Source organism: Bos indicus, chromosome 12 (genome assembly GCF_029378745.1).
Source record: "Bos indicus isolate NIAB-ARS_2022 breed Sahiwal x Tharparkar chromosome 12, NIAB-ARS_B.indTharparkar_mat_pri_1.0, whole genome shotgun sequence".
In the NCBI taxonomy this organism is placed as follows: domain Eukaryota; kingdom Metazoa; phylum Chordata; class Mammalia; order Artiodactyla; family Bovidae; genus Bos; species Bos indicus.
In genome coordinates this window covers 53545746-53617834 of record NC_091771.1, presented here as the reverse complement: position 1 = coordinate 53617834, position 72089 = coordinate 53545746, and the positions used below count along the sequence as shown (strand labels likewise).

Below are 72089 nucleotides of genomic sequence, written 5' to 3'. Positions count from 1 at the left end.
ACAACATTCTCAGGCAAGGATTTACATTCTTTCCTCCACCCCTATCGAAAGCTAGATCATTTTTGTTACCTGAAAGAAATGAATAGCAGTAGAAGGCCATTGAAAGCAGACCTTAGCTTTTCTCTCCTGGTAGGAGTTTGAAAGATGCCTGCTCTCATAGAAATACATTGTGGACAATGCAGACATGCCCCACTTTTTCCTCCCGCTGTAGCTCTTGTGATGTGGGCTAAAGAAATTTCTAAAATTGGGTCCTGAAATCCTTTTGCTCCTTGCTTCTCCTGCTGTGGCTACTCCGCTGGGCTTTCCATACCTTTTTTCTTTCTTTCTTTCTTTTTTTTTTTTTTTTGGTAACAAATGAAATGAGAAACTATTGTACTTGGGCCCAATTTTTTCCCCAAACATCCATCGTTCTTATTGGATTCCTATGCTTATGTTGGCATTTATGAAGATGAGCCTTTGTAGACTCCATTTTAAAAACTTCAGTAAAACAACTAGACTAAGCAGTGCTTCTCTTGTCTCTAGCTCATCAATGGCACTCACCGTTTCCCACTGCACACACAATCACCAAATCCTCTAGTAGCTCTCTTTTTTTCCTTGTAATATTTACTTTATTTTACCTCAAAACGTATGCAAATAAAGATTAATTGTACCCCGACTATGTAGATCATTTTTTAATTAGCAGAGTTCACTGTACTTAGAGAATATGGTGATTAAATAGGACAGCAAAATGACTAATCCATCATAAAATTTATGAGTTCCTCACCCCCCCCAAAATTTCAACTTAAGATGCTTTCATTCCTCTGAACAATTCAGCCTGTCAGTAAGAGACAAGAAAGCAAGTAATGTGAGCTAAAGCCCCATATTTGCATTAGCATCCATCAATAGAAGAAAACATAACCTATTTTTAATTACATTCAAGGTTTTCATCCTATTAATCTGAAAGTTAAACATGCAACAATGAATTCCATTGGTGAAATACTACTTTCTGGCACATTAGAAAAAGAAATAAAATCACCATGGATATAAAGCAATGTGTGGTGAACCCTTCTTACAAAGTCTTGCATGGTGGTTTCCTGGGAAACCAAAACTCGGTAGATGTACAAACTAAAATGCAGATGTGTGCCTTTCAAAGAACGAATTCCAGTTTGTATTCCTAAAGAAGCCAATTCATTTTCTGAGTTTTCCACAAAATACCATGTCCCTCAAAATTGGAATAAAAATCTGATCTCCTGCACATGCACAATAATGTTGGAAAATTAACATGTATTCAATCAAATTTGATTTTTAAACCCATATAATATATGATCTCCATAGACTGGCAGCTAGTAAACCACTAGGTAACCTTGTTCTTTGGTATCTCACCAGGGGCTCTGCTGAATCATCGCCTTCCGGGTTGTGTGCCAACTCTGGAACAAACACAAATGTATATTTCCTTTCCAAATGCCCCACTTCTGCCAGGAACCTAGCAGATGCACCAACAAATGGTGCAAGTCTGCCTATTAAACGGGGAGCTCATTGAATTTCTATTGCATTTCTCCAGCACAAGTGCATTTGGGGCAAAGAAAGAAATTAAAATGAAGTCAGGTGTCATTCAAGAAAATTACAGTCCCACGGAGGATAGTTCTGAGTTGCAGCTTTGAGTTGCCATGCTGTGCCTTTCACAGCTGCCTACGGTTCTTGTCATTAATAATCAGTAAATAAGGTCTGCAGGTGGGCCTGGAAGGCACCCTGAGCCAAGAAGATGGTAGTTAGGGCTTCTGTCTCGAAGATGGGTGGCCAGGCTCATTTGCACAACCCAGCTTATGTTTCTACACAAAAGTGCAACCCTACTTAGCATAGCTTCGGGGAAGCTGCCACAATATAGGGAATGCTAATTACTGTAACCAACTGGCAACGATGCATCCAAAATTAAATGGCCTGTGACTGAGCAGATGAACAATTTTTATGGCCCAAAGATCAGGGAACAGGGATAGTTTGTTAAATTAACTGACAGCCTCTTTGGTCTAAGTAGGTGAGTGGAAGTCATTTGAAAGCCGTGCGTGCATGCAGCTACATACCACAGTCTCTCCTGCGTAAGTACAGTTCCCCCTGCAGTTTTATGTGGGAGCATGGCTACAGTTAGTACATAAAACTCAAAAAGTTCCCCAGTTCAGTTCATAAATGACCAGGAGAAGCTATTCTGAATCTCTATGGGATTGATTTTTCACACATGAAGCTTTGATCATCTTTAAATTCACCTGAAACTAATTCAAATAGTTGCATAGAGAGGTTTTTAGGAAACCTCTAGAACCCTGCATGAACAAAAGCTTTTAACTTCTTATTTCCAGCATGGATCATACTTAGGAACCAAGCCGTTCCACTCTCATATCACAAGTTGCTGTGATTATAAATTCATTCCCAACTGTTCACGAAAATCTAAAAGTCTCCCAGAAAAAAGAAATAATACAAAGACGAGGGCATAGCGTCTAGCATTGCTTTTAGCAAACACTTTCCACATCACAATTGAAGCCATTATTTCTGCCTCTTCTGCTACAGGATTTCTCAGCTTCATCACCACTGACATTTTGAACTTGGTAATCATTTGAGTACAGGTACAATTCAGATATGCTTTCAATTGCAGTTTAAATTACAATTCTGTATTACTCCAGTCTCTAGAATCTCCTCTTCATATATTGAATTTCTCCAGGAAGTACTAAAATTGCCAGATTTCTGAGAATGGGAGAATGTGAAGAAGGTGAGGGCAGACATACAGCCTAGAGGAAACTTACAATTTGGTTAAGAAAATAAAACTCATGAAAAGATAGTGGCTCATTTGATTGTGAAAAATGCCAAAGAGGTACAGACTGTTAGAGTAGCAGAAGAGGCAGAAATAATGGTAGACTTCCACGGGCAGGTGAGAACTTGAGAAAGACATGGAATTTATTCTGATCTTAAATTTTCAGTGGTATTAAAATTCTAGAAAGGGAAAAACATTTTAGGCAAAGGGAAAAAATTGCAAGTACAATGAAACAGATGTTGATACATGTCTGGCACTGTGATGATAGTGAGGAAACACCTAGATGAGCAAAGCAATGAGTTCCTGCAGAGAGGAAGAACCGAAAGGAGACAGTAGCAAGAAGTGGAGAACATTTCAAGCTAAACAACGGGGGTAAAGGATAGGCATGAGTTTAGCAGTGCTTGGTATTTATGCCTATCATTAAAAGATGGATTGAATGATGATAATACTTAGGGGGAAATACATAGACAGGAGCAAGGAGGAGGTGAGGGGAGGGGAACAGTGTATATCCAACATGCGCAAAGTTCCATTGGCTTTGGGTGGTCTTATGTAATGAAGGGATGTCTCATTTGCCCACAGTTTTTTTTGTTGTTGTTGTTGTTTTTGTATTTCACGAATACCATTTCTGTTTCAGCACTGTGTTAACATTGCTGATTACCGTAAACAACTACAAGAAAGTTTGAGTTTTGTTGGAAAAAAAATTTTTTAAATCATGCTTTTTAATATGTATCATACCTCTGCAGACAAATGCCAAACCTCTAGGAAATGACTTCTGCCATTCTTCTCCACTCCTGACTTCAATAAAATGACATCCACTTTTCTCAGCCCCACAGAACAGGCAGCAAATAATGCCTCCCAACCACAGAAGCCTCTGCCCCACACCCCTCAGGGACTCTGTTGCCTGCAGCCAATAGACTTAGGTACATTCCTGCCTAGAGCAGGTAATAATCAGTTAGCATCCTGCAAGTTAACTCCTTTTCTCCCAGAGGCAGGTATGGGAATCTCTTCCTGTTTTCCTTACACTTTCTTTGGAAGCACATAATTTTGATCGTAAAAGACATGGATCGGATAAAAATTCTGCCTTCCTGGGATCATTTTGCTCCAACACAAAGCCTGGAATTCATATGACATGACTGATCAAATATAAAAGAAAAGACATTTCTGCCCATGTTCTCAAATTGGGGTGTAAATGAAAATCACATGGAGACAAACAGCTTAGAAACTCTGATTTAGTAAGCATAGGGATGGAAACAAATATCTGCTATGACTTAGCTGGTTCTGATATTTAGAAAGTTTTAGAGGAACACGAAATATGCTTTTTACAGGATATTCCAGATGTCTTTCTGGGAGTAAGGTCATTATTCTCAGTCTTGACTTTCTATCCTCTCCAAAAAAACCACAAATGTATTAGACAAAAAACCAGTCTTGTCACCTCTGAAGTGTCTGGGTGATGATGAAAGTGTATCAAGAATAGTCAATACTTTAGTCACTTAAGATGTCCTTCAAGGAAATCTACCAGCATAAGTCACAGGCTCAGAATCAAACCCTTCCTTCTCACAGTCATATTTATCAAGGGATGCAAGGAGTTCTAAGAAGCAACATGTCAAGGAACCTGCTTTCACTGAATAGAAGAGAAACTCCCTTGAAATCCTTGAGTATATTGAATGCTGGTTTTGGATGGACTTAAGATCTGTTGATAGATCCCAGAAAACCTCCACCTCACCTGATCCTTTACTCTGTGTCTCTACTATTTGCCATAAAAACCATGGGATCACAATCAAATAGAAAGAGGAATTTCTGGACTAACGTTGGGAACTATTTGCTACAGCCTAGCTCAAACAACAGCCAAGGTCTGCCTCTTTTCTAGACTTGAAAGAATCAAAGAGATGGGGGAAAGAAAGCAAGGCTTTATCAAAATTAACAACTTTTGCTATTAAAAGATACAATTAAGAAAATAAAAAGATAAGCCACCAACTGGGAAAAATTATTTGCAAAGCATATATCTATCTGACCACAAACTTATATCTAGAATATGTAGGGGACTCTTTCAACCAGAAAAGAAAAAAAGCGTCCAGATTTAAGCAGACATTTTTACCAAAGAAGACACGGGATGGCAAATAAGCACATGAAAAGATCCTTTAGGGAAATGAAAATTAATACCATAACAGACAACACTGCACACCTATTAGAATGGCTAAATTTATAAAACCTAACTGTTGAGAGGTTGTGGAGCAACTGGACTTCCCATGCACTGCTGGGAGGAGTGTACAATGATGAATGGCCTTGGATAACACTTTGCCAATTTCTGAAACACACACAGTCTGAAGTCTGACGATTGCAGGAAGGTTGCAATGTAGATAGTAATGGCATATAAGACCTAAGATACTCAAAATGGAGCCTCCCAATCTCCATTTGAAACACGGATAATTGGCTGGCATTTTTCCTGGGCAAGATAAATAGGGTAAGTTAAGCAGCAGGAAGAGGCCTGCCTTCAAATATACGTTTCAGGCCTGGCCTACGAGTCCTCTTGCCCCAGTGCTTAGCCTTGCAGATTTCATGTCACCTTTCCTGGCGCTGAGCATGCCTGTCGCTAGCAGCAGCATGTCAGCAGGGGTTGTCAGTGGCAGCTGTTTCCCAGCTGTTTACAGCAGAGCTACATCGCTTCAGGATGAGCTTCTGTGCTTTGTCCAGCCACCTGGTCTGATTTCTTCCATCTCCCCTCTATAAATCTAATGATGATTGCTTAAGTTTTGATGCTATTGGGACTATCATAAAGGTTGATATTCTCTCTAACAGTCAAACTTACACTTTTGTGACCCCCAGAGAGGTGCTAGGGATTCCTCGTGGCCTAAGCTTGTCATAAGATTAGGTCATGCAGCCCAGGAGGCATTTCTGGCCCCTAACTCTGCATTTCTGAATCAATTTCAGAGCTTCCTGAACCCTTGGATTCACTCTGGAGGGCACTCTCCTGTTTAGTATTCACTTTGTTGCTCAAAGAACATATGTCTTTTTATTCCCTGAAGGACTAGCAGGTGCCCTGATGAGAGTGAATGCTATAATCTCACGGCAAGTCATCTACCAAGACTTCCCATAGCAAATTCGGCCATTCCTCTTAAGTCCAGACCAAGTTGTTCCTGCTCCAGAAATTCTTTCAATATTCTAGCCTGTGGAGCTTCATCTCTCTCATTCTGGGCTGTATTCAGTACATATAATATTCTGCTTTTTTATTCCACAATCCAATCCATTTTTACATTGGTTGATAGGTTGGATTCTCTGAAGAATAACTCTGATCACATACTCCCTTGATCAGAAATTTCCATTGGCTCCCAAGAGCTTACAAAGTCCTAGGTCCTGGGACCTTCACCACTGGTCTCAGCCCATCCAACCAGTCTCTCTATAGCTGCCCTTCATGACTTACTTATGCTTTTGCTGAATTGAACTGTGGGTTTCTCCTTAGTGCTTTTCTATGGGGCTTCCCTGGTGACTCAGCGGTAAAGAATCCGTCTGCAATGCAAGAGACACAGGTTTGATCCCTGGGTCAGGAAGATCCCCTGGAGGAAGAAATGACAATCCACTCCAGTATTCTTGCCTGGAAAATCCCATGGACAGAGGAGCCTGGCAGGAGCCTATAGTCCATGGGGCAGCAAAAGAGTTGGACACAACTTCATGACTAAACAACAACGATAACAACATTCCCATAATTTAGTTTATGCTGTCACTCCCATCTTTCCCCTACTCCATATATCTGTATACAACAAACTCAAACAGTATCTTTCTAGGAAGTCTTCTCTTTAGTCAACTTAAACTAATCTTTCCCACCAATCAATTTCTATTGCTGCATATTTGAATCTCTCTTAAGACTCTTACCATTTTATTCCTTTTTAGGAGTTATTTATGTACAAGCATTCTTCCCAACTGCTGAACTACAGGTGCTTTAAGAATATGTAGGGACCATATTCCATTTACCATTGTTCATAGAGCCTTCAGTATAGTAAGAGGTTAAAGAACAATTCTTTCCAAGACAAGCTCAATGAAGACAGCTGGGCCAGAGTCTGTGCAAAGACAGGAATTTGAGTGTTTGTCCCCATATTTTCTAGTTCTGTGCCCAAGGGTAAGCCACTTAGCCTCAGTTTCCACAAACGTAAAGCTGAAATGATAGCATCTTTCTAACCTGTTTGCTGGGCCATTATGCTGAGCTAATCAGATTAAGTATTTGAAAACTACAAAACCCTCCAAGAGGCTTACAGCCTCCAAAGTCAGCATGAGGCATATGCTTTTGGAAAGTGTACATTTTTAAACATTGTACTTAAAGTTTTAGATATATAGAATCACTAAAAATCAAGTTAACTCGGTGGTATCTCATCTACTACCTACCTATAAGGCAAGAGAAGTTTGGAACTTTGTCCCTAAATAGTGTCAGAGGCACAACTCTTAGTCTTGTGTTATTCCCATTAAGGGCTTCCTTGGTGGCTCAGCTGATAAAGAATTTGCCTTCAATGTGGGAGACCTGGGTTCAATCCCTGGGTTTAGAAGATGCCCCTGGAGAAAGGAACACTATCCACTCCAATATTCTGTCCTGGAGAATTCCATGGACAGAGGAGCCCATGAATAGCAGGCACTCAGCAATACTTGCTGAACCAAATAGATTCTGCAACATTTTTGTTTTCTGTTTTTTTTTGTTTTTTTTTTCATCTTTATTCATTTGGCTGTGTCAAGTCTTGGTTGTGACAGTCTGGGTCTTAGTTGCATCACACAGGACCTTGTGGCTTGCAGACTCTCTAGTTGTGGTGCACGGGCTTAATAGCTGCAGTATGTGGGCTTAGTTGCCCCGTGGCAAGTGGGATCCTAGTTTCCTGGCCAGGAATCAAACCTGCATCTCTTGCAATTGCCAGGTGGGTTCTTAACCACTAGACTCCCAGGGAAGTCTCAATTCTGTGACAAGTTGACTTAAAGTCCAAAGTCACCATAGATTGAGGTTTCCTGTGGAACTTACAAGGCTGAGAAAACAATATTGAAGCAGGGGTTAGAGCACATGCTCTATGTCCCATAGTAACTGTCCTACCTTAAGCAGGGTTTCCAAATCTCTCTGAGCCTCTGCCAGAGTGTAATCTCTGAGAAGGTAGAGATTTTGTGTCTATTGTATTCATTGCTATGGACCCAAACCTGGATGAGCTCCTGGTCCACAGTCTGACTTCAATGTTCAGTTTTTAAACAAATGAATGCACTTCAGTTTTTTCAAAAGTGAAATAGTAACAATCTCATAGGGTTGTCCCCAGAATTAAATGAACAGAAGCACTTAACGCTCTTAACAGTGACTGGAATCCAGTAAGTGGAATCCTGTAAGCTGACCATCATTACCATCCTAAAAATCATCCCTACCGATTGGGGCTGAGGATGAGGAGAGGGCTTCAAAAGGATGGGTGCCCTAACCTGAATACCCAATCTCGCTTACTCTGAATAGCAAATCTAGAGAGAATTAGGGAGCACATTCTGGCAAATGTTGATTGCCAGAGATGCCTCTTTCAAACCAAGCATTATCACTGAAGATCAGAACTTGGAACAAATACAGACAAACGGAGTGAGCGAACAAAAACTTGGGAACTAAGCTCTAAAGTAGAGGACAAAAAGAGCTCATTGTCAATTTTTTTCATAAACCAATGAAACCCTTTTTTCCAACCAAATGTCTCAAAAATTTAATGTAGAAGCAAGCATATAAATAAGGCAGTAGTATGGTATCTAGGTTATAGTCTTTTTATACTAAAGGTGTGTTTTACTAAGCATCACATTTGCAGCTACCATTGAAGACCAGTTATGAAATTAAATGTGCATGTTAGCACCTTTTTTTCACAAATATTCACACACACAAATTAAAACATAGTTAATTAACTATTTAGGTCAAATAAAAGCAACATGTATAACATGGAAGGATAATCAATATTTAAATAATATAATAAAATATAATTAACAAGAATATTGACTTTGACATAATTTAATATACCCTTGAGGATCCCAGAGGCATCTCAGGATTCTTCAGAGTCATGGAATCATCATAAAGAATTTCAATTATAATTGTGTAGTATTGACACTGATTATCTGAGCTTTCTGGTTGTTTGAACTCACTATGAGAGATGTCAGTTATATAGGTATGTGAAGGGAGGTGTGTATGAGGTAGGGTGTGTATATAGCACACACACACAGTATGAATATAGAATGTATACATTTCCTTCCGGCTTTGCTTTCTTCTTCTAGAACACTGCCTCCACGTTCCCCTAAAAAGCATGGAATATTCTAATAAAACATTTTCACCAGCTTAAAAAAAGGCTTTAGGCAATAATTTAAAATTTTTCCACTTAGCACGTGCTTTGACTCCCAAAGACTTGTGCTTTTGTACTTTAAAGAGTACGATGGTATTTCACCTCTTGCACCTCTATCCAAATAATGGTAGAACTGCCAAAATAATGACATATCCCTTGAAACTTGGATACATTTAAATTTTATTTTTAACAGTATCCTGCTATCATTCAATAAAACTGGATCTTCCGGTGAAGACCTGTCCACTATCCACCGACTGCATTAGTTTCTCATATCTATATAAACTTTCTAAACTGAACTGTCCTAGTTCACTAATCTGGTTTTTAATCCTTTATGTATAGATTTGAAATCAAGACATAAGACTCCTTCACGGGGAGGTTTGCATATTGAAGTGTCCCAAGTTATATTCTGTTTTTCTAAAATAAATTCCTGCAACAATTTTTTAAAAACCTGATTTTCATTACATCAACTTTGCCCACAACTGATTTATTTATGACAACATTAGTGGCCAAAAGCAGGAGATTTAAGAGACGTAGGTTGGATCCCTGGGTTGGGAAGATCCTCTGGAGGAGGAAATAGCAACCCACTCCAGTATTCTTGCCTGGAGAATAGCATGGACAGAGGAGCTTGGCAGGCTACAGTCCATGGGGTCACAAAGAGTCAGACATGACTGAAGTGACTTACTTAGCACGTACACAAACCTGGTAGTTTGGAAAGTGTTCATTCTTCCAGGCAGAGAGTACCGAGGACCACAATGCTGAAAATTGAGTAAATTATAAAATTCAGTCATAGCCCATATTCCACTCCTTACCTTGTTGTGCAAGCTAGAAATTCTGGTACAGTCCTTGTTGCTGAAGACAAGTTCCTGAGCCCACTGAACAGTGAAGCCAAGCAAACTGAGATGTTGGAGTTTGGAACAGAGAAAAGTTTATCACAGGGCCATCTGAGAAGAACGCAGGACTTATGCTCAAAAAACCCCCTGAGACTCCTCCAGGGGTTTCAGGAAATCATCTTCAAAGGCCAAATAAGGAGCGGGTGGTGTGGGGTATGTAATCAGCTCCTGGTCAATTCTCTGATTGGTTGATTATAAGGCCACAGGCTCCCAGGTGGCTCAGGGGTGAAGAATCAGCTAGCCAATGCAGGGGATACCGGTTCGATCCCTGGGTTGGGAAGATCCCCTGGAGGAGAAAATGGCAACCCATCCCAGTGTTCTTGCCTGGGAAGTCCCATGCACAGAGAAGCCTGGCAGACTACAGTCCTGGGGTTGCAAAGAATGGGATACGACTGACCATGCAAACATGCATGAGGTCACAGGGTGCTGTCACAGAAGTCATAGTAATAGTAACAATGGGAAGTGCCAGAAGGTCTGAGGGCTACGTGCTCCTGATTGTCACGTAGTTGATTTCCTCCATTTGGCGGTTGTCCTTTAGCATCTGAAAAACTCATGAAATATGCAAGAGATACTTTTATCTGGGTACTTCAGAGAGGAGCTACAGCAGAGGATGTGGACAGGGAAGGCCCCCTTGGGTTCTGATAGGTTGCACCGTGCTGCCCTCTTCCCCACATCTTGTTAACAAGAAGGCTCTCTCTTCCTGAGAATTTCTCTGCACTCATGGTTCCCATTGTTCTGAGGGGCCTTGCTGTTCCCTATGACTGCTAGATATTCTAAGTGTCCTTTCCTGGCGATGGAAAAACTTCCCTGATCCCTACGCTGAAAAGACTTTCTCCTCAAGGTCCCCAAAGGGGTGTGACCTCCCACTGGACTCAGAATAAGTGGGCCATTATTCTGGCTATTACGGCTATCTTATCCAACTACATTTGATCAAGTTTTAAACGTATCTTTAACCCCAGGGTGATTCAAGCTCCTAGAGGGTAGATCCCATGTCTCATTCAATTTAATATCCTCCAAGTATAAGACGTGTTATCTGGAACACTGGACATCCTTGACAAATGATCGTTAAATGAACAGCCACTGAAACATGAGACAGAAAAACTACTTACAGCATTTAACAGCTGTGTAGTTTTGCTACCTCTCTGAACCTTGACTTTCTAGCTATAAAACAGGAAGAATGGAGGGCTGTCTATCATGGTTGTAAGGAACACGTTGGACACTTTCCAGAAATGTCTGTTGGGCTGGACCACCATTCTCACTGGGTTACCTTTTGCAGCTCTGTCAGAGTTACATGTTTGTGAAGGAAATGATGGTGAAAGTCAGACCTTTTCCTTTTGCTCCTCCTTAGTTTCTGCAAAGTTAAAGCAATGCAATTGAGATGATTTCTTATTTATTTAGAGATTTGGAGGAGGGGTAAGAGGAGTACTCTTGCCTAGAAAATCCCATGGACGGAGGAGCCTGGGAAGCTGCAGTCCATGGGGTCACTAGGAGTTGGACACGACTGAGTGATTTTTTTCACTTTCACTTTTCACTTTCATGCATTGGAGAAGAAAATGGCAACCCACTCCAGTGTTCTTGCCTGGAGAATCCCAGGGACAGGGGAGCCTGGTGGGCTGCCATCTATGGGGTCTCACAGAGTTGGCCATGACTAAAGCCACTTAGCAGCAGCAGCAGCAAGAGGAGGAGGGAATGGGAACAGGGAAAGAAAGTTTCCATCAAAGCCCCTTTGGATTGCAAATAACCTTCTTGCTTAGCAGGCCAAGGATGAGAAGATTCATTTATCAGATGACTCAAATTTTGACTTGCAGTGTTATCTCAGAATCTAAAAACTTCATCCTAGACACACTGATGATATTAAAAAGAAACATCCATCATTCAGCCTAAATTTGTATACCAAGATAATAGTTCTCTCTTAACATTTTTAGTATAAACCACAGTTAGAACTATCTACTTTGCATCACAACCCAGCACAAAATAATACCATCACCACAGGCAAAGCTTTGTATGTTTATATTCTGTTCTCTTCTATTAAAAGTTTCTCAGTGTGCTGGCTGCAACTAAGACAGATGGTGGTGAAGGTGACGGAATGGGAAAAGGGAAGAAAATCAGTATAAATTACCAAGGGCTTGTGGTCTAGAAATGGGACAAACACAAATTTCAGGTAAAAAATTTTAGCCAATTCATCCTGGTTTGAAGGAAAGAGGGCAAAGGAGATTTTTATACCTTGGTTTCCCTGCTTTTCACTCACTGATTGATTTCATGGGGATGCAACCCATGGATTGAAGACAAAAACAAATCAAACTTTTACAAGTTAACACTGCCTTTAGTGCCAAGAATTAAGATTATAGGATGAATCTTCTAGTTATTTTGGTCAATGTGAAAGTAATTATACTGTATTTTATTTTGCCATGAAGGACTTGGTATATTTCATTTTTTTTTTTTTTAGTATATTTCATTCTAAAGGATGAACAATTGATGCCAGAGGATGAACAAACAATGCTTTCAAACTGTGGTGCTGGAGAAGACTTTTGAGAGTCCTTTGGACTGCAAAAAGATCAATCCTAAAGGAAATAAACCCTGAATATTCATTGGAAGGAGTGGTGCTAAAGCTGAAGCTCCAATATTTTGGCTACCTGATATGAAGAGCTGACTCATTGGAAAAGACCCTGGTGTTGGGAAAGACTGAGGGCAAGAGAAGGGTAGACAGAGGATGTGATGGTTGGATGGCATCACTGACTCATTGGACATGAGTTTGAGCAAACTCCAGGAGATGGTGAAGGACAGGGAAGCCTGGCATGCTGCAGTCCATGGGGTCACAAAGAGTTGGACACAACTTAGCGATTGAACAACAATAATACTAAAGGAACTAATCTGTTAAATGTCAATATTCAAAATACATGACAGCATTTATGATAACTACTTTGGAGTTTTTTTTTTTTTTCATTTTTTAATATACTGAGGAATCTTAAAAATAAATAAAAGACAAAAAGTTCAGTGGTCCAGCTGCTTGACCTCTAAAAGGTACTTATACCTGTGGGTGATAAGTTATCTGTCCCAAAGACCAGGCCACCCTCTGAAAGTTAAATGTGCGCCTCTGACATATCCACTTGCAGTAGGCAGAGGGCCTCAGAGGTGAATGGAAGCAGAGGTTGGCTGCAGCTAATCAGTAGTAATGGCACATCAACAGGACAAAGAAGTCACTAAAGGAGGACAGCAGTGCCAAGACTCCAAGGCGCAGAGACTCATCAGCGGTATCTGTGTATCCAACCCGGTCCAGTAAAGAGAGCCTCTGATTCCAAAGATCAGAGAAAAGTTTTCAGGAGAGGATATATAAATATATAATTATGGCTGATTCAAGTTGTTATACAGCAGAAACCAATACAACATTGTAAAGCAATTCTCCTCCAATTAAAAAAGCTTTTTTTTTTTTAAAGGAGAGTTTTCTGGTAACTCTCTCTCCAGGATTCCATAGCTGGGAACAAGGTCCCCCCAGACTCTTCATTCTCCTGAAACAACCATCACTACATGAAAGAGACAAGTCATCGGAAAGGGCTTTGCCTCTGTATTTTTCATGACTTTGCAATCTTCTTGTTTCAGTGTCCATGAATTTGATTAAGGTGAGTCTGGTAAGTACTGACCGAACAGATGCGCGAAAAAAGACCACAATTTCAAAACTGTTTTGTGTATGTGATAGTTCTAAAGGGATCATAAAATTTCATGCTTTCTTTGAATGGTCATCAAACTAGCTACTAGGAAGGAGTCTACTGTCCCTCTGGAGGCCATGTCAAGCTTCTGAAAGCAGAGGACAGCACTGTCTAAGGGAGGGTAATGAAGACCGTGGAAGCAGTTGTTGAAGTAGGAGTGAAAGAAAGGCACTTTTATGCCATGATCCCCCCAGCTGTTCGTGAGAAAATATCATGTATCACCTATTCTGTGATGTGCACGCGTGCTCAATCACTTCAGTCATGTCCAACTCTTTCTGACACTATGGACCGTAGCCCTTCTGTCCATGGGATTCTCCAGGCAAGAACACTGAAGTGGGTTGCCATTTCCTCCTCCAGGGGATCGAATTCACAGCTATTTGCGTCTCCCGCATTGTCGGCAGATTCTTCACCCACTGAGCCACCTGGGAAGCCCATTCTGTGATGTGGCTGCACCTTTTCCTCTAAATTGAATTTACATGCTGGGTAACAGAAGAGGCTGTTGGACTACTTTACTGCACAGCTATCCTGCCCAGAGACTTGCCTTTCCAGACAGATCTCGCTGTTTAATTTGAATGACGATTTGAAAACACCCTTCTTGAGTAAGAATACATACACACACAAACACACACATACAATTGTTCTTTCTAATCCTGAGAACAACCTCAAATAAATTAATACACATTTTAAAAATGGTGATATATAAATATATAGAGAAACACAGAGCATAAAAGGGGATAGACAGCCAGTCACTAAACCATTATTTGCTGAGACCCACTGCGCGTTGTGTCACATATGGATAATGCAGGATTCCTCTTGCTTAGGGGCCTCCAGTTTAGTTATAAAGAGGTTTTTCCAAACATGTAGAGCCCCACAGAGGTGTATCTGCCTCTGCACAGGGCTCAGCTGGGTGCTCTCCCTCTCATCTCCTGTAGGAATTAACTCAGTGTATAATTGACAACTTCCTGCATTTAGAAAGTAACTTTCACCAGGATGGGGCTGGTCTTGTCTTTCAGCTTTTTAGCTTTAGCATCTGTCATGGTGGTGCCTGATCCACTGTGCTGTGTGCTTAGTCACTCAGTCATGTCCAACGCTTTGCAACCCCATGGACAGTAGCCTGGCAGGCTCTTCTGTTCATGGGGATTCTCCAGGCAATAATACTGGAGTGGGTTGCCATGTCCCCCTCCAAGTGATCGACTATAGGTGTGAAATAATAGTTGGCAGAATAAATGCATGCAGTACAAAAACTGGTGGATATAGATCACAAGTGATCAAGCATGTGAAAGGCAAGAGGATTATAAGGAGGCTGAAACAGACAGAAGAAGCATCATGAAAGAGGTGAGACTTAAGACTTGGTCATGGAGTTGGTCAGCTCCATGAATGGAGTGAGGGGGAAAAGAAAGAGAAGTCATAGATCAAAGAATTGAGGGTGGCAATGTGGGGAAATGAAGCTATATTTTAAATAACATTTGTAATGATTCAACTGCTAAATAAATTCAAATGCTAAATCCAATGACTGGGAATGTTGAGTGTGTAAAGAGGGTTTACCTAAAAGAGGTAAAGCCACTCAGCAAGACACCAGCCAGCTGCTGAGGGCTCTATGGCCAAGTGCAGGGTGCATTTGTTAGAGAGGTACTCAGAGGTGGAATGCAGTTAATTGTAGGGCTTCAGTAAACAGGATGAACAGCGTCCTAGCTTTGAGTTCCTATGGGAGACTCTCATCTTGGAAAGACTGCTCACATCTAAACTAAGGGCAAGAAGAACAGGATTGTTATCTGTCAGGCATCTTTTTTTAATAGTTTTTTTTTAAGTATTTTTTTAAATTTCTCTTTTAAAAGTATTTATTTTTCGGCCATACCATATGGCGGTGTGGGATCTTAGTTCCCTGACCAGGGATGGAATCCGTGCCCCCTGCAGTGCAAGTGAAACAGAGCAGGACCCTATAGTCCTTGCCCCACCCCCCACCTCCACCCCACCATATCCTTTGCCTGCCTTTTATCTGTGGAAAACTTCAGTCAAAGAATAAATTTAATCAGAGGAATGAGAAATGCAGAAACAAAAGAAAACAGTCAAAGGAGACCAAATAATGATAATGTGGTCATTAAGCATAGTCAAGGATCTTTAAGTTCCTTCTCAAGGGCTATAGATAATATTCTGAGCTATATACTATGGACTATCTTATAGCTACTGAAATGCCAGGTGGAAGAAGTTAACTATGTGATGATCAAACTATACCCATGACATAGCTAGCTAGCTAGCTAAGTTGCTTCAGTCATGTCTGACTCTGTGTGACCCCATGGACGGCAGCCTACCAGGCTCCCCCGTCTCTGGGATTCTCCAGGCAAGAACACTGGAGTGGGTTGCCATTTCCTTCTCCAATGCATGAAAGAGAAAAGTGAAAGTGAAGTCACTCAGTCATGTCCAACCCTCAGCGACCCCATGGACTGCAGCCCACCAGGCTCCTCCGTCCATGGGATTTTCCAGGCAAGAGTACTGGAATGGGGTGCCATTGCCTTCTCTGATACCCATGACATAAACAGCCACAATTCTGAGAACTGGCCTCAAAGAAATGGAAATAAACCGACCCTGGAAATGAAGATTAACTGTACCTAAAACAAGATGCTGCTGGTCAGACCACTGATGATCAATCTGAAGCTGTCAGAGGTAACTATACTGTTTCTGCATGTAGCCCCCTCCTTCCATCTATAAAAGCTCTTCCCCTCTAACTGTCAGTGGGGGAAGTCAGCCTTTGGACAGGTGTTCATCACCCCCCAACACCAGCTCCCAGCATCTGAAATAAAATAAACTTTCCTTTCCACCGATTTGGACTGTTTATTGGCTTTTGAGTGGCAAGCAGTTGGACTCCATATTCTTTTGGTAACAGAAGCATGGAATCTTAACCATTGGGCTGCCAGGGGAGTCCCTGTGGGGCACCTTAAAGACAAACCAACCAGAATCTTAGAGCTGGGGTTCCTATTCTGCTACTCTGACAAGTCCTACAACCTCTCTGTCTTGTGATTCCTGCTATAATATTCCTGGAGGTAATATTTCTTACATTTATTCTTCATTATTCAACAAACATTTGTGAAGTACCTCTTAGCCTTCAGTTCAGTTCAGTCACTCAGTCATGTCCGACTCTTTGTGACCCCATGAGTCGAAGCACGCCAGGCCTCCCTGTCTATCACCAACTCCCGGAGTTCACTCAGACTCATGTCCATCCAGTCAGTGATGCCATCCAGCCATCTCATCCTCTGTCGTCCCCTTCTCCTCCTGCCCCCAATCCCTCCCAGCATCAGAGTCCTTTCCAATGAGTCAACTCTCGCATGAGGTGGCCAAAGTACTGGAGTTTCAGCTTTAGCATCATTCCTTCCAAAGAAATCCCAGGGCTGATCTCCTTCAGAATGGAACTAAAATATTCTTTTAAAAATTACCTGATTTAAAACAACCACCCAATTTGCAACATTTAAAAATATTAAAAGTTATAACTTGTTACATCATAATGCCAGGGGCTAACCAACCATAAGAACACCCAAAAGAGAAATCACTGTCGAAATAGACATTTTTACAGTGGAGTAGAAGACTTGGACTCAGTCCTCCCATTTATAAAGTGACTCATTAATAGTACAGGGGCTGGCACGTCACTGATAATCAATAATTTGTTGAATGAATAAATACAGGCAGAGACACTGTCTGATTTACAGCTGTCTATCCACTCTTACATCAGTGCCTGGCACATAAAAAATATTTAAATGTTGGTGGAATAACAACTAATTACATTTGTTTATTTATTCTGTGATCATTTATATTGTGATTACATACAAATTTGATGAGAAAATTCACTATTAAAACCTCAAATGCTACTCAAGAGGCCAGGATTTGGTTCTAAGCCAATGCAGTATAACTGCAACTTTCCTACTAGAATGTAAGCTCCATGAGATGAACTTTGAGTTCGTCTTCTGAAATGTTTTAAGTAAAAATACATTAAATGAATGAATGCTAACTTCCAACATCTATTCTAAAAAGAAAAATGGCAAGAAGACAACAACAAAAAACCACTGTGGAAGGAAAGCCTAAGTTCCTCTGTCTGTTGTAGTAACAAGCATCTTTCATGACACCATCCTGAGACATTTTAGCTCAGAATTTCCAGTCTGTGAGAAGATGGCACCATGCTTGACATCCACACAATTGGGCCAGCGTCTCTGATTAATTTTTAATCCAACTTTTATGAGTTTTCTCAGTGTTAACCACAATCCAAGTGGGGGTGTATAAATTTAAAACCAAGGGGAAAAAAAACTCTTCTTCAGGAATGAAAAATAAACGTAATCTGAAATCAATATTTATGGAGTTGTGATTAATTGACTGATGACCAAATGATTACAAAACGTCTGTCTGAAACATCTACTCAAATTTATTAGCTTTGACCAAAAAAAATTAAAAAACAATCTGAACTGGGTCAATGAAAAATAATGCATTCCTAATCAATTTTTAATAGCACTTAAGATTTTATATTTTTTTAAACTTTCTTTTAAATAATTTATCATAAAAATGAATCTGATTTAAACAAGGGGTAAAAGGTGTTCCATGGCTATTTGATGGTTTTCTTAGCAAAGAAATTCTATTATGACTGACTTTTTATTACTGAACTACTTTATTAATAATAATACATCTTGCACTTACACTAAGGCATTTAGCCAACAATCTCAAAGAGTTTAAGTGCAATCTAGGACTTAGTTTTTCTTCTACCGTTACCTGGTGATTTATTTTATCTAGTCTTGATTTCCCCATTTGCAAAAAGGAAAGGCCTGAATATAAACCCCTAAAGATCCTTCCAAGTTCTAAAAATTTATAATTCTAAGGATCTGAGGGGCTTTGGAGAAGGCAATGGCACCCCACTCTAGTACTCTTGCCTGGAAAATCTCATGGACAGAGGAGCCTGGTGGGCTGCAGTCCATGGGGTCGCTGAGGGTCAGACACGACTGAGCGACTTCACTTTCACTTTTCCCTTTCATGCATTGGAGAAGGAAATGGCAACCCACTCCAGTGTTCTTGCCTGGAGAATCCCAGGGACGGGGGAGCCTGGTGGGCCGCCGTCTATGGGGTCACACAGAGTCGGACAAGACTGAAGCGACTTAGCAGCAGCAGCAGCAGCAGAGGGGCTTTAGCCCATTCCAGGTGCTGTATCTGATCAAACTGCTCAGGTCACAGGATGCTTCATGGGGCTATGAAGAAGTTGAGAAAGAAATTGAGCAGAAGGTTAATGAGCCATGTATTCTTGCCTATTAACATAATAGCAATACTATTTAATGATTTGGGCCATACAATGTCTGTTTAGAATATGATTTGTCAAAAAAGAGAAATGCCTTTCATGGGGCAGAGGGAAGAATGAGTTCCTGGCCTTAAAGCATTTGCATTATTTAAAGCAAAGCCTGGGAATTGACCTAGAATCAATCTGGACCTAGACAAAGTCCTAATTAGCCTATATTGCTAACAGTATTACTCAGAAATGTGTGTGTGTGTGTTACTTATCTACGAAGCATTAGTGAGCAGAGCAGGTATGTTATGGTATGAGCCTATCTGTGCTTATGCACACAGTAATACATGAATGAAAATGTAAAGATATACTACAGAATGTTAATAGTGATTACCACACAGGATCTAGAGGTGAAGCGTAAGGCTAGGGGAACTTTTGCTTATTATTTTATATATGTGCAAATGGCATCATTTTCAAGATGATTCTTATTATGGTTATAATTAGCACAATGTAAAACAGTTTTCCATTTTGAAGTGAATAACAGGTAAACACAATGCTTAAGGTAGCCGGGTCTCTCATAAAGTTCAGTTCAGTTCAGTTCAGTTCAGTTGCTCAGCCGTGTCCAACTCTTTGCTCATAAAGTTAGTTTGTGGCTAATGAAAATATTATGGTTTGTGGACTAGTCACTCAGTACTAGATATGAGATAAATTGAATACAATCCCAGACTTCAGGAAACTGTTGTGGGGGCAAGCACATAAACAACTATAATAAAATGTAACAAAGTTAGCTTAGCACAGAAACAGCTACATGGTCAGAGCACTAGAAGAGCATTCAGAAGCTATGATGATGATAGCTAACCTGGGGAGGGCTGTTGGAAATGGTCTAGGTTTAAATATTCTGGGGCTTCCCTGACTCACATGGTAAAGAATCTGCCTGCAATGTGGGAGACCCAAGTTCAGTCCCTGGATTAGGAAGATTCCATGGAGAAGGGAATGGCTACCCACTCCAGTATTCTTGCCTGAAGAATTCCATTGACAGAGAAGTCTTGTGTGCTACAGTTCATGTGTTTGCAAAGAGTTGGACAAGACTGAGTGACAAACACTTTCACTTTAATCATTCTACTTAAAATGCAGGTTTTTATTTTCTAAATATATTTTTTGTGACAGTATTAACACCAATCATCAGGATAATTAATAAATGAACTTTCCCTAGTAGCTTTGGAAAAGTCTTTTTTTTTTTTTTTTCCAGATTATCTTCAACATATCTTCCTATTGCATAGTCTCCAGGGATCTGTGGGAGAGACAGAATATTCTCAGCCCTTTATCCCATTCAAGATTGTGGGGATGACAGGTACAAAAACACCATGATAGGTTTAAACAAGGAGACAAGAACAAGGAAGAACACAGTAAGATGGGAAAAGGCAAACCTTGAATGACAGTAGGTAATGACCTGGATCTTTCTCATTCTTAAGCCTTAACCTATAGCCAGGAATACAAAAGATGCTTTAGCAAAACATGTGAAGCCTAGACCCCATTGAATATGACTTCAAATAGCCAGAAAATAGCCAAACCAGATGACTTTTAGCCCAGGCTTTCTGGAAAAGTGGCTGTTAAACAGACAAACAATGTGACTATTTTGCCCAGATCTCCAATTCCAAGCTCAGGGATGGTGTCCAATTCTTAGGAAATTAAGTTACTGAGCTGTGTGGAAGAATTCTCATTGTCACTTATTAGTCGATTTTGAACTGGAACTGGCTGCTTCAAGTGAATTGCTGGCTGTGCCAATCTCATTATCTGTTCTTTTTATAGAGTTGATAGTAAACACACACTGACCTCATTCACCACACACACACACACACACGCTTTACCAATGAGGAAGCTAAGAAGCAGAGGGGTTAAACGACAGTTAAACAAATAAAAGCCAGTAGAGCCAGGAATTTGTTCAGGCTGGGATTTCTACCTTGCAGTCCAGGTGCAGAATCCCTTTAACCATGAGATTGCTTCTTGTAATTATACTGCTCTCCCCTGCAAGAAGAGTACTAAAAATAGTTACAGTTTTGTTTCTAAATCTTATTCACAGATTGCATTTGTTTACATAAATTGATCACACTGGCTCTTCCTTACTTAAATTGAAGTTAAACTCCAAATCTGTTATTTATACTTGATTCACTGTTTTTTGTTTTTTTGTTTTTTTTTCCATTGGTAGGAAGTGCTAACTTATAGCCTCACATTCTTCCTCAGAGCTTAACAGCCTAGGGGTACATTTCATTCCCAGCCAGGCGCCTGAAATGAAGAATTAAACGCTTGTGCGACTGCTGTAGGCGAGTGTGGATGGTTCACACTATTAGAAGCTTCTCACATGTGGGTGTAAATCACAGTCCACGGGTCTGATCGTTAAGTCTCTTTCAGATAGAAACTACAGGAGAACCAACAGTGAAAGCATGTCTTCACGGAGAGCAGCGATTAATGCACCCAACGTTTCTGAAACCACCGCGTGTCGTTTTAAGGTGATATTACATCATTTAAGAATGTAAAGAGAGCTGAACGCACAAAGTTGCTTGGAAAAATTTAAACGTAGAGACAATGTCTTTCCTCTTCCGTTTTTGACTGCGCCGCCTTTGCAGACTGTCAGGTTTAATCTTTAGGTGGAAAACTCTCCCCCAAATGCCCATCTTCCGGGAAAGATCCTGGGATTTCAAATCGCCTTTCCGCATCCTTCCTCTCCTCTCGCTACCAAACTTTCATTTAAACTTTCAAGATCCTCGACGCCCGTAGTAACCCGGCTTCCTTCCCGTTCTCAGGAATCCTTGCAGCTCCCTAACCGAGGAAAGTTTGTTTTCGAACTAAAAAGGAAGGAAAGGAGGAAGGGACCAGACGCCAGCCGCCGCGCGTCGGGAAAGCGCGTTTTCGTTTCCGCGGCCGGCGCGTCGTGGCCCTGCCCGGCCGCCGTAGCCGGCCTCGCGCGGCCTCAGTCGCTGGGAGAAGCCGCGGTCGGCGGGACTTCCGTGTTGGCGGGATTCTGAACGCTGCCATGGCTCAGACCGTGCAGAACGTTACATTGTCGCTCACTCTGCCCATCACGTGTCACATCTGCTTGGGGAAGGTAATGGGTGATGCCTGACACGGCTCCTAAACGGGGTTGGGTGTGCAGGGGCCCTCCGGAGCCCAGGGCTGGCTGGGTGTGCGGCGGGGACACGGCGCGAGGCGCCGGGCTAGGTGAGGACGCCGACCCTGTGTTCTCCTCTGGCCAGGGAGGCCGCGTCCCCGGGGGACAGAGGGGACGAGTCCGGACTCACGGAGTCATCTGTGCGCCTTTCGGAAGAGGATGACAGCGGCGTGGGGTGGGGAAGTAAGGTGGCCTCAGCCGGGTGACTCCCGGCGTCGAAGGAGGCCTGGTCAGAAATGAATCCCTGCAATTCACGCCCCCCCGGTGCCACCCCATTGCGGCTGAAATCACGTTTTCTGGGAGCCTCGCGACGGTTCCATCGTCCCCTGCACGAATTAGAGTGTTTTGTTCTTGGGCCTTCGGTGCTGGCTGGGGAGGCTTTTCCATTTTCAAGATAATTTTCTTAACTTCACTCGGCCTTGAGAGTGGCCTTTGCTCTGGGTTCAAAATTTGAAAAAGTAAATAGTACGTACCCCTGAATGACTTTTAGAATGGGAGATGTGGTCTTTAATTCCAAGAACGGATCAGCCACGAGGTAGAATACCCTCTCTCTTGTGATGGAAGAGGTGTCTACCGTGTTTATGAAACCAGGTGGAGAAAGTTGTAAGAGTTCTGAATTAGAAACGGAGTTTTGAAGGTTCTCATGCGTTTGTCTCCTCTTTCATTTCCATTTGTGCCTCCCGTTCGGTTTTTAAAAGAATATATTGTTTTACTATGCAGGTCCAGAAGAAACTTACCCCACCCCCCACGGTGAATTGTTTTACGTTTGTGGGGAATGGATAAATGTGATGTGTTTATGCCCTACACTGAAACTGCAACCACAAGCATAGCGTTAAGAAATGCAGACTTCATGGGGAAAGCATTTGAGTGCCAGTCAGTATGATCGTCTAATCCTCTAAGTCTATGTGAATTTTCTGAGTTCAGAAAGTAGTAGGAAGTCAGGCTTGGGAGAAACTGATAGCTCTTGATATACATCAGAATGAAATGCCAAGGAAATAGCAAAGATACTGTGAGAGGATATAGAGATGGCTTGATCAATTCTGATGGGAGAGCTTAAGAATGGCCTTTGGAAGGTGGTTATTTGAGCTTGGTACTTGCTAGTACTGCCTACCTTTGTAGCTGGGAGGAGGAGAAGATGATTCTGTTTGCTGCAGTCTACATTTGGCTCCTGACTTGAAGTTCCACAAGTTAACTTCTGAGTGAATTTACTCCCAACAGTGGCCTGTTAAAAGGCTGATAAAATATCCTTGGAAAATAATTTTCACTTGGTTGTAGTTGTGCACATTATATCTAGTTTCCATTAGTTAATGGGCTGTGTTGAAGATGTCTTCTGCCCGGTTGATTTTCCATACCTATGCTTTCTGTGTTTTAACAAAAATGATAACTAATAGAATATAGTGATTTGCAGATTACAAAATGCTTTTGTATGCATTTTATTATTTCATTTACCACTCTTATCAGTGCTGTGAGATAGGTAGGGCTGGTTTCCCCATTTTTCAGATAAGGAAACTAAGGCGTAGAATCTCCAGCATTTGAACCTCTGTTGTTTGCATTTGTGTCTTCAATAAGTTACATCCAAAATCTCAGATGAACTCATTCATAACAGCAGACACTTCTGGTGAATTTTTCCCTCCTATACTGGTTAGCTGTATTCTAGAATTATATCTAATAACAAAAGGTTTAGATCAGATCAGATCAGATCGGTCGCTCAGTCGTGTCCGACTCTTTGCGACCCCCTGAATCACAGCACGCCAGGCCTCCCTGTCCATCACCAACTCCCAGAGTTCACTCAGACTCATGTCCATCGAGTCAGTGATGCCATCCAGCCATCCCATCCTCTGTCGTCCCCTTCTCCTCTTGCCCCCAATCCCTCCCAGCATCAGAGTCTTTTCCATTGAGTCAACTCTTCGCATGAGGTAGCCAAAGTACTGGAGTCTCAGCTTTAGCATCATTCCTTCCAAAGAAACCCCAGGGCTGATCTCCTTCAGGATGGACTGGTTGGATCTCCTTGCAGTCCAAGGGACTCGCAAGAGTCTTCTCCAACACCACAGTTCAAAAGCATCAATTCTTCGGCGCTCAGCCTTCCTCACAGTCCAACTCTCACATCCATACATGACCACAGGAAAAACCATAGCCTTGACTAGATGAACCTTTGTTGGCAAAGTAATGTCTCTGCTTTTGAAAATGCTATCTAGGTTGGTCATAACTTTCCTTCCAAGGAGTAAGCGTCTTTTAATTTCATGGCTGCAGTCACCACCTGCAGTGATTTTGGAGCCCAGAAAAATAAAGTCTGACACTGTTTCCACTGTTTCCCCATCTATTTCTCATGAAGTGATGGGACCTGATGCCATGATCTTTGTTTTCTGAATGTTGAGCTTTAAGCCAACTTTTTCAGTCTCCTCTTTCACTTTCATCAAGAGGCTTTTTAGTTCCTCTTCACTTTCTGCCATAAGGGTGGTGTCATCTGCATATCTGAGGTTATTGATATTTCTCCCGGCAATCTTGATTCCAGCTTGTGTTTCTTCCACCCCAGCGTTTCTCATGATGTACTCTGCATATAAGTTAAATAAACAGGGTGACAATATACAGCCTTGACAAACTCCTTTTCCTATTTGGAACCAGTCTGTTGTTCCATGTCCAGTTCTAACTGTTGCTTCCTGACCTGCATACAGGTTTCTCAAGAGGCAGGTCAGGTGGTCTGGGATTCCCATCTCTTTCAGAATTTTCCACAGTTTATTGTGATCCACACAGTCAAAGGCTTTGGCATAGTCAATAAAGCAGAAATCGATGTTTTTCTGGAACTCTCTTGCTTTTTCCATGATCCAGCAGATGTTGGCAATTTGATCTCTGGTTCCTCTGCCTTTTCTAAAACCAGCTTGAACATCAGGAAGTTCATGGTTCACATATTGCTGAAGCCTGGCTTGAAGAATTTTGAGCATTACTTTACTAGCGTGTGAGATGAGTGCAATTGTGCGATAGTTTGAGCATTCTTTGGCACTGCCTTTCTTTGGAATTGGAATGAAAACTGACCTTTTCCAGTCCTGTGGCCACTGCTGAGTTTTCCAAATTTGCTGGCATATTGAGTGCAGCACTTTCACAGCATCATCTTTCAGGATTTGGAATAGCTCAACTGGAATTCTGTCACCTTCACTAGCTTTGTTCGTAGTGATACTTTCTAAGGCCCACTTGACTTCACATTCCAGGATGTCTGGCTCTAGGTCAGTGATCACACCATTGTGATTATCTTGGTTGTGAAGATCTTTTTTGTATAGTTCTTCTGTGTATTCTTGCCATCTCTTCTTAATATCATCTGCTTCTTTTAGGTCCATACCATTTCTGTCCTTTATCGAGCCCAACTTTGCATGAAATGTTCCTTTGGTATCTCTGATTTTCTTGAAGAGATCTCTAGTCTTTCCCATTCTGTTGTTTCCCTCTATTTCTTTGCGTTGATCGCTGAAGAAGGCTTTCTTATCTCTTCTTGCTATTCTTTGGAACTCTGCATTCAGATGCTTATATCTTTCCTTTTCTCCTTTGCTTTTTGCTTCTCTTCTTTTCACAGCTATTTGTAAGGCCTCCCCAGACAGCCATTTTGCTTTTTTGCATTTATTTTCCATGGGGATGGTCTTGATCCCTGTCTCATGTATAATGTCACGAACCTCATTCCATAGTTCATCAGGCACTCTATCTATCAGATCTAGGCCCTTAAATCTCACTTCCACTGTATAATCATAAGGGATTTGATTTAGGTCATACCTGAATGGTCTAGTGGTTTTCCCTACTTTCTTCAATTTAAGTCTGAATTTGGCAATAAGGAGTTCATGGTCTGAGCCACAGTCAGCTCCTGGTCTTGTTTTTGCTGACTGTATAGAGCTTCTCCATCTTTGGCTGCAAAGAATATAATCAGTCTGATTTTGGTGTTGACCATCTGGTGATGTCCATGTATAGAGTCTTCTCTTGTGTTGTTGCAAGAGGGTGTTTGCTATGACCAGTGCATTTTCTTGGCAAAACTCTATTAGTCTTTGCCCTGCTTCATTCCGTATTCCAAGGCCAAATTTGCCTGTTACTCCAGGTGTTTCTTGACTTCCTACTTTTGCATTCCAGTCCCTTATAATGAAAAGGACATCTTTTTTGGGTGTTAGTTCTAAACGGTCTTGTAGATCTTCATAGAACCGTTCAACCTCAGCTTCTTCAGCGTTACTGGTTGGGGCATAGACTTGGATTACTGTGATATTGAATGGTTTGCCTTGGAAATGAACAGAGATCATTCTGTCGTTTTTGAGATTGCATCCAAGTACTGCATTTCGGACTCTTTTGTTGATCATGATGGCTACTCCATTTCTTCTGAGGGATTCCTGCCCACAGTAGTAGATATAATGGTCATCTGAGTTAAATTCACCCATTCCAGTCCATTTCAGTTTGCTGATTCCTAGAATGTCGACATTCACTCTTGCCATCTCTTGTTTGACCACTTCCAATTTGCCTTGATTCATGGACCTGACATTCCAGGTTCCTATGCAATATTGCAAAAGGTTAATGATTTGTAAATAGACATTTTCTCATGTCTACTATGGAGACAAAAAGGCACAATTGGTTGACAGCCCCGAGTGCTGTATTCAGACTAAGTTCTAATCCAGGTCTTCCACTTAACTAATTCTATACAAGTTACTTAACTTATACAAGTTACTTAATGTCCCTAAGAGCAGTTTCCTTATCTGTACAGTGGGAGTGATAATAGTATTAGGGCTTCCCTGGTGGCTCAGACAGTAAAGAATCCACCTGCAATGCAGAAGACCTGGGTTCAGTCCCTGAGTTGGAAAGATCCCCTGAAGAAGGGCATAACAACCAGTATTCTTGCCTGGAGAATCTCCATGGACAGAGGAGCCTGGCAGACTGCAGTCCATGGGGTCACAGAGAGTCTAACATGATTGAGTGACTAAGCACATACAGACATAGTGTGAATCTTGACACTTATCATTTAAGAAATGTTAACCTTTGTTACAGGCACTGAGGCAGACAAACCCTCAAAAATGAGGAAACCAACTTTTTCAGTCACTGCTCCTCCCATTTGCTTCCTGAGGCCAGTACACTCAATTGATGAAGATTTACATTTCCAGAAGAGTAGGACCTGTTTGTTCTGGAAGTTGCCACAGTACATCCAGTGATTTTTTGTTGGTTCCATACTCTTTTGCCTTTTGTGTAGTTAAAGCAAATCTGATCTGCCTCTGCTACTCGGCCTCCCCTCCACACCAGTATTTATGGGGTGCTGGAGACAGTCTTTCATCTCCCTGACGCACACATTTCTGGCCACCTCTGGAGTCTGCCTTCAAGCCCTTCCTGGCTAGGCCTCATCTTTTGCTGCTCTCGCCATTTGTCCCTTACAGAGTTAACAGGTCTTCATTTTTTATTTTTCAACAGAATCAGGGGCCATTATCCCGAAGAGTTACTGTTAAAAAAAAAAAAAGATGCATATTACTTAAGGAAATTAGGGGTGGGAGAGACTTTGAATTTGAAGAGATAGTTGCTGCTTGGAATGGGGGTGAAGGTGAAGAATGGTGGGGAGCAGTAGTCGAGATAGCCCAAATATGTATGTGGTTAATGCTTTGTCTTTTCAATACAAATGTACTTAAAATTGAAAAGTTTAAACATTTTGCATTTGCCACCCCCAACTGTACCTCAGTCTTAAAGGTGGATTATCTCTGTTCAGTGTTTAGCAGCGTTGCCAATATTGTAAGAGCTCTGTGTCACCTGGAGAGGTGAAGTGCACACCCTGTGAGACAGTTCATATATAACACTTTCTGGCCTATTCCGCTGTAATTTTTTCCCATGCCTTGGGCTAGTAGGCCAGCAAGCTGAAATGACCCAGCCCAGGATATTTAAGTGACATTTTGGTACTGCTGCCAGAATTCTACAGACCAGTTTATCTCTAGGTAATCCAGGCTTTTATCTCTTCAATTAGGATTCAAGCTGTGAAAAGAAACTGTTGCACGTAATAGTTTTATTGACCAACTCTGCGTTTTGCCATGAGTGACAGCCAAATGTGGAATGCAGTTGGTTTTAATCAAAGGACAAAGGAGATTCTCAAGAGAAGTGGCAAGCGACTAGACTTCTAATACCATTTAACAGTGATATAGCATATCCAATTATTTCTCACTTGAGAATGAATCCAAATTCGGGTACCACCCTTTAAGATAAATATACATAAACTGAAGTATTTGAAATCATTTGGAAAGGATTTGAAATTGAGATTGGAATATAGATGGAACAGAATAGTGTTGGAGTGAACAGACATGATAGCAACTCATTAAATAATTAAAAGTATTTCCATTTGGAAGGGAATCAAACTTTGTGTAGCTCTACAATATTAAGATTTATACTTAATATAAATGGAAACTTTCTGGCTGAAATAATCAGAAATGAAATTAGCTTTCTTACAATGTGTCCAGTCGTAGGATAGACTGTTTTCCACTGGGAATACTATGGGAAAGAACCCTTCTTTCAGGGAGGACTTCTTGCTTTGCTTTCTACACACATCATTGATTTAAAAGGTTGAAAAGAGGTAGGGCTAGGTGTTACCTCTAGGGCCAGAGGTAACACCTTAGCAACCTAGCATCCTAACTCTCGGTTGACTAAATTCATTAATCAGTGCTCATCAAGGGCTGTCGATTGGCCAGAGAGCCATCCTCCTCAGTACATTGAATCCATGTTTGAGTCTTGATTGCCCCTCAGCTCCCAAGAGTGGATTTAAGAACCAGCCTTGTACATAATCATCACAAGAATTTGCTTTGAAAAAAAGCCATGTGGAGTAAAAGTGTTGCTTTTTCTCCCTTATCTAGATTAAAATAAGCTTCAAGAATGCAGACACTTTCAGAAAAGTATAACAATAGTGTGTTTTCACATAGAGTATAATAAAAATTAATTCAAAAAAGTGTTGATATATTCTGGTAATTTTCAAGTTTGGCATATAATAGCTGGCATATAATTTACTTCACAAATAAGATTCCAGTTTATCCTGAAAGCCTTCTAGGTAGGGATAAAGGTGGGCGAGGGGAGGTGTATTAGCTTTCTTTCTAACCCAGACAGAATTGGAGACCCAGACCAATAGGCATTAAGTAGCTTAGTTCTCAGGATCACACAGTTTTAAAGTTCTAGTCCTGAATTCTGGCCCAGAGCCAAAGATTTCTTGCAACATAGCAAGAGCAATCCAGGAATTTTGTTTTTAAAAATTGCCAAATTTGTAAGGTTGAGAAGGTAGGCTCTTCCTACAGTCATTTATCCCTCAGCTTTGTTCTTCAGTCTTTCTGTAGTAGGCCTCCTCTAGTGAAACCCGTGAAGTTTTGATATTGGTGCAAGAGAAGGGAAAAGAAAGGTTAGCTCTAGTCTCCAGTAAAGGTGACTGAAGAGCAGAGAAATTGATTTTAAATGTATTTGCCAGACCAGTTGGTAAAGTTTATCTACAGCCTTTTCCCTTGCATCACCTCCATTAATATAGTATCTCTTTTCTGCAATCCCTGCTGATCCCAGTGTCTTGATTCTTTCAGGTGTATTTCCTCTATTTCTTACTCCCTGATTATTGTTTACTAAACTTGCTCTCAGGAAGAAAGATCTGTTTCTTAATTGAAAGAGCACTCAATTTGCATGTTTAATGGTGGTCGAATGCTGGCTCTGCCACTTAGAACACATATTTATTTCCTTGAGTCTCAGTTTCCACTGGCTGCAAATTAATTTGATACTATCAACCCCATTAGATTGTTAGGGAAATTCGTGTACATTTCCCAGACCAGCAGTTCTCAATAGGATGGAAGTGCATTTTGTTGTGTGGATCACAATAAACTGTGGAAAATTCTGAAAGAGATGGGAATCTCAGACCACCTGACCTGCCTCTTGAGAAACCTGTATGCAGGTCAGGAAGCAACAGTTAGAACTGGACATGGAACAACAGACTGGTTCCAAATAGAAAAAGGAGTACGTCAAGGCTGTATATTGTCACCGTGCTTATTTAACTTACATAGCAGAGTACATCATGAGAAACGCTGGGGTGGAAGAAACACAAGCTGGAATCAAGATTGCCTGGAGAAGTATCAATAACCTCAGATATGCAGATGACACCACCCTTATGGCAGAAAGTGAAGAGGAACTAAAAAGCCTCTTGATAAAAGTGAAAGAGGAGAGTAAAAAATGTTGGCTTAAAGCTCAACATTCAGAAAACGAAGATCATGGCATCCGGTCCCATCACTTCATGAGAAATAGATGGGGAAACAGTGGAAACAGTGTCAGACTTTATTCTTCTGGGCTCCAAAATCACTGCAGATGGTGATTGCAGCCATGAAATTAAAAGACACTTACTCCTTGGAAGGAGAGTTATGACCAACCTAGATAGCATATTGAAAAGCAGAGATATTACTTTGCCAACAAAGGTCCGTCTAGTCAAGGCTATGGTTTTTCCTGTGGTCATGTATGGATGTGAGAGTTGGACTGTGAAGAAAGCTGAGCACCAAAGAATTGATGCTTTTGAACTGTGGTGTTGGAAGAGACTCTTGAGAGTCCCTTGGACTGCAAGGAGATCCAACCAGTCCATCCTAAAGGAGACCAGTCCTGGGTGTTCTTTGGAAGGACTGATGCTGAGGCTGAAACTCCAATACTTTGGCCACCTCATGCAAAGAGTTGACTCATTGGAAAAGACCCTGATGATGGGAGGGATTGAGGGCAGGAGGAGAAGGGGGCGACTGAGGATGAGATGGCTGGATGGCATCACTGACTCGATGCACAGGAGTTTGGGTGAACTCCGGGAGTTGGTGATGGACAGGGAGGCCTGGCGTGCTGTGATTCATGGGGTCGCAAAGAGTTGGACACAACTGAGCGACTGAACTGAAGTGAACTGAGAGATATTTCTGATTGTCTTCAGAGCAGTGCTACTCACATCTAGTAGACAGAGCCTCAGGGTGCTTCTAGCTAAACTTTCCATAATATATAGGACAGCCTTCTACAACACAAAAATTTTTGTTCCAAAATGTCAGTAGTGCCAAAATTGACAAACCCTGCCCTAAACCCTTGTGTAACTCCTGTTAGGGAAGTCTAGGATAGATTTTGGACTTCCCCGGTGGCTCAGACAGTGAAGAATCTGCCTGCAGTGCAGAAGGCCTGGGTTCAGTCTGCCGGTCGGGAATATGACCTGGAGGAGGGCATGGCAACCCACTCCAGTGTTCTTAGCTGAAGAATCCCATGGACAGGGAGCCTTGTGGACCACAGTCCACGGAGGCACAAAGAGCCAGACACAACTGAGTGACTAAGCACAGGATAGATAGTAATGGACAGCACCTTTAGGTCTGACTCCTTCCAGATATTTGCTTTTTAAGAAAGGGATTTTTGGTGGTAAAGTCTCTCAAAACTGAAACATCTTCAGATAAAAGACACTATGTAGTAGAATTATATATTATTGGGCTAATATTTCTTGTACCTAGGACTGCCTCCTCAGGCCCATTCCAGTGAGAGAAGAGCCTTCTTTTCACACATTCCTTCATCTTCTCTTTCTCTTCTTCCTCCTTCTCACCAGCTTCACTGGGCATTACCCTGGGATGTCACTTCAGCATGCTTACTCCAGATGAGTTTGGAATTGTACATGCCACTTATCTTTGCCATTGTTGTCTTGCATGTTTTTTTCATAAGGGTGCTTACTATGTTAATGCCACAGATCTCATTTGAGAGTAAATAGAATAAAAAGTCTAATAATATAGGCAAATTATGACTATTTCATATCTTGAGAAGATCTTATTAAAGGAAATTATTTGTGTGTGTGTTTTGCTGTTACATATAGCAGGATCTGAGTAGAGGAGATGGGTGGACAGGAGTTGAGGGAGGGCTACATTCTTTGTATTTTGTTTCTGTAGTTTATGGTCAAATAAATAACAAGTAATTTGTTCTAGGAGTTCCTTCTCATTTATCAGTTCCTGTTCTCCTAAGTAAATTTAAACCATTGTCTAGAAATTTTCATCTGATAAGTACATGGTCCAAAGAAATGAAGTAGTGAGCTGTTTCAAAATCCAGCACAACGGTGGCCATAATACCAGGTATTAACAGTGCCGACGAGTCTCCTTTGGGTGACACTGCCAGCGGCTTTCAGCTGACAGCCAAGTAGTCTGCCTGCGGTTGTTCTTCGGTATCATTTTGGCAAATTAAATGAAAAGGTTAAACTTACACTTTTTCAAAATTTGGCAGTGGCCGTTGACCTTTTGCTTCTTGGATGTTTTTAGGAGCATTATCTCAGCCTTTCATTTTAATACATCAAAATTCACTTATGTTAATGCTAGAGTGTGCATTGTATAAGTTGTTGGTGGTGGAGACTAAAATGAGCAGGACAGTGCCCCTGCCCCCTGGGAGCCTAAAATCAAATAGGGAAAGCAGGATATAGATAATTTTCCAAGTCCAGTGAACATTAAATCATTGCATAAGAAATGCGCTTATGAGAATTCAATAAAGATCCAATTAATTCTAAAAGAAAGATTACTGAAGGTCTTACAGAAGAGGTAAACTTTGATTTTCATCTCAAAAGATGGGAAGGATTTTATTTTGATTGGGTAAGTTGCAGGCCAGCAGAACATATCAAGCTAAAAAATGAGAGCCCAGTAAATAATAAGTCTGTGTTCTTCATATTCTTTTTGATGAACATCAGGTGTATATCTATGTGGTTGAAGTATTGGTTTTGTCCAGTATTGAAATGGATTAAAGGAAATGGCCATTTAAGAAGCAGATTGCATTATTCTTTGGATGCGGTACTCAAAACTGTGAGTAGGGGGAAAAAGTTGTTTTGCAGGAGAGCAGTGCTCCGTATTGTAGCTGGGTGGCTCTGGCATCAGTGTGAAAGGTGGACAGGAGTGAACATGTGACAGCAAGGATGCTTGGAAGAGGTCATTGCAGTAGCTGGGGTAAGAGAAGGGGAACCTGAACTCACTGAGTTGAAGATAGAAAAAGAAGGGATAGATGGTAAGTAAAAGAACATTTAGTGGTAGGTTTGCCACATTGCGACTATTTGGGGATATACTTTTTTCCCCCACATTATACCATCTCTGGAGTCTTGTTGTATTTTATAAGCCATGGCATCTTACAGGGCTTCCTGTGTGGCTCAGCTGGTAAAGAATCTGTTTGTGATGTGGGAGACCTGGGTTTGATCCCTGTTTTGGGAAGATCCCCTGGAGAAGGGAAAGGCTACCCACTCCAGTGTCTTAAATTTTTCATCCTTTTTTCCTGGTGATACAGAAGATATGGATATATCTTAAAATCCCTGGCTTTTTAAACTGATACATGATAACAGAATTTGGTGCCAGATTGGATGGTGAAGGTGAGTAAAAAGGGTGAGTCAGAGAACTCTGAGTATTCTAGACCAAGGGATGAGGTAGAGATGCCATTAACTTAGACAAGAGAGAGTACAGGAGTGGGGTGAATGTGTGGAGGCTGGGCTTATCTTTGGGCATACTATGGTTGGGGCAGCTTTAAGATCCCAACATGCAGTTGGCTCCTGGGCATGTGAATATAGTCCTTGTCTCCCTGCCCCCACCCTTTTTTCTTTTCTTTTCCTTTTCTTTCTTTTCTCTTGAGGAATTGCTAAGTGGAAGTCTCAGTGCTTACATCTTTATATTATTAAATCTTAAACAACAGCTGAATGAAAAGTGTACTAGGTTAAACCATATATCTCAGAACCGGAAACTGATGCCATTGTTTTAACTAACGGGCTAATCCAAAGTCAAACAGCTCAATAGGTAGTAGAGCTGGAGTCTGCCCCAGGTTTCTTTTGAAGCCTAAGCTCTGCCACTTACTGAGATCCAGTTACAGAGGCTTCTCAGGAACTATTACTGTAGAAAAGATGTTAACACTATGTAATACATGAGATTGAGAGAAAATAGAACTTTGTCAGATAAGGTATCCCAGGACAAAACTTTAGGGAAAGCAGCTATGCCACCTCCTGTAATCTGATTGTGAGCGTCTCACTTTCCGCTCCTCTTCTCATCACACCGACTCCTCCAGTGTTACTTCAGCCTTTTCATGTCATCGTTGCCACTCACAGACTCAACGGTGTTTGACCATCCTGCTCCATACATGACCCTAGTAAATGTACTTTCTCATCTTTCAAAATAATTGCTTTAATCTATTTTCTCCAGTTGATATTCCTCCCTGCTTCCGACTTACAGCTGGTAATCTCACCTCCTATTTGATAGACAAAATAAAAGTAGTTGGAACATGAGTTCTCCCATCTTTCTGTCAACAGATCTTCCATCCTCTGTGTTTGTTCTTATAGCCTTGGTTTTCTTCCCTTTTGTTAAATTGGAAGATAGCTCCTCACTCCATATGAGCCACAATCTGCTTGCTTGTGCTTTGGATCTCATTCCCCTCTTGACTGCTTAGCAACGTTGCTGTCTATGGCTCTGATCCCTCCCTGTCTTCCTCTATCATTAACTAATATCTGCTTTTTTACCATACCATTCGCATTATCATTCCTTTCTGTGGCCACATGTTGTGCTCTCTCCTTTACAGCAAAACATGAAAGATGACCTGCCTGTAGTCTCTGTCTTCATTTCTTCACTTTTCCTTGTCTTGCACTCTCGAATCAAGTTTCCATCTCAGTGCCAATATTCACTGGAAACAGTGCTTGTCAATTACAGACCACAGTGACTTCCATGCAGTTAAATCTTGTAGTCACTTCTCTGTCCACATCAAATTCAGTCTCTCTCCAACATTTGACATGAGTGACCACTCTTGAAAAACTTCCTGTGTAACACCATGTTCTCCTGTCCTCCAGCACAGTCCCTCCTCCTCATTTCCCTTTGCCAGTTGCTCCTCCTCTTCCTCTGTGTGCTGGAATGTATACTGTTCTGCCCATGCAGGGGATCTTCTCCAGTCCTGTGACTTTAAATGCCATCTTTTATGCCAATGATCCTCAGACCTTGCCTTGTCCATTTAAAAGCCGGGTTGGTGTCACAAACTTAATAGACCAAAGCAGAATTCTTGATTTCCACCACGTGTGAGGCCTTCTTTTTTGCAGTGAAAGTTGCTCAGTGGTGTCTTGACTCTTTGCAACCCATGGACTGTAGCCTTCTAGGCTCCTCTGTCCGTGGATTTTCCAGGCCAGAATACTGGAGTGGGTAGCTGTTTCCTTCTCCAGGGGATCTTCCCAATCCAGGGACTGAACCCAAGTCTCCCACACTGCAGGCGGATTCTTTACCAGCTGAGCCACCAGGGGAGCCTAAGAATACTGGAGTGGGTAGCCTATCCCTTCTCCAACAGATCTTCCCGACCTAGGAATCAAACCAGGGTCTCCTGCATTACAGGTGGATTCTTTACCAGCTGAGCTACCAGGGAAGTTTTTAGTTTGGATATTTAATCTTTGTTAGCCGGGGTCCAGCCCCGGCTGTTATGAGAGCATTTACTTAGAAAATGCCAATTAGATGTGTGCTTCTAATGAGGGAAGCCTATACGGAGCGGAAGAGTGTTTTGAATCCCCTTAATATGCACGGTTTTATGTTTTGAGCATTGACTTTGATTCATTTTCAGATGAATTAATGACTAAAACCAGAAATAAACTCACTGCCCTAAAAGTCCAAGGAGATAACTGTTAACCAGCCATCTTAATTTGGGGGTACACATCCTGCCAGGAGCCTTCTAGGAACATGGAGTATGTGCTTGTGAGTGTGTGTCTGTGTGCCTGTGTTTGGGGAAGCTACCGGATAGGCAGAGTAGTATCTTCCTGGTACTTTCATTGAGAATTTTTTGTTCTGAAAACATTTTCTGACTTAGGGATAAGATTAAAACACCCGTGAATGTATTATGGTCTGGACTTCAGAAACAGATGAATTTTTAGAAAAAACTAACCTTCAAAGAGAGTTCAGGTTTGTCTGCCTCTTGAGACTCTGACCAGGAGTACCTCCCAGATGAGCCCTCATTCCTTGTTGTTGGTAGGAGCGCTTGGGAAGGAGTGCTGTGCTTCATGGTCTTACTGTGTTTGAAAGTCTGTCTGTCTGTGTTTTAATTAGCCCTATCAAATCAGTTGAACTCAATGAATTAGAATTGGTATTTCTCCAAGAGGAAGTCTAAATCTGTGCAGAGTTTTCTTCTCTGTTTAGTTTTCTTCTGTTAGTGTTCATAATCAAGGGAGCATCTGAATGTTTGGAAAGCCAAACTAAACCCAGAGAGCTCTTTGCAGGGAGACTTAAAATGACTGCCTGCCTGGCATGGATTGTACATTTGTTTGAGAGTTGGGACCCCTTTCAAATTAGTGAGCAAGATACTCAGTATCCTTCTGAGGCAGATATAGAGCAACATCGATGTTTGTGAAAAGTGGTTTGTGGTGGTTCTGCCTTTCATTCCCCCTCTACTCATTCCACTTTTCCTTGATCTTCTTGTCCCTAATGCAGAAGGACTCTACAGTGGTAGTGTTTTTATTATTAGAACAAAATACTGAAAATGGCTATAAAGTATTTTGAGTCCCATGGTAAAAATACCACATAAATAAAGTGAAAGCCTTCTGTGTCCTTTTCTATTTTTGTTTTATCTTGTTACATTTATGCTGTTTGAAGAATATTCAGTCATTATTCCCTCTGGCAAGTTCCCCAATATGTGGAATTTTAAATAGTGTCTTAATAGCAATTACTTTATTCAACAAACCTTTATTGAGTACCTACTGTGTACTAGGCTGTCCCTAGGTACCAGAGATTCAGAAGTGAATGATATGAAGGAAGTTATTGCTCTTCCAGAGTTTCCATTCTAAAAGAGGAGATAAATTCAAATTTATAAGAAATATGTAAACTAATGTATAAAGTCAGGTAGAAAACTAAATCAGCTTCTTCTATTTTCTCTCTGATACAACAGCTACACACAGCCAAAACAAAACACATACATTGTTAACCCCGAGCAAGCCACCTGATCTCTTCACCTTGGTTTCCTTATTTGTAAAGTATATTTACTGTTTATCTTTCAGGATTAGAGAGAGAGGATATGCATGGGAAACTCATTGTAAAATATAAGACAATATAAATGTAAAGTATTTGTACTTGATTGCATTGAGTCAAAGATTGATTTATTTGATGTACGGCAGTATTTCTGTCAGCATTGTTTGCTATTTAGATTATAAACCACTTGAGTGTATGTCCTGTCTTTTAGGGTTGTTTTAACTTTCGTGCCTCTGGTTTTGAGGGCATTCTTGTAAGACGTCAGTGCTAAATTGTTGATTGCTATTGCTCTGTAATATAGTGGAATGAATTGAGGGAAGGATTTCAAGCATTATATGGATGACTGGACTAAATAATCTTCAAAGAACCTTCTAGACCTGACATTTTATAATCCTTGACTAGAACAGTTGAAGAAAAATTGCCCCAGCCTTAGTGGAACAAAATGCATTTTCTCTTTGGCAGTAAGTGTGATTTGGAACAAAATAAAACCATTTCTTAATGTATCAAAAGTTTCCATCTCTATGACCAGATATGTAAGCTAGTAACTGTCACACGTGTGTAAGAAACAGTGTGGTAGCAGAAGCAGTTTTTATGAATACTAGATATGGCTTCTTAAAGCACCTGCTGCTGTACTCTAGAGCAGCGATTTGTTTGCTCTAAGCTAAACCTGTTGAGATTCTGGTTATGACTGTTGCCCTGTACTAAAAGTAGTGTTTCCTTTTTCAAAGGTACGCCAGCCTGTCATATGCATCAACAACCATGTGTTTTGTTCGGTTTGTATCGACTTGTGGTTGAAGAATAATAGCCAATGTCCAGCCTGCAGAGTCCCCATCACTCCTGAAAATCCTTGCAAAGAAATTATTGGTAAGAGTCTATTGTAAAAACACATAGAAACTGATTTAAAAGTGTTTAAATAGTGTCTGTCTGGAGGAAAACTGAAATGGACAACTTTTGGTGGTGTTATTTTGCCAGTATCATACTGGGTGGATTGGTCATTTGGCATAATCTATATAAAGTGGAGCAACTGAGGAGCGTGAAGCACTGTGAGAAATCACAGAGCCTTCTGGAACTTTGATTCTGGTAGAGGCTGTCCATATGGATGAAGTGTTTTTGTTTTTTTTTTTTTAATATTTATTTATTTATTTATATGGGTGCACCAGTTCTTAACTGCAGCCAACAGTTTAAAAAGCAGACAAACAAAAAGGCCCACAGAGTTCAAACAAGCTAGCTCAGCTAGGAACGTGGAGAAGGGATTCATGAAGCAGTGGCCTCTAAGATTTAAGGATAGATAAATTTTCAGTTGGTAAAGGTGAGAGAGGCCATTTCTTGTAGAGGGAGCAGCATTCACTGCAGTTGGGAAACAGGAAAGTCTAGTTGGGTCTGACTGTTGAAATAAGACTGAAAAGGTAAATTAAGACTTCAGCGCAGAGCATCTCGAGTGACAGACTGAATCAGGGAGTTGCTGTATGGGTGAGAAGGGTAAGTGGGCATGATGGTTTTGAGCAGGGGAATGGCATAAGCCAAAGTGTGTACTAGGAATATTACTCAGGTGATGATACATAGTTTGGGCTTCAGGGGAGAATCAGGACATGAGTAGGTCAGACTCTTGCCCAGGTGAGGGAGAATGTGAGTCTGGATTAAGGGTATGAAAAAGAACATTCAGTGCTATAGTCATGTAGGTAAAGTGGGGTGGGGAAAGTGGTAGGGATAAAACTTGAACTGGAAGATTCTTGGAAAATGAAACATTTAAAGAGCTTTTATAGTGTTATTTCTTTTAGATTGCTAAAATGATTTTTATTTGTTTCTGCTTTAGGAAGAATTGAAAGTGAATTGATGATAGCATGAATCATTGGGAAAAAAACCTTTTGTCTTTGTAATAGTCCAAAATTAGGGAAAATGGACTTATATAAAGTTTTTATAATAGAAAGGAAGATATATATGCTAGAACAAAAGAAGAACCATTGGAACTTTGAAACTAAGCAATCTGAAAGGGAATCAGAGGTGGCTCCAAGGTTTCTCTCTTGGGTACCTGGGTGAAGTCTTACAGAGGAATATTTCTGTGCTGTGCTGCAAACTGGAGTGTCAGTCTCTCAGCCTCTGCTTTTTTATCTGCACTGATCTTTACTAGGAGTCAGGTCTTTCCTTGCAGACTATGAGCTTTGTTGATTAAAATAATTTAAATGTTTTTTTCCCAGCTGCTTTTCACATCCCTTCTTTCTTCATTCATTTGTATCTAAGTGATATTTCATAAATTCTCTGAAGTAAAATGGTTTATCCATCCTTGCATTTGGATGGAGTCCTGTGAAAAAGAACGTTTGTAAATGCCTTTGTTATCATGATGCTAAGAAGTACAAAGAAAGTAACCACAGGATAAGTGAAGAGCTCTCAGAAAGAATACATTTTGAGTGTGTATATGTGAGTTACTGTGGGCATACAATTAATGCTGTGATTTATAATCCATTGTAACTGGGTTGTTAGAATCAGTGAAAAGACACATTCATCTTTTCAGTTGTGTTACTAGTAACTATATATATTTGAATACATTAGCTATAATAATATATATTATAATATGTATATCATATATGTGACATATAAGATAATATATTTGATAATTATATAATATTGATTTATACAACAAATAATATTTTAATTATACAGCTTATTGGTTAGATGTAATCACTGATTTTATTATTAACAGTTGTCTGGTATTCAAAATTTGCAGTAGTTCAAATGAGTTAATAAATATAGCCTTTGCCTTCATTGAGTTTAATAAGATACACAGGTAAGTAAACATAACATGATATTTTACTGAAAGTATTTCTGATGGTGTTACTTACTTATTTTTTCTCAGAATTGAAGTACAGAAAAGGATGGCAGCACAAAGAGGATGTAAGAAAAAGGATAGAAATTAAGCTAGAGTCTACATAGAAAGGTTAGATTTTTTTTTTTTTGTCCTATAGGAGGAACAAGTGAAAGTGAACCTATGCTAAGCCATACAGTCAGGAAGCATCTTCGGAAAACCAGACTTGAATTACTCCACAAAGAATATGAGGTAAATACTAAGTAAATGTTAAATGATGACAGCATTAAATTCTAGGTAAAACTGAGCTATCAGTCTGGACTTCTTAGAGTAGGTATCCAGTGAAATCTTACGTTAAATGCCAGTTTAAAAATATCTTATTTGATAAATTCTTTTTTCCTTTCCTGTTTCAAATAGGGAAACAGATGGAAACATTTCCTCTTTTTCTTGCTTTTAATTTTAAATTTGTGCTCAACAGAAACATCATTTTTTAAGTTGCTCCCTCAAGAAGTTGGGAGATAAAGGAAACTCTCATGTAGAAGTCAGTCTTCCAACCCCATGAGGCGTTATGAATGCAAACAAGTACTGTAACCTTCATTCTGTCTTTGTGTCTACCTGTAAATTCACTGCTAATTATAAGTCTGATAAGTTCTGGTAAAGAAAATATACTTATGTCAGCTACCGACAAAGAGATTTTGGTTTGAGATATGCTATTGCTTTCATTCTTTTTTTTTTGTTTTTTTTGCATGTTTTAAAAAACATTTTTTAAATGTTTGTTGAATTTTTAAAACATGTTTTTAAAAAATTATGTATATTTAAGGTGTAAAACATGTTTTGATATACATGGTGAAGTGATGACTTCAGTCAAACTAATTAGCATAGCCATCTCCTCACATAGTTACTTTTTCTGTGTGTGTGTGTGGTGAGGGCACCTGAAGTCTACTCGGCAGTGTCCAGTAGATAGTACAGTATTATTACCTATAGTCGTCATGCTATACAGGAGGTCTCTAGACTATCTCTAGCTGCAACTCTGTACCCCTTTAACCATCTTCCTGTTTCTCCCACCTCCCCATTTCCCCCACCTTCCATTCTTGGTAACCACTGTTTAACTCTGCTTCTGTGTGTTTGACTCTTTAGATTCCACATATATGTGAGATCATGCAGTTGTTTTCTGCATGTGATTTGACATGTAGGTGATTTGACATGGTGATGGAATTTTTTCTAAATTAGCTTCATGCTAATGGATATATATACTTTTGAATAAACATTAAGTCCAACTGTCATTTTATATTGACTAAATGGGGGATAATATTGCTCTCTTCCTTTGACACAAAATATCTTTAAATTACACTACATAAATGGAAACCAGTTCAGCTGCTTCAAAATTTTTTGAAATAAAATAGGGCATAGATAAATGACTGAATAAATGTTCATTCATATGTGTTTTCTTGTTTATATTTATTTATTCATTAATTTATTCAAACGAGTAAAGCTCTTTTCTCATTTTATAATGCATTTAACTCAAAACATATTATAATTTAAAATAGTAAATAGTTCTATCTGTGTTAAAACTAAAATGTATTCTTATTTATGTAATGAATATTTATCACACTTAGATACTAATCAAATTAATGCTTTAGGAGATTGCTGGCATGTTGAAGTTATTTTCTGAGAACAGAATTCCTAACAATTTTAGTTTATTGTGAAATATTCATTATAGATGAATAAATGGTATCACAGAAGAGAGTTCTAGCCCCAAATGTTTCATTTCTGGATTCAAGGTGGTTCTACATGGGGAAAACTAATATTTGAAATAGTCACAGTGGTAGTTAAAGAGCTAGAATGTAGAAGAGTTCAAAATTACAGGTATTATTCTGACGTGGAAGGTGAAAGGACATGGCATATATTTTACTTCTATATGAAGCAAAAGAGAGATGTCAGCCAAAACTACAGATTACCTCGATGAAAACTGTATTTTTAAATGCACCTTGCTGCTACTGCTGCTAAGTCGCTTCAGTCATGTCCGACTCTGTGCGACCGTATAAACGGCAGCCCACCAGACTCCACCGTCCCTGGGATTCTTCAGGCAGGAACACTGGAGTGGGTTGCCATTTCCTTCTCCAATGCATGAAAGTGAAAAGTGAAAGTGAAGTCGCTCAGTCGTGTCCGACTCTTCGAGACCCCATGGACTGCGCCCAGTAGGCTCTTCAGTCCATGGGATTTTCCAGGCAAGAGTACTGGAGTGGGTTGCCATTGCAGTCTCCAAATGCCCCTTAGTAAAGGAATTAAACATGCCTCAGAATTTTCTTCTGAGGAATCTACTTCCTTGTTGAATTCATTGACTTTTCATTTTATTGAAATTGTAAATTAACTGAATATTTTAAATGGGATTAAAGATTTGACATTTTTGTTTTTTAAATCACGAATGATCATTGAATTAAAAGCAATAGAGGTGCCAATTTTTATCAGTCAAAATACATTTTGAGAATTTCAGCTATATGTGACTTTCTGTCTACAAAGTTATTCTGATGCATTAAGAATCTATGTATCTACAGGATTTTTTATGTAAATTTTAAAAACACATTGACTTCACTCTAGCATGTGTATGTATTTAGTGTCTATGTCTACCTGATGGCTGTGCAATGCTTTTTCAGGATGAAATAGATTGTCTGCAGAAAGAGGTAGACGAGCTTAAGAGTAAAAACCTCAGCTTGGAATCACAGATCAAGACTATTCTGGATCCTTTAACCTTGATGCAGGGCAACCAGAATGAAGATAAACTTCCAGTTGCAGATAATCCAAGTAAAATTGACCCAGAAACTGTAGCAGAGTGGAAGAAAAGACTTAGAACAGCTAATGAAATCTATGAAAAAGTGAAAGATGATGTGGATAAGCTCAAAGAGGTAAGTTGTGGTTGTGTTTAAAATTCTGTAGTATTTTAAGTACCTTCAAAAGAATAAATAGCCATACTATTTTGAGTCATCCTTTAGATGATTTGGGGAGAAAGGACAAATCCCTGGGTGAGCATTTATAAACAATAAGAAAACTTTTTCTCCTTAAATCTTATTAGCTGCCAAGAAATATCAGGTGCTTCTATTTGTGACTGTAATTGGAGACTTTGTAGTGCCTCTGTATGAGTTTACATCTTCTTGTGAAAGAACGACATCAGTTTAAAGGATGTGTTTCTTATTTCTCCCTCTTTGTGATTTGGCTTCCTTTTTTTAAAAAGCTTATGTCAGTAACTGCCATGTATGCATAAAGACAGACCTGTCCATTTCTCTACCTATAAAATGGAAGGTTTGGACCATCTTTTTTCTAGCACTCCCTTTCTCTGAAGTTTTAATATTGTAAATAGTTAAAGACTTACTAATTCCAAGAGAACTGTGAGTGATGGCTTTAGACTACTCCACGCAAAAGAATATTGAGAGACAATTTAATTCTTTCAGTTATTCTTCATCCATGCAAGAAGATAGAGAAAGCATAGGTGAAAAGGGCAGACCTCTAGGATTTGCCAGTCTAGGAAAGGAGATGAAATCCATGGCATCAGCATTAGAGGTAATGAAGTGATGTGGAGCTGTGCTGGCCAGAGGGACTAGCCTTTTGTCTTGGCTTCAGGTTTATCCACAGTGGAGGCCTGTTGTGCTGAACAGAGATGGGTTTGTGGTATCCAGGTTCATAGCCCCCTATTCAACCTATCTGCATTCTCTTAAAATACTGTTACTGTGCTGAACTACTGAATTCCACCTCCTGAAATCATTAATGCTCTACATATTTTAGAGATGTGCTGCCACATACCAGCTCTCTGATCCTCAATAAGATTAAGTAGCAGAGAATTATCTGCAACTTAGTGTGAATACTAAGTCAAATTGCATACCCACGTATAAAATAAATGCCATTTGGGCTCAGGAAGGCCAAGATGAGACAAAGTTGGGAACATAGTGCTTTAAGAGAAAAAGAAACTATGGATGTAACTGCACTGAGTTTGCTATAAGTCTAGGGGAAGTGTGTTGTTCCTTTGGTTTATAGTGGCCACCATTACCGTGTTAGTTTGAGAAGAGAAGAGGACATGGAAAGTAAAGGTAGCTGAGAAGTCAGTGTTTATCAATCAGCCATGTCCTCACTAACTGTCCTTCTTGAACTATCAGCAAGTTCTGTATGGTTTCTTTTATATTATTGAATTTCATTAAAATATTTGGCAATAAATGCTTCTTAGAGCATGAAGATATGTATGAAAACTCTGAGTTTATAAGAGTGGTATAAGAAAAAAAAGAGAGTGGTATAAGGGATGTATGTAAAAGGAAAGTACATAAAATACAGTTTTTCTTTGTTCTTTTAAAGATCATATGTTAAATTCAATACCCAAAGTTACCTTGAGACCTCACAATTATTTGGGATACTTGAAAAGCCCATTTTGAATACCTAGTGAAGGAATTAGGTAGAACTAGGCAATAAACTTGGAGAAGGCAATGGCACCCGACTCCAGTACTCTTGCCTGGAAAATCCCATGGATGGAGGAGCCTGGTAGGCTGCAGTCCATGGGGTCGCTAAGAGTCGGACACGACTGAGCGACTTCACTTTCACTTTTCACTTTCATGCATTGGAGAAGGAAATGGCAACCCACTCCAGTGTTCTTGCCTGGAGAATCCCAGGGACGGGGGAGCCTGGTGGACTGCCGTCTATGGGGTCGCACAGAGTCGGACACGACTGAAGCGACTTAGCAGCAGCAGGCAATAAACTGGAACATAAACTAAAAAAAATGGACTTCAGAGGCAAAACTTGCATGCAAAATACGAAATAACAGCATATTATAAAACAAATATAGGAATGCTGAAGATTCAGAATAAAGGACTACCTAGTTTGAGTGAAATGGACTTTTTTCCTCATGTTTCCAAGACAAGTAAGTTTGAACCATTATGAAGCCAGTGTTGAGATTGCAAAGTATAATAGTTAGCTGAAGTCTTTACTACTCTTTTAGGTGCAACAAATAGGCAGGACTCTCCCCTTTGTAACTTGACCCATCCAGTTCTCCTGAACTTGAAAATATCTCTGATAATTGAGGGTTAGCCAGCCCATAAAGAGCATCTTAGAAAGCCTCAGGACTGGTGAGAGACCTTGTCAAGGGGGATGGGGAAAAGAAATCAAATGAGGTTCTAATTTAAGCTTGTCATTCATCATCAAAAAGCATTCACTAAGTGCCTCCTCTTACAGTGCTATGCTTGAGGGCTTAATTCATTTTGTGTGTGTGTGTGTGTGTGTGTGTGTGTGTGTGTGCCTGTGCACACGCGCATGTGTGTGTATGAGGAAGTATATTACCTTTCCTGTGTCTTCAGAGGGGCAGTAATGGTGTTTATCAGTCACTTAAAGAATTAACTCTCCACAGTCCTGGTTGGTTTGCATCCATGAAGATAAGCAGGTACTCAGGCTCCAAAAGAAACCTGGATACATCTGAGAGAGTGAGGTTGAGTGTTGAAAAGAGTGTCCTCCGTCCTGCTTCTCTTGTCACCCTTTTGGGGCATTTGTGTGTGGATGGACAAGTAATACAGTCAAGAATTCTAGAAATTATTGGTCCAATTTTTAAAATCTGTTTTCAGATTTTCTTAGTTTAAACCTTTTTGTTGACAATTGTTCTGACACTTTGAATGTTAATAGTCAGACAATGAATTTCTCTTGCTAGGTTAGTGAGATTGGTTCCTAGCCTAGGGAGTCTTATTTTTTGTTGGAATTCAGAAGCACGGTGACTAGCAGATTTAAAAGAAGTCACTTCTAAGAAGATTCTACAACAGACACTCTACTTTGGGGCTACCCAGGATCAATATTGACCCTCTAGATTTTCTAGCAATAAATATTTTGTCAGGCAGTTTTTAGGTATCATGCAACTCAAAGAAGGAAATCATACTTGCGATTAAAAAAAAATCAAAAGAGAATCCATACTTATTAGAAAATATTGATCCAAGAAGTTGTGAGCCAGAGCATTTGGGAAAACCATTTTGAAGAAAGCAGGCAAGTAGTTTAATGATATTAGATATGTTATCACTAAAAACTTTTAAAATCAATCTCATAATGCAAGATACTTAACCATTAGTTTTGTGAATAATTGCATGTGGTATATTGTTACCATGCTTAGAGTATTCAGTTATATGAAAAAGGAAAAAAAAAATTTGCCATTAGTTTAGTCCCTTAACGACTCTAAGCTAACTAACATAGCTCTGTTTATTTCCCTGGATAGAAGATTTGCAAAGTGCTTGGGGAATTTGGATTAAAATGTGTGATCATGTTTAGTTTCCCAAGTCATTCCCAATGGTGGTTTTAAGTTTCTGAAGACATGCTCTAGTATTCAGTTTTCTCATACTGTTGCTCTAAAAAATACAGATGGCTCATGTCATAATTTTTACACATTTGTTTTTAACATATGCTTAATTATTTTCAACACTTTTTTTTTAAGGCAAATAAAAAATTGAAATTGGAAAATGGTGGCCTGGTGAGGGAGAATTTGCGACTGAAAGCTGAAGTTGATAACAGATCACCTCAGAAGTATGTATTTTGCTCATAGTGCAATGTTTCAGGTTATGTCAATGTTTTAGAATAAGCTGCTGTTACATTATGTTTTTCATTGGATTCTTTGTTGAAACATGGAAGATTAAGTAGAGTGTCTTACCTGTAAATGTCAAGTGTATACTTAGGTTATTGGTAAAATCTTAGTCTCAGTTAATGCTAATGTCGGAAGAAAGGATTTCCTTCTTATCCTTTTTCCTTACCTAATTATCAAGAGGTTTGTTTTATGTGACCTAAGACTGGTGAGCCTCCACTTGGTTTTACATATAACTGTTTAATGATCCTAACAAAGAGTAGGGAGACTAACATGATGCCTTTTGGATATTTTTTGAAATAATCTTAATGATAGTTAAAATTCATCCATTGCTTTGTCTTTACCATGTACAACAACCTGTGACATAGAACTACTATTCTCCATTTACAGATGATAAAATGGAGGAATAGAGATCAAATTAATTTTTCTAAATCTTCACAGCTAGTAAGTGGTGGAAATAGGATTCGAACCCAGGTAGTCCAGCCCCAGAGCTGTGCTCTGTTACATTACACTGAAAGCTGTTACACTACCCATTACCCTAAAAAGCCTATCTGAAATAGAATTTAAGGCTTCATTTGTTGAATTTTGTACTGATTTGAACTGTACAATTAAATGAATTCTTTTATGATGGGGTTATTTTCACTCCATTCCAAAAGATACAAGATTGCAAAATTTTGAACAGTTAGTTTAAAATGCTAAGAAACAGTTGAGAATTAAGATTTGAAGATTAAGAAAAGATGAGAGAGAGCTCTTGAGGTTGTTATTGTTCTAGGGGAAAAAAAAAATGACAAGTGAAAAGAAAATGTGACCCCCCATCCCTCTGAGGAGTGGCATATCAGAACTCCACACTTTCTTCCTGTCCAGCCATTTTCTCCTAATGGAAAAAGACAAGAAAGGCATAAACAAACATTGGAAATTTATCCTACCAGAAGTAGTTCTCTGCTTGTCATTTGAAAAGGAGAAAATATTGCCTTCAGTAAAACCAACTGTGGTATCAGGAAATGGTAGAAGTAAACCATAATTACTCAAAGCAGAGATAACTAACCAATAGAGAAAGAAGCATAGCTTTTACTTTTAAATAGTTCCTTCCCCTGTGCTCTCCAACCTCATTTTTCTTTTCACTTCAGATAATGTCCTACTTTGATGAATTAGTGAAATAAGCTTAGGAAGTGTTGCCGTTAATATATGGTGGTTTGAATCTCTGCTCTTCTTATTTATTGGCAGCTCGCCTTGCCAGTCATAATAATGTTTATCCATTAGCCATTTCCCACAGCAGGCTGAATGGAACTAAAGCCATTTTGTTCGTAGCTTTTATTTCTTGAAAAGTTGCCCACCAGATTTCAGATTTAGCACTAGCCACCAGGATGTGTGTTTTTAAATATCCTTGATTCCTACCTGATAAGCAACTGAAGAATCTCACCTAAAGAAACCTCACCTCTGTCTGTTTTCACAAGCAGTCACACTTCTGAATCTCATATAACTTTGTGATTCACTGTCTTTAGCTTCCATTGCTTCCCTTCAGGGGAAAGGGAACAAGTTCACTTAAAAAACGATTTGAACTGACCCCTGTTCCAGATCAATGTGCAATGCGTTGAGGTATTAAAAGTATGGCATTTGATTTATAGCCTTGTTTACCTCTGCATCACCAAGCCCTAGTGGGAGGCAGAGAGAAGCTGACCACAGCTGAAAATACCCAAATCTGGTTCACTTGAGGAGCACTCCTGTTTGTATTGAAAACAGTACGAAATTTCGAGAGTTCAAAAGTAAATGCAAGCAAACAGAAGCCATCCATTCCATTTCATTTCCTTGATTAGGAAGTGCCTTGACCAATTACTTTTCTCCTCTACTCGGTTAGTTGTCAAGGTGTACTTTTTATATACGTGGCCTGAGTGTCTAATGTATCTTTCAGGTTGTTCAGACATACTCTATGAATCAGGCAGAAGAGAGAGCTTTAAAATTTAGATACTAGAAAGGGAAAAAAATTAGGAAGGTGTATTTGTTAGCTTGGGCTGCCATAACAAATACATAGACAGGGTGGCTTAAACATTGCAAATTTGTTTGCTTATAGTTCTGGAAACTAGAAATCCCAGGTCAAGGTTCAGCAGTTTGGGTTTCTGGCAAGGGCTCTCTTTTTGACTTGCAGACAGCCGCCTTCTCACTATGTCTTTGCATGTCAGAGAGAGAGTGTGTACTCTGGTCTCTCTTCTTGTGAGGCAGCAGTTCTGTTAGATTAAGGCCTCCTCTTTATGGTCTCATTTAACTTTAATTACCTCCTAAAGACCCTGTCTCTAAATATAGTCATGCTGAGGGTTAGGGCTTCAACAAATGAATTTGGTGGGGGGGTGGGGGAGAATGGGAATACAGTTCCGTCCATGGCAGAAGGTATTTCTTTTAAGGACTTGCGGGGTGCTCTGTTGCTTAGTTGTGTCCAACTCTCTCTGACCCCATGAACTGTAGCCCACCAGGCTCCTCTGTTTATGGAGATTCTCAGGCAAGAATACTGGAGCAGATTGCCATTTCCTCCTATAGGGGATCTTCCTGACCCAGGGATTGAACCCGCACCTCCATGTCTCCCGCATTGGCGGGCGGGTTCTTTATCACTACGCCACCTGAGAAGCCCCCCTTTTAGCACTCAAGCAAATATCATGCTGTTGCCCCAAAACTAGACTACAGTCTAGTGTGAACAAAGGGGACTTAGACATTTACACTGATTTCAAGTAAATAGTATTGTATAAAAGTAATGTATTTTATGATTTTTAAAAACAGTGGTATAATCTTTAAAATGAAATCTGGATTATCATTTATCTCCTCTGCTATTGTGTTTCTAGTCTTTTACCCTCCATTGTATTTAATCTCAATGTGTACCTGGATATTTTTCCTTTTTCAACTTTAGCTTGGAAACCCTTTTGTGCAGTGTGGCAGCTATCTCACTAAGCATACTCTTCTGGATTTCAATAATATCCATTCTGTTCTTTGTCAAAACTTCATTGTCCTGATAGCTAAACTGGTGGTCCAGAAAAATGCAACTTTTTCTTTGACTTGATGTAGCCACTTCCTGAATTAGTCTCTCCCTTCTAATTTGTTTTAACCTGAAGAAAACCATCTGCCTGCCCTTTCAGTTTTCTCTAACATGGACTTCTAAGAGAATCAGATTTGATATTTGGAACTCAAGAGGGGGTGATAATGTCTTTTAGTTTGCAAGACTGGTATGTGAAGAAAAGCCATTCTCCCAGCCAGCCCAGAAATACTGAAAGTTTACTTGTTGACAGTATCCTAGATGCTTTGAACCATGCACATTCTGTTTCTGACCCTTAAAGTTGGTTAGGTTCCCCTTACTATCTTGTACTTTCCCTTGTTAGCACATAATCACAATTACTAATAATTAGTGTTTTGTGTAATTACTTCGATGAATATTAAAGTTGTGTGTAACTATTCCAGTGAATTCAACCCTGAATATTCATTTGAGGGACTGAAGCTGAAGCTCCAATACTTTGGCTATCTGATGTGAAGAGCTGACTCATTAGAAAAGACCCTGATGCTGGGAAAGATTTGAGGGCAGGAGGAGAAGCGGGTGACAGAGAATGAGATGGTTAGATAGCATCACCAACTTAATAGACATGAATCTGAGCAAACTCAAGGAGATAGTAAAGGACGGGGAAACTGGAGTGCTGCAGTCCATGGGGTTGCAAAGAGTCAGACATGATTTAGTGACTGAACAACAACTATTACTTATTTCATATTTTTCTGAGTGAGGGCTATAGTTTTATTCACTATTATAGCCGTGCATTTTATAGAGTTCTGCTCCTAGTATGTATCTGTTGAGTAAATGAATAAAAATGTAGCTCCTGAGAGAATTCCCCTTCTATTTTGCCAAAGATTTAATGAAGAAATTTAGTCATTTTTCCTCTTCCTCTTCTCCATCTCCCATTTAATGGGGGATCCCAAGAGTGTCACACCTCCACATAGTAAGAAACAAAAATAAGAAGCCGAAGGAAGGTAGAACTGCGTTTCTCATATTCCTAAACTGTGCCCTGAAGTCTGGATATATTTGTCCTTGGTAGAGTTAGGAGTTCCTAGTGATTTTTTAGCTTCAAATATTATGAAGCTTATTAATGACTTGTAAAGCATTTGAAAGTATTACGCCCTGTCTCCGAGGTTGCTCTGTTCAGTTGTGCCATTCTTTTTGCTCTAGTCTCACTGGGCAGAGTTTGTGCCATGTTGCCACCTATTTTGAGGCTTAAACAGCAGCTGGCCCATGCCCTTAGCTTCTAACTTATGTTAATAGTGTAGGGTATGAAATATATATGTACATATACAAAATTTTGTATACATAGAATTGCATAGGTCATTTAAATCAAACTTGGTTATAATTGGATTAATAATGGCTTTCCATTCTATAATTATGTATTTGGTAATGTTATTGTGTCTTTAGTGAGACCTGTGGGTTTGATAGTGTTTCCCTGCAAGCATCATTTTTACTGCCCAGCAACCCTAAGACTTATCATTATGGACCAGTTTTTACCCATGCCTCAGCAACTTCCCTTTCACTTTCCACTTTCATGCATTGGAGAAGGAAATGGCAACCCACTCCAGTGTTCTTGCCTGGAGAATCCCAGGGACAGAGGAGCCTGGTGGGCTGCTGTTTATGGGGTCGCACAGAGTCGGACACGACTGAAGCCACTTAGCAGGTAGCAGGTAGCAGCAACTTCTGGAGGAAGATGAATGCTCCAGATACTCCTGGGTGGTGATCAGTATTCTATTAGGACGCAAAAAGAAGTGTTCTTAGGAGGACAGAATAGACTTCATAAATCATAAGCTGTACGTTCTTCCCCTCTTGCTGTGTTTGTGTGTTCTTTGAGCCGTCTCATCAGCTCCCATGGCTTTAATAATCATTTTCTTAATATGTCAACGATTACAAAATAAAATCTAAATCATTGGCCTTGCCTTTTCTCCGAAACTGTAGGTTCATGTTTCCATCTGTCTATTTTATACTTTCACTCAAGATCCTGTACCTTAAATTCACTGCAAAGCACAAGAGTGAAATAAATGCCTAATTCTGGAGACAGACTACCTGGATTGAAGTTTCCCTTCTTCTACTCTCTCCTTCCCCTACCCAATTCAATTTTTGCTATACTCAAAATGGTTTTTTATGAAGTGTAAATCACGCTATTAAATCTCTTATCTGAAACTGTCCAGTGTTTTCCTAAAATACAATCCGGACACTTTGCCAGCTAGTCACGATGCTTGCCTATTCCATCTCATCCCCACAGCTTATCCTGCTCTAGCCATACTGGCTGCCTTCTGTTTCTAAAACATGCTAGAATTTTTTCCCTCTCTTAGAATGTCCACATCTTTATATGGCTGTCTCCCATTATCAGATTCAGAGAGGCTTTTCCTGATCATTCCATCTAAAGCAGTCCTCTGAAGTTGTCCCCATGACCTTTCTTTGTGGAGTTTAGAATGGAGAAGACAGAACAAGAGGTCAAGCAACTAAACAAACAAGTAATTTCAGACAGTAATAAGGGCTAAGAAGACAGGTAATACTGTAACATTGGTTGTGCATTAACTATGGGCTCTATTATAAGTACATCTCAAGCTTTAACTCATTTAACCTCACCCACCTACTAGATAGGTACCACTACTAGCTCCATTTCACAAGATAAACACTGAAGTACAGAAAGTTTAAATATCTTCCCCCAAATCACAATGCTAGAAGGTAGACAAAGCCAGAGTTCAGTTCTGGAGAGTCTGGCTCCAGAGTCTGCTAATAATCTTATGCTGTATTGCTTCACCATGCCATGATTTTATCACTGCAGTTAAGACTGAGTCAGGAAGTAGAAGGTGCAGAAGCAGAGGGCCGCTTCCTTCCTAGCTTCCCCTCCCTTCTTCCCTCCCTTCGTTCCTTCCCTTTCTTTAACATTTAACGGTGGCTTTATGAGGTGAATGCTTGAAAATATTCAACAGGAAATTTAATTTACTCTGCACTAATGTTTGCAAATACATTGTTGCTGCTAAGTAGCTTCAGTAGTCCGACTCTGTACGACTCTGTACGACCCCATAGACGGCAGCCCACCAGGCTTCCCCGTCCCTGGGATTCTCCAGGCAAGAACACTGGAGTGGGTTGCCATTTCCTTCTCCAATGCATGAAAGTGAAAAGTGAAAGTGAAGTCGCTCAGTTGTGTTCGACTCTTAGTGACCCCATGAACTGCAGCCTACCAGGTTCCTCCATCCATGGGATTTTCCAGGCAAGAGTACTGGAGTGGGGTGCCATTGCCTTCTCCGAAATACATTGTTAGCAATTCTTAAATATTTCAAATCAACTAACTTGAAGTACAGAAGGCTTGTTCTCTAATAACTCTTCAGGTGACATGAAATCTGAATGAAGCCTATATGAGCTGATTCTAGCCTTACTGCCCATCTCCTTCACTTGCAAAACCCCAGCACCTGAAAGGCACCTGATACATACTTGTTGAGTAATTAAATAAACAGATAAATAACGTTCGATAAATTACTTGACCTGTTGGAGCCATTACTTTTTAATGTAAAATGTGCCTAATGTACCACTTTGAAGATGAAATAATTGTATGTCCTTGGCACACCACGTAGCACAGAGAACTGGTGGAGGTTTGCGTCTAAATAACTGGATCCATTATCCATCCCACGCTAGAGACTGTTTATCCTCTCGCTTTGTTTCTGTCCTCGTTAATGGCTTTACTACTTATCTGGTTGCCCAAGATAAAAACCTCAGTCTTCCTTTCCTGCATTTTCCACCGCTTCTTCTCATCCCATTCCTTATTGTCCAGTATATTCTATCCTATCTATTAAATTCCTGTGTAATGCCTCTTCTTGTTCCCACTAGTTTCGATCCACGTGATTTCATGCTTAGCCAATTTTAATAGCCCTCTGCCTCATTGCTCTTGTCCTGTCACAGCTCTGGAGCATTTGCTGTATGTTGCCTGAATTCTAGAATATAAATTTGATCATCTCACTCTTGTTAATAACCTTGAGTGATTTTCTATTTTTCACAAATTGAAGGCTGGATTTCTTAGTATAGTACATGAGCCTCTTTACTAATAGGACTTTAGCTTAGCCTTCTTAGCTCCTCTCAAACCTTCCTCTTCATGTACGCTGCTGTGGCCCTGATGAATTTCTCACTGGGCCTGGATTTGCATGTGGTGACATGTACCTTTGCTCATGTCTTTTCCTTTGCCCCTGGTCCTCTCCATTAGCCTTTCATTTTTTATTCAGCTTGGTGAATCCCTACCCATCCTTTGAGACTGAGCCCAGTTGTCATTTTGTCTATGAGACTCTCTTAAGATTTCCTATTGTTCTTTTATTGTATTGTTTTAAGGATTATCAGTTACATGACTGTCATGCTCAGTTAATCTTCCAACTCCTTGGAATTAAGACTTTTTTTTTGACCATGTCACATGGCTTGCAGGATGTTAATTCCCTGGCCAGGGATGGAACCCATGCCCCTGCAATGGAAGTACAGAGTTCTAACCACTGGACTGCCAGGGAATTCCCAAGACTCTTTTTGTGTGTGTGATGAACTCAGTGTGTATCTATATAAAGTGTGTGTGTGTGTGTATTTTCCCTCTGGGACATAGCAAAAGGACATAGCATTCTCACACTCTAATGCTTTACACTGCTGTTTGGAGGGAACTGACCAGGAATTAAGACTTGAGCTTTCTTGAAGCTTAAGGTATATAGGGTTTAAGAAGGCAGAGAAAGTTTTCCTGGCATTCTCCAAATGAGGAGAGCAGAGAGATTCCCTGAAGTCTTCCAAAATCATCCTAGAGATTGAGAGTTTGAAAGAGGAAAAGAGGAGACAGTGTCAGGGCTTGTATTTTGAGTCTGAGTCTCCTCAGTTGAACAGGTTTTCCTGCCCTTACCCGTCCCCATGCTGACTGTGAGCTGTGCCCCTTCCTAGTTCACAGGTCTAAACTCCTCAACTGTGTCTCAAGACCTACCACCAGTACCAGGCCTGGCTTTCAGCTTCCTCAGCAACACCTCTGCTCTTGCTAGCCTCGGCTGTTCTCTCTTCCTGACCTTTTCTGGCCTTTTTTGTTTCTCATGATTCTGCTCTGACAAACACAATGATTCCTGGTATTTGACCCCAGCCTGATCCGCTGACTGATTCTGCTGTGCCCTTTGGTTTTCCCGGAAGGGGAACTTGTAGACTGTCAGGGGAGCCTGATGATACCCTGGGGCCAGACTGTGACAGCTGGGTGTGCTCAGGCCCCTCAGCCGCCTGAGGGGCCCTTCTCTGGATATTCAGCTAATTGGGGGTGGACAGTTACTGCAGTTTTCTGTCACCATGTCTTTATTATATTGATAAGATACTTTAGGAGCCTGCAGTGCATGCTAATGACTAAGCGGTAAGGTTGTCAGAACGATTACGAACTGCTTGAGAACAAGGATAATGTCCTTTTGTTTTCTTCCTCATCGCCCCTCAGCATATATTAGTCTTCAGTAACTGTCATCTGAGTAATAATTACAGAGTGGCTGGATCACAGTTTTTTGTTTTATTTTGTTTCATATTATTCCTCATGCTGAGAGAGAAAGATTGATTTAACTGTAGTGACAAATGTATAGATCGTATTAGTCCAGAGATTTTTAAGTATGCTTTTTTCCCCCAACCACAGTTGTATTCTTTTATACTATTGAGATTTTATTGTTGTTAAGGTTAGTATACTTTGGGGAAAGGTATGAAATCCTTTATTCCTCTGAGGACTGTAAAAAGATATGAAATAGCATGTCTCAAGATTCTCTCCTTCCATGAAAGATTAGGATCGCCATTTATGTCATGTCAACTTCAAGGCTGCTCTTAGAGGATGGAAAATTAGGGCATTCCTGTATGGAACTGAAATACATTTATCAAATAGAATGGAATTTATTTCACAGTAAAAAGAGTAGTCCATCTTCACAGGCAGCAAATACAGATGTGGGATGGCCCTTTTTAGAGACTTACCACAAAAGGAACTTATTCCTTTTCAATTTGCATATACTGCCCAACACTTGCGTGTTCTCTATTAAGAATTTCTAGGTAGAATTGAAGTGGCGGATGCATGATTAGTTTAATAAACATACACAAAAAAGCTTTCTTTAAAGTCGTGTTAGTAATATGAGCTATTATTTTAAATTCGGTTCTGTGTTTGTAAACTTGCAAATCCAGACACTGCCTTTATTTTTTGAGAGGTGGAGGAAAAAGGAATGGCTGCAAGGGCTGACCTCTGTCTTTAGGGAGGAACTGTGGCTTTTTTTTTTTTTTAATTCATGCAAATATTGGAGCACATTCTGTTTGGGGATAAAACTAAGATGCAGTATAGCATAGCTTATGTTTTTTATTCCTATTATACCCCTGTGTAAGTAAGTACTATGTGATGTTTAGGTCCTAAAATTTTTGCATTTAAAATTTTGCTCATTTCATCGGTAGCTTTGTTTCTTTGTAGTTGAAAATGCCTGCTGATTGTGCATGAGGTAGACAAGAAGATCATGTATGTTTTTTATACATAGAACAATTAAAGATGGAGCTTCCAGTTTATGATTCTAGTTCAGATTTAGTTTATATATCTCTGGTTAAAATAGTCACCCTTTTTGGGTTGGCATTTGCCAGGTTGATCTGTGCTACAGTTTCCTGGAAGGCCATTTTAATAAAGGATCTTTGGCAGCTTGAAAATTCTCTTGAACTTATGTCTAGAACATGATAGATGTTTGATAAATGTTTATTGGCTTTGTGCATTCAGATCTGAATGTCTTCCTACATCTTGTTATTTCCTCTCCATATTTCTATTAGCAAATGTATGTATTAATAAATATTACAACAGAGCTAGACTTGGCACTCAGTAGACATGCTAGCATTTTTACTACCTCATAGTATAAAGAGGTGCTGATATTACTTAAGCAGGGATCTCACGTTCAGGCATCTCTTGGTTTCATACATGGTATTTGGACTTCGAAAGACTTGGCTTCCTGCTGCTTCCTTTCTATATTACCTGGGACAAGAGACGAGTGCTTTAAGTGTCTCGTTTTTTCATCCTTAAAATAAGAAACATAGATCTTGCTTCATAAAGGTGACATGACAATATATATCAAGTATATAGCAATGTACTTGACACAAGTAAACTTTAGTAAATTGTGACTGCTGCTGTTACTGTCACCATCATTGTCATTAATCGTCACTTACACTACTGTAGATTTACCTGTTACACTTTTGGTAATGTCCATCCCCAGAGTTCACTTGTATTTATTTATTTGGATGTTGGGCCAGGGAATAGAAACATTGTTTGGAGTCCTCAGGAGGGAAGGTTTTTTCCCAGTTCTCTCTTAGTAGGCTTCATGTGGCTTAATAAATTTTTGTGGACTCAACTATTGTGACAGGATTGTCCATAGATAGTAACTTTTATGATTACCAAAGTCTCAAGGAATGTAGCATTTTCATAACTGAGTCTTTCATTTTAAACAGAGAAAACTCTCTTGAGGAAACCCTGGCAAGTCATTGGGTTCAGCAGTGGCTGAAAATGTCTAGGGCACTTCCCAAAGCTTCTCTTGTAGTTTAAAGACAGAACACTCTCCCCAGTCCTGCCGTTACACCCAGAAGGATGAGAATAGATGTGGGTCACACACAGACAGGTCTTTGGGAGCGGGTGAGAGAAAGGCCCCCACCAGCAGATACAGTCTGGAGCTGCCTCAGTGCTGGCCCTCCCTGTGCGCCTTCCCTGGAATACACCCCTCCCCATCCTCTCCACACATGCGCATGGCAAAGCACATGCTGGGACCTCTCCTTTCCTTCCTGCTTCTAGCCAAACTCAGGTCCCAAGGAGCTCCTATTACACACTACTCACTTAAGTTACATCTAATCAAAGAGAAACTCCAATATTTTGGCCACCTGATGTGAAGAACTGTCTCATTGTAAAACACCCAGATGCTGGGAAAGATTGAAGGCAGGAGGAGAAGGGGACGACAGAGGATGAGATAGTTGGATGCCATTACCAACTCTATGGACGGACATGAGTTTGAGTAAGCTCCAGGAGTTGGTGATGGACAGGGAAGTCTGGTATGCTGCAGTCCTTGGGGTCACAAAGAGTCACACGATTGAGCGACTGAACTGAACTGAATCAAAGAGAGGCATTTGCAGACTTAAGGAATCTCCAGCTCACACATCATGCTTTATGAGAATATACTGAGGGAAGGGAACAATAGAAAGTTTTGTTCTCCTGAAGCTCTACCTTTCCTCCATGTTTAAAGTGAAGAAGATACTTGCCTGATATCTCTGCAAGTCAGGGGATGAGAAGGTATGCAACTGCAGCTATGTAGCCAGGCAGCACTACAATAAAATTTGCTCTATGACTGGGTCATTTTTTCTTAGGTATGTGTAATAGTTCTCTAAAAACCAATTGCTGAGACTCACTTAAGTTTACTTGGTTTTCCCACATACCAAGCATTACTTTAGTACAGGTAATCCTCACTTTCCATGTTGTACAGAACCATAAAAATGACCACTGAACCTAAAACCATGCAAAGCAATCTTAATAATCAGTGAGAAAAATCACGTTGTTCTATAAACTTTAATACTTTTATCAAAACATTGAATCTCTATAAATGTATATAAAGATGAAAAAATAGTAAAACTGATATCTATTTAGTACTTAATATTTATATAGTACAATGAATTATATATAGAAGCATTGAGAATTGGAATGTCATTTCTTTATTGAAAACTTATGGACAATAATTTGAATTGTGCTTGCCTTCTTATCATATAGCTTATGATAATAAAGGCAGTAATTTTTCTGACACTTCAACAAATTGTCATATTCCTAAGTTTGCGTCAGTAAGTTCGCCTTTCCCAGTTACTCTGGCTTACCTAGGTTTTCTTCAATAGCAACAGTTTCAGCATTCCTATGGTCAGCTATTCTTCTCTATATTTCTGTTTGATTCTAACTTTACTACTAGCATCACCAACTCAATGGACATGAGTTTGAGCAAGTTCCAGGAGTTGGTGATGGACAGGGAAGCCTGGTGTGCTGAAGTCCATGGGGTCGCAAAGAGTCAGACACAGCTGAGCAGCTCAATTGACTGACTGACTGACTACTAGCATTAATCACTTTACGATTTGTTTGCTACATCTCATCTTTGTTGGCCAGTTTTGTGTTTTGAGTTTCCATTTCTGTAAAAATGTCATGTCACAGCACAGCTCTATGTTTTATTGTCTGTGTGTGAAGTGGGTAACACGTGCACAGTCACTTTCAAACTTGGAGAGAAATGACCCGATTGGTCACAGATTGGCTGGATCACAAACGCTGGCCCAGATCCAAAGATTGCTTTTACTTTGTTTCACTCTTAGCTCAGGTGCCAAGTTAGGAAAGATATAAAATCAAAGGTACCTGAGGCAGAGGGGCTCACTTCCCCAGAGCCCCTCTTGTTCCTTAAGAAGATGTTTCTGAAATTTGGTGGTCTTGGCAACCTACTGGGCTTGCTGCATTAATCCGTTTTGTTCAGACTACCATGGAGAACTAGAGAGGCAAAGTCACTTACTCAAGTTTCACAGCTCGTTAATGGCCACAGAGCTCTAGAGGTTCATTCATTTCACACCTGGTTCTGGCATTTATTCTTTTACCATATTTACTTCTTCTCACCCCTTCAAACACATTCTTTTCCTCCTTTGTGATGAGCTATGAGAAAATTTGGTCTTGGGACTTTTTCATTATTAGAGATGCCCTTATTCTAGTTATAATACCGCAGAGGTCAAACCAGTAGGACTTTCGTTTCTCTTACTTCTAGTAGGGACAGGAACACTCTTGTACCTCTGTTGTTTTTTGGAGAGGAGAGCCCTCAGCCAGAATGTGTACATCAGTTAACGCTGCAAGAGGGAAAATCCCTTAAACTACTTAGATTCTAGCAAAACATACTTGTGATATCAGATGCAGCTCCCAAACTGCTTTCTGTTTTCTCTGACATAATGAAGCCTTTGGCCATCACCGCTGCTTTGAAAATCAAAGCCTTTGGTCTCTAATGGAATGTTTATAAAAATACTCTATTTTGAAATTTGCTCAGGAAAAGGAAGTATGGTAAATGATTTTAGAAATCCCTTTTAGAAATCCCTCTAGCTTGCCTTGGCATTGATTCATTTAATGTTATGTACTCTGGAAATATCTGGAATTAGAGAATAAGGAAGTATTAAAACCCAAGTTAAATAAGCTCTTATCCTCATTGTTTTCTTCCATGGAAGTATAGCATCAGTTATGCATCTCTAATTGTTATTCTGTATGAGCAAGTAAACTGTCTTTTGCCAAATTTAATATCAGTATCTAGGGTAAGCTAAGGAGAAGGCGATGGCACCCCACTCCAGTGTTCTTGCCTGGAGAATCCCAGGGACAGGGGAGCCTGGTGGGCTGCTGTGTATGGGGTCGCACAGAGTCGGACACGACTGAAGCAACTTAGCAGCAGCAGCAGCAGGGTAAGCTAAAAATATGTCAGAAGTCTCATGTGTTTTCATTCTTTTCCTAAGGTGAAAGTGGAAAGTTATTTTAAATGGAGTATAGAACAGCAAGCCTGTATAATAAGAACCCTACTGGTATTTCATTCTCTTGCTTTCCTTGGTGTCAGTAGAAAAAAAAGGGAATAAACAGTCAGATATATGGAACATTTAGTTTACTAATACAGTGACTCACAATACATGTAAAAGAGGCCCAAGGACCTATGGTGTTGGCTCTGTCTTGATGTAAAGCATTGATGTATCTTAAAGTAAGAAAATAACATTTATTCAAGAAATATTTAATGAGAAACTACTGTGACCAAGGAGTGTTCTAGGGAGCTAACCATGATTCCTGCTTTCCTGGGGCTTATATTCTAATGAGAAAGAGAGACAGAAAACAGATAAACTACATGGATCAATTAATTTAGTTGATCAGTTCATTGACTTTCACTATATATATCTTTTGGTTTGCCCACCAGCCCAGGGTCTTTATTAACATGGAAAAAAGGTCTGACTATTCAAAGTATTATGAAGTATTGAAGTAGAACTTTGGAGAATTGAGGGCAGTGACCTTTTAGAAAACAGCAGCTCCATCAGTGACTCCTGGTTGCTTGTCCCTCTCAGATGTGCTTTGTTGCTGGCCTCTGTTGTTAGTTCTCATGCACTTTGGCTTTCTCTCCAAAGTAATACAAAAAATACACTTAGGCTATCATTTTGACTTCAACTCAGAACATTTGTTAACTAACTTTTTAAAAAAACATAATAATAACAAATGAGGGGCATCATCAAATATAGCATCATAAAATGACATTATATCTGAATTTCAGGCTAAAACCTAGAATCAGATCAGATCAGATCAGTCACTCAGTCGTGTCTGACTCTTTGCGACCCCATGAATCGCAGCACACCAGGCCTCTCTGTCCCTCACCAACTCCCAAAGTTAGAATAAGAAGCTGCTAATATTTTGGGAAACATTCCTTATTTGTCACTACTGAGTCCCCAAGGACATCCTATGGGAATAGCTGATTTACTATCTAGTAAAATTATTTGATTTTAAATCAAATAATGATTTAAAATCAAATAATTTTGATTTGATTTTTTTTCCTCATCTGAGGATCAGTTCAGTTGCTCAGTTGTGTCCAATGTGACCCCATGGACTGCAGCACACCAGGCTTCCCTGTCCATCACCAACTCTCGGAGCTTACTCAAACTCATGTCCATTGAGTCAGTGATGCCATCCAACCATCTCATCCTCTTTTGCCCCCTTCTCCTCCCACCTTCATTCTTTCCCAGCATCAAGGTCTTTTCAAATGACTCAGTTCTTTGCATCAGGTGGCCAAAGTATTGGAGTTTCAGCTTCAGTCCTTCCAATGAATATTCAGCACTAATTTCCTTTAGGATGAACTGGTTGGATCTCCTTACTGTCCAAGGGACTTTCAAGAGTCTTCTCTAACACCATGGTTCAAAAGCATCAATTCTTTAGCGCTCAGCTTTCTTTATAGTCCAACTCTCAGATCCATACATGACTGTTGGAAAAACCATACCTTTGACTACATGGTCCTTTGTTGGCAAAGTTATGTCTCTGCTTCTTAACATGCTTTCTAGGTTGGGCATAACTTTCCTTTCAGGGAGCAAGCGTCTTTTAGTTTCATGGCTGCAGTGATTTTGGAGCCCCAAAAAATAAAGTCCGTCACTGTTTCCATTGTTTCCCTGTCTATTTGCCATGAAGTGATGGGACTGGATGCCATGATCTTAGTTTTCTGAATGTTGAGTTTTAAGCCAACTTTTTTACTCTCCTGTTTCACTTTCATCAAGAGGCTCTTTAGTTCTTCGCTTTCTGCTGTAAGTGTGGTGTCATCTGCATGTCTGAGGTTATTGATATTTCATCTAAGGATAGTTTTATTATTAAAGTTGCATAAGAAAAAAGAAGTTTTATCTTGGTAAGCAAATTTAAGACTGTCACTTTTGCTGTTTGCATTAACTAAACATGCTGCACAGTTTATCTGTTAAAAAATATGTGGGTTTGATTATGCCAGAGTAGTTACAGTCAGGAACTCACAGTTTTGTTTTGTTTTTTTAGCTCTTTGACTAAGCTGTGCAGGGTATTTGGACCCTGACCAGGGATTGAACCCATACCTCCTGCATTGAAAGTATAGTCTTAATTAACCACTAGACAGCCAGGCAAGTCCCCAAACCCCACAAATATTTTTGCTGAATGAACTTAAAGATCTTTATTCACCTTTTAAAATTCTCTTACAGAAACTGCCTCTCTGTCAAATACCACCTTTACAAACCAAAATTATTTTTCTTTGGCTAAGAAGGAAAACCACCCATCATTGATTTAACCAAATACTCGTAATCGTAAACTTTGTCTTTAAAACAAGGAGGCTACTTATTGTAGTTGCTTTTATTTTTGTTATGGTGCCTGCTTGATTTTTAGAAGTTGAAGGGAGTATGCTCTTTTTTAGGAGTTCAGTTAATTGCAGGGAATAGATGAATATTCAGCAACCTGTCTTTTAAGGCCCTTTCTAATCCTGAGATTTTATGAGTCTATATTTACCTTTGCCCTTATTCTTATCCCTTAGTATAAGAGCAGGAATCATGTTAGGGGAGAATTGGGGAATGAATTGGGCTTTAGTTTAGGAGGAGTTGATGGGTGCTGAGTGGGAGTCATAGAACATACAGTGGTTGACTCAAAGAGGTACTGCTGCTGCTGCTGCTAAGTCACTTCAGTCGTGTCCGACTCTGTGCGACCCCATACACGGCAGCCCACCAGGCTCCCCTGTCCCTGGGATTCTCCAGGCAAGAACACTGGAGTGGGTTGCCATTTCCTTCTCCAGTGCAGGAAAGTGAAAAGTGAAAGTGAAGTCGCTCAGTTACTGTTGACTCCCTCTCCTTTTTTTTTTTTTTTAATACTTAGTACATTGTATTAATTTTAATTATTTTTGTAATTAGGGAAAAAAAGAAAGAAAAATATAAACCCATAGATTAAAACAAGTTTTAAAAATCACCTTCTCAAGTACCTTGCTCCAAACAGACAATCCCTGAATTCTTTAAGATGTATCTCTATTTAAGTCGTTGGAAAAAATGATTAATAAAAAGCCTTTTAAAACGCTTTTGTGGAGAGAAGTTATTTTTCATGGGATTAGAATATAAAACCTATGTTTATTGACTCCTATGAAGCAGTTTCCTGAAAGATGGGATTTTCCTTGGTTGGTGGCCAGATCAGATAGAATTTATGGTAGATATTTTATGTCCCTTGGAGCTGGACAGTCCTACCAATGATTTTATCATCAGCTCCAAATATACCACCAGCCATACATTTGGTACTCAAAAACTGCTTTCTGAGCCAAACCCAGTACTCATTCTTAAGGAAATAGTGAACACAAGATAATCCCAAGTGAGAGGAGTGAATTATTGTTGTGTTCTTTTTCTTATACTTTTCAGAAAATCTGAAAATGTTTATTGTGTATTACATTGGAACCTCAAGCACTGACTTTGTATCTCAAAGTTAGAAGAAATGAGATTGATGTCCCACACGGTTGTAAAATGCCAAAAATAAGTAGAGCTGAAATGAGTTAAAGCCCAGTATTCAGAAAGGCCAAGTGAAAACTTCAGATCAAGGGTAGATGTAATTGAAAGGGTCCAAATAAGTATTTAAAACCACTCCCTGCTGGAACTGCTAAGATTTCTGAATTTCAAATTGGTATTTTATGTTTGACAAGGTGACATTGTATAAGAAATGTATTGTAAAACACTGCTGTACGATAGGAAAATGATTGAATGTAAATATTTCAAGATGTGGACCACTGTTCAAATGTTATCATAAATCTTTGCCATTGTTTTAGGGTATAACTCTTCATGCATATATGAGCTGAATTGACAGTGCCAGCACTTGGGGAGGGAAATCATCAGCAAGTTTCCGCCTCACTGTCAGCACTAGCGTGATTTGACCACAGAAGTATCCTATTAGGTCTTTCCTGTTATTATCATATGCTTGTAATTACATCAATGGGGGAACCCTCTTTTGAAGATACTATATCTGTCCTTGCTCTTATCCTCTTCATTGAGCAGTCTGAAATGTCACTGTTACATGAAATTAGGATGGGTGGGGACAGTTTGCATTCTTAAACTTTAGAAAGAAGAAAGCTTAAACTGTAAAGTTAACTATCCTTCCATTCCTTGCAGGTTTGGAAGGTTTACAGTAGCTGCTCTGCAGTCCAAAGTAGAGCAGTATGAACGTGAAACCAATCGTCTCAAGAAAGCGCTGGAACGAAGCGATAAATATATAGAGGAACTGGAGTCTCAAATTACACAGCTGAAGAATTCAAGTGACGAGAAGGAAGCGATGAATGCCATTTGTCAGAGAGCACTTTCTACAGACGGCAAGGGGAGCAAAGGCACCGAGGAGGATATGGCATCCAAGAACCAAGGTGATGGTGCCAGAAAGCAGCTTGGCTCAGCCACTTCGAGTTCTCACCTGGCAAAACCTTCTAGCAGTTCTGTCAGGCAGGAAGGCACCAGCAAAACAGAACCAAATTGTTCTAAGAACCAAGACCTGTATCAGAAACGAGTGGAAACAATGCTCACTGTGACAGATACAAGTATGGATACCTATCTGGAAAGAGAATGGGGAAATAAGCCAAGTGACTGCATGCCCTACAAAGATGAAGAACTCTACGATCTACCAGCTTCCTGTGCTCCTTTGTCCCTTAGCTGTCTTCAGCTCAATACGCCAGATAATAGAGAGAGCTCTGTAGTCAAAGCAGGAGGTTCTAAAAAGCAGTCAAACCATCTCAGAAAATTGATGTTTGATGAGTTCTGTGATTCTCCAAATGTGTGTAATAAAGATTCTTCAGAAGATGATAGAAGTGAGAGTGAAAAGAAATCAGAGTGTTTTACTTCCCCGAAGACAGGGTTTTGGGATTGTTGTTCCACAAGCTATGCCCCCAGCTTGGACTTTGAAAACTCAGAGGAGAACACAATAGCAAATTGTGTTGGAGAAATTTCTTCAAAATTGAGTGAGAAACCAGGTTCGTGTTTATCCAAGAGGTTGAATTCCCTCCGCTCTTTTGAAATGAATCGGACAAGAACATCCAGCGAAGCATCAATGGATGCAGCTTACCTTGACAAAATCTCGGAGCTGGATTCAATGATGTCAGAGTCAGACAACAGCAAGAGCCCCTGTAATAACGGTTTTAAGTCGCTGGACTTGGATGGGTTATCAAAGTCATCTCAGTGCAGTGAATTCCTTGAGGAAACAGATAAGTTGGAAGAAAGAACTAAACCAAACCTTTCTAAAGGTTCTCTAACTACTGATCAGTTGGAAAATGGAAATGAATGGAAACCCAATTCTTTTTTTCTCCTCTCTCCATCTGACCAAGAAATGAATGAAGATTTTTCACTCCATTCCAGTTCAAACCCAGGAACCAATGAAATCAAACCACCAAGTTGTTTGTTTCAAACGGAGTTTTCCCAGGGTGTTTTGTTAAGCAGTACAAACCGGCTATTTGAAGATCAGAGGTTTGGGTCATCTTTGTTTAAGATGTCCTCAGAGATGCCTGGTCTTCATACCCACCTTCAGTCTCCTTGGTCTACTTCTTTTGTGCCTGAAAAAAGGAATAAAAATGTGAATCAATCAGCAAAAAGAAAAATCCAGAGCAGCCTTTCCAATGCCAGCCCATCAAAAGCAACTAAAAGTTGACAATGTCATTTATGTTTTTGTCCTGAGAGGAATATAAGGTTTTAAAGTTACTTTTTTTCCCCCTCATAAAAGCTCTGTACAATTTTGAATTGATAATCTTTAGTCAGGTGTCAAGTCAGAATGGTGGATTAGCCTGTACCCTGGATACTTTTGTTCATTTTGAAGAGTTTAGTCTTTCATTTTCATTTAGGGATCTTTTTGACCAGAGAAGTTAGGGAGAGGGTTCCTTTTGTGTCTGGTTTGGGTATATTTTGTTTTCTTGAATCTTGATTCATCTATTCGGATACAATGACCTATTAGTAAGCCTCAGTTATCTTCAGAATTTGGATTTCTTAAATAAAAGCTTTGGTGCAGTCTAAATACTGTTCATAAGACAGTTTTCTTTAAAGCTTCCTAGGGTGGAAATTATGTTTCCTGCCCCTTTTTATTTATGTTTAGTGATAGTCTAACTTTTATTCACGGAGAAGGCGATGGCACCCCTGTTCAAGGCCACGATGGAGAAACAGCACTCAAACCTTAGTCCAGTACTCACTGGCTTTTTTTTTTTTTTTAGGTTTTACATAAATGTTTGCATTTTTAACAATGTGTTTTGTCTAGTTTTTGTGAAAATGTGTTGCTAGTAAGAGAGAATGCATTTTGTTTTATGTCTGGTAGCTTTCATTCTTTTATCTTTTTGTGTGTATTGAAAGTCAGAAATTTGCCTACTTTAGCAAGAAGTTAGGGAACAGTTGGGTTTGGAGAAGATTAAACATGGTAGCTTTTCATTATTTCAGATACACAGGTGCAAAAGCACTCATTGCCAAGTTCTTGATCCACTTATGTCCCAGGGGAGCTTTCTTTGGCGTGGTAAAGTTCTTGTTTGCATGTTACTGTTCTTCATGGAAACTCTGTATGCATGGTAGCAGTCTTGCTTGCACTGTTTTACTTACTTAAGAAAAAGAAGTTTCAGTTGGCTAAAAGATTATCTTTTATGTAGGACAGAAAAAAGATGGTTTTTCATGAAGAGTGTTGAGAGGAGGGTGAGAATAGGTGAGCTAAGCACAATTTTTAATTTAGGTTCTTAAAAGGTATATTCTAAACATGTTTGGTATGCCCGGATAGGCCTTTAAAAATGGTTTGTATGTTAATGACTTGTTTATCTAATGTGCACTGAACATTTTACATTAATACTGTACTGTTTTACATTAATACTGCATGCTTTTCTATGTGAACTGAATAAAGGATGTCATAAACACTGTAATCCTTGATGTTGTCCCATGTTGAATTAGCCTACAAAGACCAGTACAACTTAGCATTTTTTATTGTATTGCTCTTATTATACAGGGGTTGGCAAACTGTGGCCAGTGGTCCCAGTTCTGGCCTGTGCCTGTTTTTGTGAAAGGCCTGTGAACCAAAAATGTTGTATACATTTTTAATTTTTTTTTTTTTTTTAATAAAAGAACTTTGGAAATAAAAAAAAATCCAAAGAATATTTCATAACACAGGAAAATGATATGAGGTTTAAATCTCAATATTTCTAGACAAAGTCTTGTTAGAACACAGCTACACGTTTTACATTTTATCTGATAGGACTGCTTTAGCACTGGTAGAGCAGAGCTGAATAGTTGCAGCAGAGACCTTATGGCCCACAAAGCCTAAAATATTTACTGTTTGGCCTTTTACAGAGAAATTTGCTGACCTTTGTTATAATTGACTCAGGATTCAGTGAAACCATAGAAGTATAAAAAAATCATTTTTATGAGTTGGAAAATCATGACCTCTGCTTTTAGAAGTAATAAGAACCGCCCCTCCCCCCACACACAAAAGGCTTACTGTAAAGTATAATTTTTGTTCTATCATATTTTTTCTAATAAGTATTTGTGCATGACTTTGTCTTTCTGATAATCTTCACGTTAATGGATAAACTTTCATAGATACTGCCATTTAAATATCTTTGACAATGTGGATATGCATTTGAAATTATATTAAATGTAGAAATCTAAAATCTTTCTGAATAGAGTAAACTTGGGGGTAAACCTCACTCTAATTCTGTCTGTAATTTTTTTATTTTTCACCATGAGTGTGTTAGTTTTTAATACAAACTGACACTGTGTCATGGAAATGCAGAGTGTGTAGCCTAATTGACTAATGCCTAATGGGGGTGAGGGTGTCTCTCTTGGGCTGGAGTGTTTCCCAGCTGCTTCAGAAACACTGCTTCATCCTCTCCAAAACACTATCTCATGTATCATATTAAAATAACCTGACATTACTCAATTAAAGGAAATAATCGGAAGGATTTGATTTTAATGACACTTTTGTACTCCTAACCTCTTTACCATAATTTCAAATGTCATGACAGATATGGTAGTCTCATTTTGTTTAGTCACTCAGTCACGTCCAACTCTTTTACAACCCCATGGACTGTAGCCCACCAGGCTCCTCTGTCCATGGGATTTTTCAGGCAAGAATACGGGAGTGGCTTGCCATTTCTTCTCCAAGGGAACTTCCTGACCCACAGATTGAACCCGAGCCTCCTGCGTTGACAGACGGATTCTGTACCACTGAGCCGCCAGGGAGGCCCAGTCCCATTTTAAAATATATCTATTGTATATACACACTCAAAACAAACAAAACCTACCTTTTACTGATACCAAGTACTCTGCTAGCCTCTGTCTTCTGTAATCTTTTCAAACTCTGTGAGCCAAGAATTTTCTCCAGTTTACCAATAAGTGAATTGAGAATTAGTGATCACACAGCTAGAATGGGCTTAGAACCCTGTCCTGGAGCTGGGCCTCAGACTCCAGAGCTTATAGTCTTCATCCCTCAAGCATCAGATGCACGGGAGCTCACATTTGTAGGCCAAAGGATGAGTGGATTTGAAATTTCCAAGGATTCTTTTTAAAGTATTTTGGAAGTATTAGCATGTTTCTTTTCAAGTAGCATTTAATTCCTGCCTGTGCCCTGGATCTAAGGCTGCTCCTAAATGGAAGCTCAGTGATGGGGATTGTGTGTGTGCCACTTTTAAGTTTATAAAGATTCACATTAACTCTGACATTTAGATGAATTTCAAAATAGCACTAAGGCTATGTTTGAAAAAGATGTGCAAGTGGTAAAGGGAAAAGACACATCACTTCATGTCCTTATAAAAACAGTACCTTTTGACTGCTCATCTCTTTAAAATGCTATGGCTAAGCAAATGTGGCAAGATGCTAGGTATTTTTTTGACATGACCTTTAGTGTTTATCTTTTAATTTTTAAAATCTCCATCCCATCCAAAATTATATGTCTTTTTCCTGTTTTAATGGATCAACTGAGACCTAAAATGGCAGACATTAAGATATATAGCCCCTTAATATCAAATCTGCTGTGTGTTCTTATAAACTCATATTTACACTGGTTTGAAACCTCTAATGGTACCGCTGAACAAGGGAAGAAATTTGGTCTTGATTCTTAAGCTGTTTCAGGAACTTGTTTCTATATACTTGAATGGTATTCAATTATTCAAAGTGTAATTCATGCACTAGAATTTTCCCCCCTCATTTTTGTACCTGTGAATGACGTAAGTAGAGAACAGTTTTATTTCATGGAGTTTGGCCTTTTAGATTAGAAGGGTTTCCTGAGGCCTCATAAGAAGGTCTCTGTTCCTATTCTAGGGAGTCCTACCACAGTCTTTGCCTATCATGATGTAACCCGATCCTTTTAATAATACTTGGCAGAGAGAAAACCTTTTAAGCAATGATCTCAGAGTGCATAGTGAACATTTATTGCCTAATTCTCGGAACCCCACTCAGAGAGGAAGCATCTATTAAGTTGCAGTTTTCTTTTAAGAACCCATCTGAAGCTTAGGCTTGGTTGATCAGTCTGCTATGACAGAGGCAGTCTAGAATGCCTTTGAAGCTCCACTTTCTTGAAACTAAGTACATTCCTAGGTCTGCTTTGTCTTAACAGGGAGTTGCTGCTGCTGCTGCTAAGTCGCTTCAGTTGTATCCGACTCTGTGCGACCCCACAGACGGCAGCTCACCAGGCTCCCCGTCCCTGGGATTCTCCAGGCAAGAACTCGGGAGTGGGTTGCCATTTCCTTCTCCAATGCACGAAAGTGAAAAGTGAAAGTGAAGTCGCTCAGTCATATCCGACTCCTAGCGACCCCATGGACTGCAGCCTACCAGGCCCCTCCATCCATGGGATTTTCCAGGCAAGAGTACTGGAGTGGGTTGCCATTGCCTTCTCCGTAACAGGAAGTAGATCCTCTCTAATGTTAGTTGGATTACCCAAATGTGTAGAAGTGTGCGCCTAGTGTGACACATAATTTGAGGATGTAAAGATCCAATACCCCAAGGAAAGGATTTCACATAGGAATATACCAAAGAGAACCTAGGTCTGGCTCACTCTAATTCTTATATAACTTTGGTGAGTACAAAAGTGTCTGCGCCGGGGGATAGCCTGGAGCAGAGAGGAAACCTGGTGGCTTCCGAAGTGCTGTTTGTATTGGGTCTTTTAAGGATGGATGAGAGTTTGATGCAGAAGAGAACATCTACTTCTGCGTGTGTATCCGCTATCCTGCAAGTGGGCGCCTATTTCTCAGACGTCTCAAAAGAGGTGCTGAAGAAACCCTAATAGGGCTCCTGATGGACAAAGGCTTCCCGATTGCTTCAGCCTGCGCTGTCAAGTTTGGCTTTGGTCCGCCTCCTCTGCGCGTCCCCTGGGACTCCAGGCTCGCCCTCGCCGCCAGAACCGGCGGCCTGCCGGCGAGACTGTGACTCCCTGGGCACTGGAAGGCTCAGGAGGTGGCAGGGCTGGGCCATCATCTGTCCATTAAGCCGAGGCTTGGCGCTCCGAGGGCCGCAAGGCGCGACCTCGCTTCACTCACCGGGTCATCTTTGTGCTGGGGGTGGGGAGGTGAGGTCTGGCCCGTCTGTCTGGGCTGCGATCCCGCTTTCTTTCCTCTGGTTCCGGCGAACCCCTCCTTCCCGGATTCTCGAAGCCAGTGACGCTCCCCCACCTCCCCCAGGTTCCCGGGACTACAGACCTGCCCGCGCCCCTCCAGCTCGAGTTTCCCGCGCTCTTGAGGGCGCTCTCAGAGGCTCCCGTTCAGGATCCACCCAAAGAAGGGACACGCGCTGAGGATTCCTTTCATTTTATTACTACTCGCGAAACCTGGCGATTAAGACGCGAAACCAACAAAGAGTTTTCTTTCCACCTTAACCTTGCACACAATCCTTTAACAAATTAATTAATCCTAATGAATTAACACTTCATTTATTTAAACGCGCTACAGTCCATGAATTAAATTTTCATGCAGTGATTAAAGACTGTTAAAATATGCATGATTTCGTTAAAATTTTATAATAAATCAGGGCAATGTGTTACATGACAAGGCAACTATTTCCCAGTCCCTCGCAAGGGGCTTTGATTTGTGCAGGCAGCGGGGAGGAGGGGCGGCTGACGACGGCGCGGGCGAGCGTTGGAGCCGGGCGGCAGGACCCAGCTCCGCACCTCGGCGTGCGCACTCGGCTTAGCGCTCTGCTCCGCGGCGTTGGGACCCTCCTGGGAATCCCGCTCCTGCAATCAGAGCCGAGCCTGCGGAGTGCGATGGGCGCTCGTCTCTCCGTCCCTGGAACTGCACTCGCCGGGGGCTGGGGTCCTCCGGTTTTCTTTAGCTCGCGCGAGCGCGCGTTCGGGTAGGAGCGCTGCGCCGGCGGCTCTCCGGGGACAGGAAGGCGACACAACTTCCATCTCGTCGCGTGGGGTCAGGGAAGCGGGTGTCTACTGTAGAGTTGATGGGTTCGTTGCTGTTCTTAACCAGGAGACCTCGAAGCCCCTTCTCTGACCAGCGCGATCTCCCTTTTCGGAAGGGGCCGGGGCGGGGGAGGTCTGCTTCCCTTGGGACCTAAACCCCAGGGGCCCTGTGACCAAGCTTAGTGGTCCCACCCTTGTCACTCGGAGAGCGAAACTGGTTCTGGCAACTAGCGGGAGGGGAAGGCCGGCCCCTGTCAGGACGGAGACGCGGTCATGCATCATCCTTAGGGCTTTCACAAGGTAGGTGAGTTTAAGTCCACCGAGGGGTTAGGGTGGAGGTATATATACATGGATATCTACAAATGTAACGGCTAAGAGTAATAATGACCAGCAGTGAACTTTACTGCCTCATCACCCAGGTCGCAAGTGTATCAAGAGAGTGGGGTGGTCGCAATGTTCCCAAAGGACGTTGCCTTTGAATTAAACGGCCAGAGGAATGAAAGCAGTGGGTTATCCATCGGCTTCCTCGAGAACCTCCGCCGCGGGTCCTAGCCCGGAGCTTTACAGGAGTTGATCATCACGGGCCTCAATAACTCACCCACGGCCTTTTGGGACCGAGCGAGACAAGCGGCCTGGGTGCAGGTGGGAGAGGAGGTAGGAAAGGAAGGAAGAGGCCTTCGGGAAATCTACATGCTCTCGCAACGAGAGCCTGGCTATGGACTTGCGCCTTGAGCTGGGCTGGGCCTCGGGGGTGGCACAGGACTGGGCAACCG

General features: G+C 40.4%; 1 protein-coding gene across 1 annotated transcript; it reads left to right on the top strand.

The window, feature by feature from the left end:
* Positions 1-21879: 21879 nt before the first annotated feature.
* On the top strand, positions 21880-66841 carry OBI1 (ORC ubiquitin ligase 1). Its single transcript, XM_019971601.2, has 6 exons — positions 21880-22035; positions 37760-37895; positions 39992-40083; positions 42486-42734; positions 46274-46362; positions 64086-66841. Exons 1-6 carry the CDS (start codon positions 21964-21966, stop codon positions 65599-65601), a joined length of 2154 nt encoding a protein of 717 aa, XP_019827160.2. The 5' UTR covers positions 21880-21963; the 3' UTR covers positions 65602-66841.
* The last annotated feature ends 5248 nt before the right edge of the window (positions 66842-72089 follow it).

Coding starts and splice junctions, on each gene's coding strand:
- OBI1 (XM_019971601.2), top strand. CDS start 21,964: ATGGCTCAGACCGTGCAGAACGTTACATTGTCGCTCACTCTGCCCATC. Junction 37,896..39,991: donor TCCTTGCAAAGAAATTATTG/GTAAGAGTCTAT, acceptor TTTGTCCTATAG/GAGGAACAAGTGAAAGTGAA. Junction 42,735..46,273: donor ATGTGGATAAGCTCAAAGAG/GTAAGTTGTGGT, acceptor TTTTTTTTTAAG/GCAAATAAAAAATTGAAATT.